This window comes from Silene latifolia, chromosome 7 (assembly GCF_048544455.1).
Source record: "Silene latifolia isolate original U9 population chromosome 7, ASM4854445v1, whole genome shotgun sequence".
In the NCBI taxonomy this organism is placed as follows: domain Eukaryota; kingdom Viridiplantae; phylum Streptophyta; class Magnoliopsida; order Caryophyllales; family Caryophyllaceae; genus Silene; species Silene latifolia.
The window spans coordinates 31520100-31592188 of NC_133532.1; the positions used below are offsets into that span (position 1 = coordinate 31520100).

Below are 72089 nucleotides of genomic sequence, written 5' to 3' on the forward strand. Positions count from 1 at the left end.
TCGGGTGGAGAGGCCTCGGTGAGGTAATGAAGCTTGTCGTCACCTTGGGCGTCTAATTTGAGTTGGGCATCCCAATCGGAGAAATTTGACCCATTCTTTTCAAGTTTACAATGATCCATGAAGGATCGGAGCCATGAAGTATTAGTGAGAGGTGTGGCGTTGGTGTTTGGAGTGGCCATTTGTTATGAGAAATAGATTTGATCTACAAAACGAGAATTGAAGGAATAAAACATATGTCGTTTTCAAAATAATAATACTCGTAAAAATTTAATTTAAACCAGTTTTATTGCATTTATCTAGTGACCTCTACCCAACTTGATAAATGATTCCAATATCCAAATTCATATTAACTTGGGTACGGTAGGGCCGATTCATCCCTTATCAATATAACTCGGTGGATTAACGCTTTAATCGATTCTACTTTTAGAACTCTTGGTCGATAAAATTACATTAACATCTATCTTTAGCCCGGAACACATGCGACTACGGTCACGAATACTTCCGTTGAGCTCAATCCAAATTTCGAATAAATGTGTCCATGATCCAAATCCACATCAACTTGGGCACGGTAGGGCCGATTCATCCCTTATTAACATGAATTCGGTGGATAGACATTTATCACCCACTTTCCCTACGTAACAAGGTTTGTACCCCGGTAGGGCCGAGTGCACTCCCTCGCGAAATAGGTTTTCATGGTTTCTACTATTTGGTAAGGCTAAGTCTCAATTGTTTATTTTAGCGAGAGGTCATGTCAATTTATTATCTATCACGTTTTAAGTGAACTAAAGCGGTGAACTACGATAATTATAATTGACACGGTCGATATACTCGATTAAAAGATGATGCATGTTTTAGTTATGGCGATTTAGCGATGCATGCAACATATAAATAAAATGCAAAACATAAATAAAATCCTAGTATGGCCTTCCTAAAATAGTAAATCTAATAAACTATTACAAATTCGGAAACCAACTCCATTGGTCCCTTGAACTTCGGTTTTGGCACGCATCTCGAGGTAACACCATCTTTAATGGATCGCCTTCTTGAGTGGCACCGTTTTCAAGGAACTCCGGAATAAATAAATTACATAACAAATTACATAATTTCCTATTATACATTTGTAATTAAAATAAAATAAATCTATTAAATTACAAAACGGTGATACGAGATCACAATAAATTACAACCGAATCGATATTCCCATACATTTCGGGTAATACCAATTAAAAACTAAGGTCATACTAAGTAAAATTACATAAAATAAAATTATGACAATCATAAATAAAATGCAGCATTATAATATGTATGAACATGCCCAATTTTATGCTAAATCGCCTTTAAGGAGCCAATATCGTATATTAAACGGTTTTTACGGATTGCGTGATTCAACCTTTTAAAATCACAATAAATTACATAAAATCACATTTATGTATTAGTTAATTACCCTAACCATATTAGGACTCAAAATTAGTCTCCACTAACATATTGACAATAATTAACTTATATTTCTTAAAATTGTTCATTAATGGACTCAAAATTACAATAAAATGCCAAAAACTCCAAGTAAATCATAAAAATTTCAAATAAATTCAAAATTTGAAATTTAAACTCATGAACATTTTGGAAAAATACCATGACACTCATAATGTTCAAAAACTTAGGTTAAAAATTTTGAAATTTAACGGGAAAAACAATGTTGCGGTTCATCAGATTTATCAATTATTATCATAAAAATATGAGAAAAATTATATTTATTAACTTTTCAATTTTAGATCTGAAATAGGTAATAAAATGCAACATGTGACGTTTTTCCTTAGTCATGAAGTATGTTTTAGCAATTATTCACTAATTAAAGTCACTATTTATGCTATTTTTCATCAAAAATTCATAAATTATGCATAAAGACTTCATTATAGCCTTATTATTTTATACACATCTTGTAAAATTGTATGTGACAACATACTAAATTTTAATGACCAGATTCGAAATATTTATTATATTAACCTATTTTATCATTTAAATACGATTTTATCATGAAAAATCCATATTTCGAGCATAAAAACTCATAAAATTATGAAACTTTACAGGTCATCTAAAAATAATATATGTGAAAACATATCCAAAAACTACTGGAAAAATCGAAGTTTAGCTAATTCTAGTCCGAAATTGACATTTTAATCATAAAATCACATTTTTAATGCCATTATTATATAAAATGAACAATAAAAATCCATAAATTAACCAAAATATCCTAAATATATTTTAGGATCAGAAACTTTAACATGCATAATAGATTTCATGATATATCATAATAAACACAAATTTACAAGTTTTATATGTTAATCGTATAACTTCGAAAAACTATAACCGATTTGCATGCAAACAACCTAAGGCTCATGATACCGCTTGCTAGAAATCTATATCTCATTATTACAACATATTCTTATATGTTACAATTTAATTTAGTCATAAAATTAATTTGGATCTTATGCATGCAAACATGATTAAAGATAAATAAGAAATCGTTTTCCTTACATTGAGATATCGGATATATGGGCACAAATGAGTTCTCCTACTCACTTGTTCTTGAGGTCTCCAAATATTGGATGAACAAAGGATTCAAGTATAGAATCCCTCCCAATGAATAATACCCAAGATAACCTCTTAATAAATTAATATTATTGATACTAGAACAATATTAATTTTGAATAAAATTAACCCAAAATAATGTTTTTGGTCTCTTAATTTTCGGTTGAGAGAAGGGAGAAAATGGAGTAATTTTATCTCTCTAAAAATCTATATTTTTGATGTTGTTTGAATGAATAATCACTAGTATGCATGTAGTGAATTATTAGGTAAAATGAGCAAAAGACCCTTGGCCTTTTTCACAAGGAAAACTGGGTAGGGTGGGGTGGTGTTGGCCAATGCATGATCAAAGTGCTCTTCACAAAAACAACTAGGTATGCATGGCTAGTTTTAGGCAAATGATTATGCTTTCCACTTAAGATTTAATTAACACAATATTTAACCTAAATCACCCCATATTTCCGTCCATTTAAGATAAAATGGATTCCATTTTATCTTTGTCAATTTTGTCAATTTGTCACATGTCACAAGTCATGTAAAATTGTTATGCATTATTAACATATTAAAAAATCAACGCATTAATAAAATACATCATGTACAAAATCGACTTAGTAATTCATAATTACTTGTACCAAAATAATTTACCAATTATAAATCACAACATCTTGTATTTATAATAAATTATTCATTCAAATGCAATTGTTTCCTTAAACAATAATTTCATCTAAGTAATAAAACAATTCGATCACTTAGACCGTATCTTATTTAATCAAATTATAATGAGATACGTAAATATTACTTCCAAAATCGTCCGTCAATTTTAAGTAATTTAATTAACCCGTATCGTCATACGATCAATTAAATAATCAATTAAGAGTGTTACCCTTTAGGTATGACCTAAGGGGATCAACTGATCACCACCGTCGCACGACAGTAATGTCAAACTCTAGTCAGCCAATCATTACCGATATGTGTGGAACAGTTGACAGTAAAATATTACTGATGCGTGTCTTTTATATAAGGTTTTCACCTCATTTTACACGCATTTCTGTACTTTTTATGTGGCATCTGGCTACAAATACCCCCGAATATTCTACTTTGGTCCGTTTATTGTAATCTGCAGGAATTGACCGAAGAGGAGCTAAATCGAACCTAATCCGTCCCATTTGTATGCATTTATGGAGAATAAGGAGCCGGAGCTTGGGAATCTAACACTTGGAAGACGCGTGAGCTGAATTCGGGAAGCAGTTCAAGGTCTAACGTGCCCATATAGCTCGATCGAGTAGTAAGCCACTCGATCGAATGCTTTATATACTTAAGACTGGTCGATCGACCAGTTTAAGGAACCAATCAAGGAGTTTTTGCAAGAGGTGCTCGATCGTGTGGTTTGTCACCACTCGATCGAGTGGTTTGGTGATGAAGTGCTCGATCGAGTAGATTATTTCTACTCGATCGAGTGGTTTCTTGCGCTTTAGTTAATTTCCACCTAATTATTTCATGGGCTTTTGTAATTAGTCCATAGATTAGGTTTTAGGATGGATTTCAGTATAAGACTGAGGAGTGAACTACGTTGCTCTCTCTCTCTCGCACGTTGGTTTTACTGTAGTTCTTGTGACTGTTCTTTGGATTTTATTCTTCCTCTATACTTTGCTACTCGGATTTGGATTCTGCGATTGGTATTATCATTCTAGTCTTATTCTTAATCTCATTTATTGCTTTAATTCTTCTTCTCCTTATTGTCATAATTGCTTAATTGAATTATTATTAGTTTCATCATCATGTCTAGTTTTAATTATCTGTTTGTTGTCATTGATAATTCAATGATTATGAGTAGCTAATTTTCTTATGCTAAGACTATAGGGGATCCATAATATGAAGGGAGAGTAATCGATTTACTAGGTTAACGCTGGTACTGTCTTTGTTGGTTAAATGCTACAATTAATTGTAATTGCCTAATTGAGTCGACGCAATTAGACCTTTAATTCCTAGTGATCCTTGACCTGGACCGAAAGGTTGGAAAAGGCAAGACTAGTAGCGAACAATAGAGTATTGCAGTGAGGGCGAAAGTTAAGCTGTTTACACTTTAGGGTGAATTAAGGACCGAAAGGTGACGTTCGCTACCCGTTGGACCGTATTTGCAATGACCTGAGACCTAGATTACTTGACTGGATGATTATAGTGAACCGTCGTCTTAGCTGTTCTTCTCTATCTGTTATTTCCTCCCTTTTATTTCTCTTCTCCTTATTCTATTTAGTTTAGAAAATCACATTTATAAACCCCCAATTCGGTTACCTTGACGAACTTAGATTTAGCTGACAAATTCCTACCTCTCTGTGGATTCGACCCGACTTCCCTAGCTATATCAGTTAGAGCAAGTTGGTTATTTTTGACAGGTACGCGACAGCCGTGTCAAATTTTGGCGCCGTTGCCGGGGAGGTGGCGCAATTTTGTTGCTTTAATTAAGTTTGTCCCTTGTCTCAAGGAATTTATTCCTTGAGGCTGATCTCATTTCTGCAAAGTTTTGATTAGTTTTGCAGGTTAGTTGTTGCTTTGAAAGTTTACTTGCCAAGATGCCTACGATTACAGAGCATACAGAGCCATGTGGTAGATGTGGCATGGAGGGGTACGATCCGATCTTGTGCATGGAAAGTATAGAGCGCGTTCTAGCTTATCAGAAATACAAGCAGGGAGTTCCTTTCTCTCAGCTATATGAAGAAATAAAGAATGTCTCTACCCCCTCCACGCCAACTCCACTACCGATCCTTCCGTCTGCAAGTGAAGAAATTGCCGAATTAAAATCCATTATGATGAGTATGTCACGGCAATCCGAAACGGTTATATCGGAATTGAAAGAACAAGTCGCGCAGTTAACACTCGCGACAGACCAAGCTAAGCTTCTTCTAATTACGATCCAGTCAGTGCAATGAATTTTCAAAATGACCTTACTCATGAAGAAGACGAGGTTTTGATAGCTGACGATAACTCGGATGATGATTTAGACGAGTTTTTGGAGGAAATACTTGCTGCGTGTGCTGTAAACACTCGATCGAGTGACTTTTCTACTCGATCGAGCAGTTTAACTCATCCTTTCACTCGATCGAGTAAAAATAGTGGTCGACCGAGAAGTGCAGAATTCAATGTTGGTCGATCGAGTGACAATCTTACTCGATCGAGTAATTATGCTGAAGAAATCACTCGATCGAGTGATAAACATGGTCGATCGAGTGAAACAGAAGAAGCAATTGGTCGATCGATTGATAAAAGTACTCGATCGAGTACTTTAAGTGGCGGGGATCTTAATTTACTATCTAATACCGCCACCGTGTCATCTTCCCCTGCTGTGGAGACGTCACGCATTGGTAAGGGTAAAGAAAAAGTTGCGGGGCCACTCATTGCTACCAGGGTGCCCTTCCCAAGTCGTCTGAAGGACGCAAAGATCGAGCAACAGTACGGTAAGTTTGTGGACGTCGTGAAGAACCTCCTGTAATCTTGTCCCTTTTTCCGAACTTGTTACTCAGGTACCCACTTACGCCAAGTTTATGAAAGACATTTTGACGCGTAAGAGAAATTTGAGTGAATTTGAGACGATTTCACTCATGGAAGAGTCCAGTAACTTACTTTTGAATAAGAGTCCGCCTAAAATAAAAGACCCGGGCAGCTTTTCTATTACTTGTGTTATAGGCAACATGGTTATTGATAAGGCCCTTTGCGATTTAGGCGCCAGTGTTAGTGTCATGCCCCTTCCTGTCTGCAAGAAACTGAAGATGAGTCATTTTAAAGTGACTAACATTACCCTACAGATGGCTGATAGATCTGTTAGGAGGCCCTTAGTTGTCTTAGAGGACGTGCCCGTGAAAATAGGCAAGCTTTACATCCCAGTAGATTTAATTGTTTTGGATATAGCTGAGGACACTAGGACCCAAATTATTTTAGGAAGACCATTCCTTTGTACAGCTAGGGCCGTTATTGATGTCAGACAAGGCCGTTTGACTCTTGCAGTAGGGGATGACGCCATCACATTCAGCCTGCCTAGTACTTTAGCTCACCCAATGATAGAGGACACTTGCTATTCGGTCGATATTATTGACGAGTCTGTTTATGACTTCTGGTCGGGTTCTTTTATGAAGGACCCACTAGAAGCTCTTATGCTTTTTGATGAGTGTGCAGATAGCCCAGACGACGATGACACTGCGTTGGATTTGCTTGTTGATGATTTAGATGAGCACGAGGGAGAGCAAGTGGAATAAATGATTAGCACTCTTTGCTCCATTGAGGTAAAGGTACCGGAGCGTAAGCCTCTCCCTTCTCATCTTAAATATGTTTTCTTAGACGATACAGAGCAATATCCAGTCATTGTTAGTGCCAAGCTTAGTGATGATCAGCTGACCTCTTTGTTAGCTGTACTTAAGAAAAACAGGAAAGCAATGGGCTATTCATTGGACGATATCACGGGGATTAGTCCCGATATTTGTATGCACAGGATAGAGCTGGAGGAGGATCACAAACCTTGCAGACAGGGTCACCGCCGGCTGAACCAGAAGATGCAGGATGTCGTGATGGCTGAGGTAATGAAGTGCTGGATGCGGTATTATTTATTCGTCGGTAATTCTAAATGGGTGAGTCCGAAGACAGGTAGTCCCGAAGAAATGAGGGACAATCGTAGTTAAGAATGAGAAGAATGAATTAATACCTACTCGAGTAGTGATTGGTTGGCGGATGTGCATAGATTTAGACAAATTGAATGCCGCCACTAAGAAAGATCACTTTCCCCTTCCTTTTATTGATCAAATGGTAGAAAGGTTAGCTTCTCATAAATTTTTCTCCTATTTAGACGGGTATTCGTGGTTCTTTCAGATCCCTATCCACCCGCACGATCGGCTAAGACTACTTTTACCTGTCCTAAGGACGTTTTTGCGTATCGCAGAATGCCTTTTGGTTTGTGCAATGCCCCTGCCACCTTCCAAAGGTGTATGATGGGGATATTTTCAGAGTATATTGAGTCTATCATGGAAGTTTTTATGGACGATTTCAGTGTATATGGAAGTGATTTTTCTAACTGTCTGCCTAACCTTGAGAAAGTGTTGCAGCGCTGTATTGAGGTTAACCTTGTGCTGAACTGGGAGAAGTGCCACTTTATGGTCAACGAGGGAGTTGTCTTAGGGCACTTAGTTTCTGATAGGGGAATAGAAGTTGACAAAGCAAAGGTGGAAGTGATTCAGCAATTACCACCTCCTGTTAATGTTAAGGGGGTGAGGAGCTTCCTTGGTCACGCCGGCTTTTATCGCCGGTTTATCAAGGATTTCTCCAAAATTGCTAAACCACTTACGCAGTTGCTGCTTAAGGATGCCCCTTTTGTGTTTACTGACGCTTGTCTTTCTACTTTTAACAGGTTAAAGCAGGCCTTAGTCTCTGCGCCGATCATACAACCTCCCAACTGGGACTTGCCGTTTGAGATTATGTGTGACGCGAGTGACTATGCACTAGGAGCGGTGCTAGGCCAAAGGAAAGACAAAGCTTTGAATGCTATCTACTATGCAAGCCGAACTCTGGATGAGGCTCAAGTGAAGTACACTACCACTGAGAAGGAGCTTTTAGCTGTAGTTTATGCCTTAGAGAAGTTTCGTACTTATTTAGTTGGGTCAGAAGTCACTTTTTTTACTGACCATGCAGCTTTGAGGCATCTCCTTGCTAAGAAGAAGGCCAAACCACGGCTACTGAGATGGATACTCCTCCTTCAGGAGTTTGATTTGCAGACTAAGGATAAGAAAGGAGCTGAGAACGTTGTAACTGATCACTTGTCGCGACTGATGCGACAAGAAGGGGAAGATTCTCTACCCATTGATGATTCTTTTCCTGACGATACTTTAATTGCTGTTATATCGTCTATTGTTAACCAAGAACCTTGGTATGCAGATATATCTAACTTCGTTGTCGTGGCAAGTCGCCCGACCTTTCTCATCCCAGAAAAGAAGCGTTTTCTGTATAACGCTAAGCAGTACTTCTGGGATGATCCTTACTTGTTTAAGGAATGTGCAGACGGTCTCTACAGATGATGTATTCCGCGGTGGGAGACCAAAATAGTCCTGGAAGGCTGCCACTCCTCTTCATATGGTGGTCACCACGGTCCATCGCGCACCGTGGCTAAGGTACTTGATCTGGTTTTTTACTTGGCCTTCTTTGTTTGGCCGACGCTAAGTCTTTTGTTTCAGCTTGTGATGCTTGCCAACGATCAGGGAACATTTCAAAGAGACATGAGTTGCCACAAAACGGCATCCTAGAGGTTGAGGTTTTCGATGTCTGGTGCATTGATTTCCAAGGACCGTTCCCATCCAGTAAAGGTAACAGGTACATCTTAGTAGTTGTAGACTATGTGTCAAAATGGGTTGAGGCAATTGCTTCACCTCATTGTGATGCTAAGACCGTGATAAAGATGTTTAAAAAGATCATATTCCCCCGTTTTGGTGTCCCTAGGGTCGTCATTAGTGATGGGGGGATGCATTTCAAAGAAAAGAAACTAACTTCCATACTGTCTAAAGTTGGTGTCCAACACCGGCGTGGTTTGGGGTATCATCCCCAAACTAGTGGTCAGGTAGAGGTCTCTAATCGCGAGTTGAAAGAGATCTTGTCTAAGGTAGTTTCTAAATCACGGAAAGACTGGAGTCTTAAGCTAGATGACACATTATGGGCTTATAGAACTGCCTTTAAGACACCAATTGGTGCATCACCTTATAGGCTAGTTTATGGGAAATCGTGTCACTTACCTGTTGAATTGGAATGTAAGGCTTGGTGGGCAATTCGTGAACTTAACTATGATCCTAAGTTGTGTGGTCAGAATCGTCTTTTGCAGCTAGATGAATTGGAAGAGTTTAGGCTTAATGCCTATGACAGCTCGCGCATTTACAAGGAAAAGACGAAGAGATGGCATGACAAGAGAATCCTACCTCGTGAGTTTCATGTTGGGCAAAAGGTGCTGCTGTTCAATGCCCGATTGAGATTATTTCCTGGCAAGCTGAAGTCCAGGTGGAGTGGTCCTTATACGGTGACAGCTGTTACCAAATTTGGATCCGTGGAGCTTGAAGATTCCGAGGGTCACAGATTCAAGGTGAATGGTCAATATGTGAAACATTACCACGAGGCGAGTGAAGCAGACAATCGTGTTGAAGTCTTGCGCTTCGACGAGCTTGACGCGCCAGTTAATTGATGCCAGAAAGGTCGTGCGGGACCTCTTAAACCAGCGCTCTCCGGGAGGCAGCCCGGACTGTTTTATTGTACTTCTGTTGAACTATTTATTTTTCTTTAGCTTTACGTTTAACTTTAGACGCTGTTTTATGAACTTCCTATGTTTTTTTCCTTGCTTTAAATGCGTGTTTTGCAGGTCAAAGTACTCGATCGAATGATATTGTGCTCGATCGAGCACTTTTTGAGGTAGCTTTCACTCGATCGAGTGATATTGTCCTCGATCGACCAGAACCAAAACCATGCCTACTCGATCGAGTGGTTTTCTACTCGATTGAGTCCTTCCATACGCCAGATCACTCGATCGAGCTGTTCCAAGTGCTCGATCGAGTAGTTTTGACTCCCAGCTGTTGTTTTACGTCTATGGAGCCACTACTTTACTTTCTTTGACCTCCCATGTTCATGGTCGGTTTGGGGAAGTCCCTCCTTATGACGTTTTGTAAGTTTTCCGACTCCACTTCTCCTTTTCCTTTTAGTTGCATTTCTTTCCCTATTTTTGGTACAATGAGGGCATTGTACGGTTTGGTTTGGGGAGGTATGCATCCATATCTGTGTCTGCATGTTTTCTTGCATTTTTGCTTCCACGTTTATTATTTCCGCATGCATTGTTGTTTAATTAACTCCACAAAAAAAAATCATATAAAAATCATAAAATTCAAAAAAATTTCAAAAATTTCATGTTTAAATTGAGTCAGAACGTTTGAACATTGACGCTACTTTAAACCCTTACTTGAGCCCGGCATATTCTTGACATTCAGTTGGCATGATTATGTGCATAATCTACGAGTTTTTGTTTCCTTCTTATCTGAACGAATAGACTTGATTCGTTATGTCGGCAAGCTACATTACATTCTGAGGTTAGAGCTTTTAAACTGGTGACATTCATGACCGGTTTCATTTAGGATGTGAGTAGTACTCTCTTTAAGACATGTAACATCAAATTGCATAAGCATGAGTCTAGTCTTCTTAATACCCGTATGCATTTGGTCTGTGGATGGTGACACATGTTAGGAGAGGCAGTCCCCTTTATTTCATTCTACCCATGAGCCTCACATAGCCAAATTGCCTTTTTGTCCTATCAACTACTTCCTTTATTTCATTCTACCCTAGCTGAGCTAGTAACGAGTAGTTCTTGGAATGTTTTATTGCAATATGGTTATTTCATCTGATTTCAGAAGATGGTGGAAGAATTGAAGGGAAAGAAAGAAAGAAGAAACAAAAAAAATGTTGAATTGTTGAAAAAAAAAAGGACAAAAAAGAGAAGGGAAAGCGAAAAGAAAAAGAAAAGAAAAAAAAATCATATATGAGAAAAAAGAAATGAGAATTGTATAATGATTCACACTCCCATGTCTTATCTATATTTTATGGGGAGCTGACGATTTTTGGTGTTTTGTGAGTTTAGTGCATAATTTTTGCACCGTTTCATCTTGCTGTTATGAGTACGAAGTTGGGATGCAGTTTATATTTGGATCCGTTGTTGCTAGCCTGGCTATTAACCCCACATATCCGAATTCATTTTAGCCCCTTCTTACCCATTACCTCACTTACCCAAATGTAAGTCCTCGGCATGTGTCTTGGTCATTAGTATGGTTGGAATGCATATGTACGGTTGTAGAGACTTTATTCATGTTAACGGCATGCATGTTCTTATAGGTCGAGTTAGGTGAGTGTCTTACTTCTTCCTATCTTTTACATATATACTCACCTTGTTCCTGACTTTGAGTGACGAGCGACCCGTGAGAGTCCGATATCTTTTGAGTCTTGAAAGGTCGACGGTTCAGTAAGTTTGAAACATTGATTTAACTCGTTTGCACTTCTCATCTGCCACTTGTCATTTTTGTTGCATTAAATTGGTTTTAGTGGGTGATTTGTAGCTGATGCGTTGGTCCCGTTCCATTGTTCACCTTAGTTACATTCATATTTGCTTGGGGACAAGCAAAGTTTTGGTTTGGGGAGATTTGATGCGTGTCTTCTATATAATGTTTTCACCTCATTATACACGCATTTCTGTACTTTTTATGTGGCATCTGGCTACAAATACCCCCGAATATTGTACTTTGGTCCGTTTATTGTAATCTGCAGGAATTGACCGAAGAGGAGCTAAATCGAACCTAATCCGTCCCATTTGTATGCATTTATGGAGAATAAGGAGCCGGAGCTTGGGAATCTAACACTTGGAAGACGCGTGAGCTGAATTCGGGAAGCAATTCAAGGTCTAACGTGCCCATATAGCTCGATCGAGTAGTAAGCCACTCGATCGAATGCTTTATATACTCAAGACTGGTCGATCGACCAGTTTAAGGAACCAATCAAGGAGTTTTTGCAAGAGGTACTCGATCGTGTGGTTTGTCACCACTCGATCGAGTGGTTTGGTGATGAAGTGCTCGATCGAGTAGATTATTTCTACTCGATCGAGTGGTTTCTTGCGCTTTAGTTAATTTCCGCCTAATTATTTCATGGGCTTTTGTAATTAGTCCATAGATTAGGTTTTAGGATGGATTTCAGTATAAGACTGAGGAGTGAACTACGTTGCTCTCTCTCTCTCTCGCACGTTGGTTTTACTGTAGTTCTTGTGACTGTTCTTTGGATTTTATTCTTCCTCTATACTTTGCTGCTCGGATTTGGATTTTGCGATTGGTATTATCATTCTAGTCTTATTCTTATTCTCATTTATTGCTTTAATTCTTCTTCTCCTTATTGTCATAATTGCTTAATTGAATTCTTATTAGTTTCATCATCATGTCTAGTTTTAATTATCTGTTTGTTGTCATTGATAATTCAATGATTATGAGTAGCTAATTTTCTTATGCTAAGACTATAGGGGATCCATAATATGAAGGGAGAGTAATTGATTTACTAGGTTAACGCTGGTACTGTCTTTGTTGGTTAAATGCTACAATTAATTGTAATTGCCTAATTGAGTCGACGCAATTAGACCTTTAATTCCTAGTGATCCTTGACCTGGACCGAAAGGTTGGAAAAGGCAAGACTAGTAGCGAACAATAGAGTATTGCAGTGAGGGCGAAAGTTAAGCTGTTTACACTTTAGGGTGAAATAAGGACCGAAAGGTGACGTTCGCTACCCCTTGGACCGTATTTGCATTGACCTGAGACCTAGATTACTTGACCGGATGATTATGGTGAACCGTCGTCTTAGCTGTTCTTCTCTATCTGTTATTTCCTCCCTTTTATTTCTCTTCTCCTTATTCTCTTTAGTTTAGAAAATCACATTTATAAACCCCCAATTCGGTTACCTTGACGAACTTAGATTTAGCTGACAAATTCCTACCTCTCTGTGGATTCGACCCGACTTCCCTAGATATATCAGTTAGAGCCAGTTGGTTATTTTTGACAGGTACGTGACAGCCGTGTCAATTACTTCCAAAATGTATTCTTAAAATGAGACTTAAACATGTGATCATCGTGATCGACAGTTGTGATCGCATTTTTGTCGGAGGACACATATTCCAACAGAGGCGAGGTTGGAGGTTCAACAAGGTCCCCTTATGGAAGCTACAACATCAACAACTCTGGTCATTGAGCAATTATCCAATTATCCGGAGGTAACTTTCACTTCCGACTCTCATAGGGAGAAACTCATTCTCTTTGCTAAGAAAACCATCATGCCCACTAAGTTTATTTGTAAAGATGCATTGTCAAAATTGGGTGTTCTTGAACAAACCAAAACCTTCTTTGAGTCTATGGGATTGGGTAAATTGTTTGCAATGAAGGAATTGACATACCCCTCCCTCACCTTGCAATTTTTAAGTTCTTTGAAAGTCACAAGGGTGGAGACTCGAACCAACATCGAGTTTCTTCTTGAAAATGTTGATAGACGCATAACTTATGGTGAATTGGGTAAGATATTAGGCCTTAGTGATAACCCAAAATATACAAAGACTCCTATCAAGTATGACCCCGCTCCTCTTTGGATGGCAATTTCCGGAAAGAAATTCGTGCATTTTCATGATTGTCGTGCTCTCATAGTCCACCATTCGGGTATTAGAGTATGGCATAAGGTCATTGGGAATACTTTGATAGCAAGAAATGACACTAATCATCTTACCAAACTCGATTGTATTCTTCTTGAGTCGGCCTTGAACATAGGAAGGGAATTTACAAAGCCATATAATGCTCTAAGACTTTTGGTTGAACGATGACTTAATGTCGATTGTGGCAAAGAAGGCACCGCCTTTATTGTAAATGGAGGACTAGTTACCCATTTGGCTAAGCATTTTAACCGAGATTTCAACAAAAACAACACCTATGTGTCGGTTAAAGGCGGCCATCTTGTTGATATGGACACCATGATTCACAAGTTCAAGAGGGTCAAGCACGACATTCTTGACGACAAATATGGATGGTTAACCAATGAAGCTAGATTTTTCACCTTGCCTTCCAAAATTTACCGATTGAATGTTCACCGACCGAACTACCTTCTACCACTCTCCGAAGAGACCGAGTATATCATTCAACAACAAAGAGGCAAAATTGCCGAGCCCTCCTGCTCCATTATCACCCCACCTTACCCATTTGAATACCAAGAGTTCAAACCCAAGGATGTCGAAGTGGGAAATGATTACTTGACACTACTCATGAGGAAAATGCACAAGCAAGCTTACAATGATAGAGTGGATGCTTACAAGGCCCAATATCCGCCCCTCCTACATCTAGCTAGGCAAGGACTTCTTGATCAGTCTTGTCCTTTGCCTAGTTGGGCGGATAGGGAAGTATTATTTCCTAGCACCTCTAGTGGTGGAAGACCGGGTGGAGAGGAGATGGTTGTTGAAGAAGGTGGTGTTCAAGAAGAAGAGGTTCAAGAAGAAGAAGCTCAAGAAGAGGAAGAGGAAAGTGAGGAAGAACAAGCAAGTGAAAGTGAGAGTGGACACGATTCCACATCTATGGAAGTTGATGATACCTCAAGAGAAGAGGATGTTGATGATGATTATACGATGGGTGAAGATTAGCAAACTTTGGAAGCTCCTACATTCTTACACCTCTATTATGGTTTATCTACTTCCCTAGTTTTTAATTTATCTTGATCATTTATTTTGTGGACTCCTAGCAACATTGGAGGACTAACACCTTGTCTTCATTAAGGTGTTCTTTATCTTTGTTCCCAACTTGTAAAATCCAAAATGACAATCTTTAGTTTCATGCATTGCATTCCATGTGCATAAACTCCCCCGAAATTCAAAGACATTGGAAATAATGTCTATTTTGGTTTGGGGAAGTTCATGCATATGTATTGGGAGCTAATTTAAATTATGCTCTCCGCCATAACAAAAACACATGCATCATGTAGTGTAGCTTAGTATAATTTGCATTTAGTTTAGAAATCATGCATATTCATCGCATAATTTCCTATCATATTAGTCATTGAGGACAATGCCCATACTAGTGTGGGAATGGGAAATTCTAACTTGACTTTTATTCAAAATCCAAAAAAATCATAAATTTCAAAATCCAAAAAAATTGAAAAAGTTGAAAAAATCAAAAACATGTTCATTCCTTTTTTAGTGTAGACTTGTATATATTGTTTTGTATTTATTGTGTTTGTTCATCCTCTTTCACATTGATCGACTACGCCACATCCGAGACATGAGGATATTGAAGACCGCATGGTATGATCTTTCCAATCTCCTTTTTCCTCTTTATGTTAATGACTATGTGGCTTTATTTTGATTGATGCGGTATAAACAATGTGAATTTGGATTGCATTTAGATTAGTTGGCATATTAGTTGGTAGAAGCATATGCATTAGGATGTATAAATGTTAGTTGCATCATGCCATGTAGTTTGCATGTCAGAAAAAATTTTGTGAAACCGTCTACTTGGGAAGCTTGACAAGTTTATATAGGCCCTAGTAGATGCTTTTTCTTCTTAAGACTTTGCTTGTTAGAATACTTGTAAAATACCCTAGGATGTGTCATGCTAGTATCCTTTGACCCATGGATTAAGGCCTAGTCAAGAGTACCTTGTGGTGTGATAACTCCTTGGCTACCGTTTATTCCAAGGTGACCCTTGAAACCTTGCAACCATCATTCATCCATGTTCTACCATACATTTTGTCATCAAAGGGAATGGGCACAAAATAAAAATTGATTAAATTTGAGTTTAAGAAATGAAATGAAAGTTGAAAAAGTTTGCAATTCCATCAAAAGAAAAGAGGAGTAACAAAAATGAAAACTCCTATGCTTCAAATACAAGGCACCCTCGTTACTAATTGGAGTGACTTTGAAAATGTTCAAAAGGAAATGCAAGAAGTTGAAAAGTTGTCAAGTATTGAAATGCCAAACATCAAAAAGAAATGGCAAAAGAAAGTGTTCTCAAATGTCAAATGCCACAAGAAATTGGGAGGAAAAACAACAACAAAAGCAAACTCCCAAATGAAACTCAAATACTATCGATCCCTTTATCCATCGTATCCACTTTTGTATATGGTAGAGAGGGGACGAACCTTCTTCTTGTCTAGGCAAGAAGGGGAATTCCGCGATCCTCCAGTGTTTCTAACACCATAGGGAGTCTATTCTTGACAAAAGTATTTAAAGATTGAGGACAAAGGTACCCTAACTTGACACAACTTGGAGGTGATTTATTGGTATCCTTCTAGACCTAGTAGTTTGAAGAAACCATATCTATGAAGGAGTGTGTACCCTTGAATTGTTTACCCTTTAGATAATTTCCGCCACTTAGATGAGGAAAGTGGCTATTCTTTTGTAGATGCATCCATTACTTGATTTTATGTGCTTTATTGATTGGATGTGTCGCCATTTTGGCAAGACCCACCTTGCCTTGCAAGAAGGTATCATACCTCATAGTTGTCTTGTTGTGAGTTGAAGGGGCGGAGTGAGACCCGCTAATTGTCTCATATCGGCTATATTAGTAGGATAGTTTAAATAAGGGTCCTAGCTTTTGTCACCTCTTTACTCGGGACGAGCAAAGTTTCGGTTTGGAGATATTTGATGTGACCAATATTTGAGCATATTTAGTCCCCGAATTAGCCTTGTTCCTATGTTTTTTAGTGCTTATTTGGTTCATTTACTATCTTTAGTCCTTTGTTTTGCATATTCTTTGAGTTTTTGTTTCCTTGGTAAGAGAGGAGTGCAAACCTTGCATTTTCATGGCAAAATAGAGCTAAATTGATTAAATTCAATGACCAAGCATCAAAGTGAAGACAAGACTAGAAGGCCTTTGTACATATTGTAGTAGATGGGCAATGCTAAAGAAATCCTTGCATCTTCGACAAGATCCCGGAGGATTGTGGAAGAAGAAAGAAGAAAAGAAGAAAAAGGAAGGCTGGGCCAGGATCCGCTCGTCCCACCACTCGGGACGCCCGTCCAGCAGCTTCCCAGGACGCTCGTCCAAGCTTGAAGGCCGCTCATCCAGCCACCTGAGAATCCGCTCGTCCCGACCCTTGGACGCTCGGATTGTGTTACAGGACAACACGTCCTCTTCTTCCCTCCATTGAAGATGCGCATATTTTTGGAAGACTAGCAAAAAGGAGACCCACATCTTTTCTGAGAGGAGAGATTCCTCAAGGACTTAATCGTCATTTAAGCCCTTAGTAAACCCTAATTTGTGTACCTAATCCCCACTATAAATACCCCATTAGTCTATTTAGATTTACATCATCTTCTTATCAATCTTTAGTGTAGTTTATATTATTTTAACCTTGTTAACATGTTAAACTTGATAATGAGTGAGTAGTTTCCTTAGCTAGGGTTAATGGGTAATTAGGGGAAACCAACATGGGGGATGATTCATGCTTAATTTAATATGTTTTCATAATTTATTTGCTTGCTTGTTGTGATCTCAACTTATGCACATGTTATGTTTGGTGAAATGCGAGCCTATGAATCCTTGCATTTTTTACCCATCACTTACCTTTTCAATGAGACTTGTAAGACATAAACCAACTCGAGTCTCATTAGACCATGCATATAGTTGAGTAAGGAGGATTAAGTCGACTTGTAGGTGTTGTACAATCTAATCGATTCGGCTCCGGGACCCAAACCTTCCTAGGATTGTAAGATATAAACCAACTCGATCATATCATAACAATAATTGCTTGCTTATAATTTGAGAATATGTTTGTATGATCAATTCCCATGAATCCCCTATGACCCCATGACACCCTAGTGCTTTTAATCAATTGTTTACATCTCATTTTAATCATCTTGTTTAGTTTAATTGCTATTTAGTTTAGTGATCTTCTTATCTCAACCCAAATCGTGACACCCCTAGACAACGCTACTTGCAATCGAAAATCCTATATCAATACCCGTCCCTTGGGATCCGACCTTTACTTACCTCTTTACTAATAGTAGAGTTGTTTGTGGAGATATAAATATTGTTTTGGTCTAGGTGCTCCTAACGATAAGCAACCGAAAACTAAGCTCCAAGTGAGTCCGACCATGTTCAAAAGTTAATACAACTGTCACTTATTTCATGACTAAAAGATAACCTTTTAACTTTAGATTACACATCTTAACATTTTTCGTAATTCACTTTTTATTATCTAAAGGAAATAGCATGCTATGGTACCTCGAACAACCATACTATATTCACGCTTTTACATGATACAATCACAGTTTTTTTAAACTCATAAATAAAAAAATATTGTGATAAACATGTTTCATATTGGAGTAATTTAAGGAATATGTGTGACATTCGGGGATTCCAATTTCGAGTACCATGACGATCTGGGAAGCAAAGTTGAATTTAAAGAATGTTGTAAATGGTTTGACTGTTAACATTAATGTACTTTGATGTATTGTTTTAAAGTGGTATATTTTGAGGAAAAAGGAAAAAAAAAAACGGACTCATGGAACAACTTATAGGATGAAAGTGTGTAGGTGAAACCAACAATGTTACTTTAGTGTTTATTTCTTATGTAATATGGCTCAGTTACTGCCCACTAACTGTGGCGCTCATTTTTAATGAATGGACTGGTGGAAGTCAATGCATGACATGGTTTTGACAGAAATGAGCTAGGGGCGATTGACTATTCAATGTTTACTTTATTGTTGAAGGTTAGACTCGCTTATTTTGAATTTCTAGTTAGTTTTGAGTGATTATGATCTCCTTTGTACTTACATTTGAGATTCCATTTGGGTTGTACAATATTTTAAACATGTTTTACTTTGATTTACTATTAAAGACCCCGCGGTTTTTATTTCATTGAAAAAGCTTTTTAAAAAAGTTCATATTTCCGTTGCATATAACTTATTTACTTTATGTATAACCGCCAAATTTTTGTATAAACTTGGCAATTCTTAGCCTAGAGACCAATAGGATAATAATAAATGAGTTGGATAAATACGTAACACCTAATATGTTAAGAGTATTTTGGTACATTTGAGAGATAAATCGAGACAATAAAAGAACTTGAATTGAAACAAGAAAATAAAAAATGTCTTAGCCCGATAATCAAAAGGGGGATCGGTTAGAGTGGTTACACATTTAAGTCTTCCTCTCTTATATATTGGTACTCACTTTATCTCTTCTCTCACGTCAAAAGGCTAAATACAATATATTTTACTGAAATGTTAAGACTCATTTCGGATCTTAAAATAGTAATAACCATAGTGCATAAGAAATATCAGCTAGTATATACTCCTATTTGTTATATTTTGAAGACTATACTGATAGACAGTTAAAGTCAAATCTTTGTCAACTATAAGATGATACACATTCTTGTAACATTTTTCATTTTTTTACCATAACGAGCATGGTAAAAACCAAAAAACAAAAACCTCACTAATCTGTAGAAAAAAAATCATATTGACAAAGCACTGTACAAACTTTCGCGATTAGAATCGTTGACACAAGAATGGTTTCTTTTCTTGTGTTTTTCAGGTTTGACATTAGACAATGCTAATTAACGTACGCACATATTCCTTAAAAATTCATATTAGTATTCAACCTTGCCTTCCTGCAAAAAAAAAAAAACAATCTATAATAAAACGATTACCATTATTTACACACAATTAAAAAAATGAGGACGTTATTTAGAAGGGCACATATACGGCAAGTGCATCATGCGCCTTTGTGAAAGTCATCTGCCAAACAAATAAGTGGGTTTGTCTTAGATAAAGCATGGGTAAAGCTTGAGATTGAATCGAAATTTGTACTCGATGGAACTCATGGAGGGCAGTAAGATGAAACTTGAATTCGCTTACTTATCTTTAAAATAGTTTGGCTCTGCTTAATAAATTACTTCTTCTCTATCTTTTTTTTTATCATATATAATTCATAAAACTAACCTATAATAATTAAAACTAATATATAAATGTAGTTAAAACTAAGCTAAAAGGACAAAAGAAGTTTCCAAAAGACGCTTTTCGAATTAAGCTAGCTATATTGTGTTAGTTCTAGCTCGGCTTGGAATGGGCCAGACTTAGCTCGAATTCGATATGTGGTATAACCTTAACCCAATTCGCATTATTGTCTAAAAGTGTGATTTTGGGAAATGAAGATGCTCTAGATGTGATAATTATTCTTAACTAATCTACATATACATGTATTATAAAGTTAGATATTTTTTGTTAAATTTTCATAACTAAGCATTATTAGAAGTACACTAAAGGTGAGGAATGGTGTAGTTTTAAAAACAAATTTGTCAATGACAAAGACGTTATAGTCCATCCACTTTGTCTTCTTCAAATGTACTCCAAATATACAAATCAAAAGTTAATTAAGTTAATTCCTTACCAAATCATTACTTTTGTTTCCTTGGAGATTGCAAATCCTCATCCTCCTCAAACTCCTCGGGTTGTGTATCCAACATTTTACTTGTGTGTAATACACTTGATGGGTCCATATAATTGTATTTAGATTCAAAACTACGTAATCTTTCATCCTTAAATCTTTTTCTATCAAGTGTTAAAGATGATGTCTTTCGTCCACCACCAAACAGCATGTCTCCTTGCGATGCGTTTGTTACGTAAGATACATCTGATTTCATGTCTATTGATATCTCATCATCCGCTTTTCTCGTTTGAGTAACCAAGGTGTTACTTCCATTTCTTCTTGCATATTTTTTGTTCACTTGAGGCTCCTATATGTTACAAAATCCATGATCATTAACCAAGTCAATAAGTTAAAAGGTGATTATAATACACAATATTCTTACCAATTTACCATGATAAATTTACTCATTACTGATATTATATTCCCGACAATGGCGAGATAATGGGAGATAATGATGATGAATGTTAGACAACTTTGAGCAAATAAGTTAGGGTGACGACGATAACTATGAGATTGACGTAGTAATTAAAACGAAAATAATCCAATAAAAGATACCTCAAGTCCGGGTCTTCCCAACATGCTAACACTGCTTGATTCTTGAAATGCTTTTCGAGCTCGTCTATGCATTCTGGATGATGAGGTAGACTCTTGTATTCTACCCGTCTTTGTCCTAAAATATAAGTATGTTTAACAAAATTAACTTTGGAAGGAATGTATGTTTAATCCTTAACACATACTCCATAACAATTACGAATGTTGTAAAATAAATTCTTATACGTAATGCAGTAATCTTCATAACATTAAGTCTCTCTTTAGATGCCAACATCCGTCTTAAGATGATAAAAAGGACAAGTATACTCCCGTTTGCATATGCAAGACGAACATATTTTTATTCCCAGGGATCTCATTTTTGTCGCATCTACCATACATGACCCATTTTAAGTTTAAGGTGTCACCTTAAAGAAGAATAAATTAGGCTTGAGCAAAATCGTATAACAAATTTAATTATAAGAAATGAAACCAATGTTTATTAGTACTAAACTAACTACAAACTACTCTATGTTAGATTTTTATGTTAAATATTGAGATAAAATAAAAAATAAAGATTAATTCACCTCCTCAAGTCCTCTCGTGATTTTGCATCAATTTCCTTGTTAGGCGGATATTTTGGCAAACTTGATGGATCGCATGCATAAGGCATTGTTGTAAAGTACTGTAAAAATTTAGAATCAAGTTAAGCTAAACTTTAGATTACTAGGTGACTAGCAAATATCGCATGTTATTACTAGGTGACTAGCAAATATCGCATACTCCCTCCGTCTCGGCCATTTTTTTATCTTTGGTTTTGACGCAAATACGAAGGAAAGGGAAGGGGACAATTTGTGGTGGTTGTTAGCTAATGGATGACAAGTGGATCATAATAGATGTGAACCTTCCTAATATAGAAAAATAATCAAATAAATGAGACATCCTAAAATGGAATAAGTAAACAAATGATCGGGATGAAAATAAATTGTGTAAAAATGGGTATATAAAATATAAAATAGTTTAACAATAAATGAACACGATTTACGATAAAATAGCCACATTTGTTAGAAAAACATGTATCAAATGAAAGGATCATTCTAATATAAGATAAAAAAAAAGATTACAAAATAGTAATAATTTCTCCATAATTATTGAGAGACGATCTTTCACAAGACTGTTTATCATTAGTTATGACTATTTTTTGTTTTAATACAACATTTGATATCATTGGTGATTACTTTATGATTTTGTGCACTCTATTGAATTATTTCGCCCCTTATTACTATAAATCTCGTCTATTAAAGGTAAACGGGTACGCTTTGAGGTAATAATAGGCTAATAACCACATCTAAGTTACAATAAATTATAATGAAATCACGACAACCATTTTTGAGATCTATATAAACATGATACTTGAGATAAAGTCTAAAACAACGCAATGAAATACTCCGTATATGAAAACAATATATGCTTACAGTAGAATTTAGTGTAGACGCAGCAGTTCCACGATTTTGTGGCTCGACGGATAGAAGAGTCTCTAACATTATAACTGTATGTTCGGGTAAACTCTTACACCTTTCGCGCAATGAACTTTCATAAGGAGCTTGTGGTTTGAACATTGTGGCATGTGGGAGTTTTGATTTTTCCCAAAACTCTTCTGGTGGTGAACCACATAACTTGAAGATCTTGTGTAATTGCTCAACCTATAATTTTTGTATTATAAACGAAATTATTTTAAGTATAACGATATGATCCATAATATTTTTTTTCTTTATTTGATCATTCATAACCAATTTAAGAAACATATTGGTTAAGAAAAAAATTAAGATTATCACTTTCTAAAAAACTACTTCAATTCTATTTGACAAGACAAACAATCTAGCTTAGTTGAGAAAAATATTGTTTGACCAAAGTATCTTATTTGACTAAAATACGTTATACAACCAAAATTTCTATTATCTTTTACTGTATAAAGATTTGATAAGTAGTTGAAATATTGATTTTAGCTAATTAAAAGAATAACATTACGTAAGATAGCTTGTGAGAAAATAGGTAACCTCTTTTTTATTTATTTTTTGTTTTTACTCTTGTGATCAAGTATATTAATTGTGGAGTTTAAATTGGTTTTATCTTATGTATGAGATTAATATAAAATCAATTTTGTATCTATAAACCACATACCACCTTCCATTTTTTTTGCATTTCTTCTCATTTCCTTTTTGAAGGTCAAAGTGGCCATAAATAAGTCAAAAAAATAATAATTGTTACTAAATAATTTGAGATATTTACATTTATCATCCAAAAAAATATCTTCAACAAAAAAAAAGTTATATATACATGTCAAAATTTTTGGTCAAAGTATCGTCTTGGAGGCTGTGTAAAAGCAAATATGAACAAATGAAAAAATGGGAAGGAGCACTTATTTTGATAATATATTCGAATTTTTTATTTATATATTTTTTATTCGGCTTAATCATGGCATATTAATTATTTATCTCTACTTTGTAAGATATTCTGGTAACCCCGCAAAACAGATATTAAAAATACTTTTCATTGTAACTCATTACCGACAATACTAACAACTAAACCTGGCAAATGGGACGGGTGAGTCGCATCCCGAGTCGGGTCATATAGGTCGAGTCATATAGGCCAGGGATCGTGTTACGGGTAAAAAAAATTAAGTGTCTTTTATTTTTCTATTTTTAAGGCGGAAAAACATACTTCTCAAACTTACATCATATTTACTATTAATAATAAAATTATATTCGTTATTTATCGTACTTATAATAAAGCAAATGGGAAGAAAATTAAAAATTGGAGGTAGTATATAAACTTGATTTTTAAATTAATTTTTAAAATTAAAATATTAATATAGTTATTATAAATAATATTCTTGGTTTATCTTTGACACAATGGCTCGAGTCGGGTTTCAACCCTAAGATAACGGGTTATTTCATATTCTAGTCAATCAGGTCGCGAGTGCAGAGGGTTTTTGACCCTCAAAATCGGGTGAGTCAGGCTTACAAGTCACACCAAGTTTTGCCACGACAACAACAATTATAACTATAAAAATTATTATTAATAAAATCATGTCTTTTTATATTGTTTTACTATAAACCAATTGCTTTTTCAGCTAATTTGCAAATATTTTTTAGTATAATCAGCACCATAACATTAATAATTTTCTGCTACCTTTTCAGCTTATTTTCATATATTGAACAAAAAATTACACAAAGCTACCAATTATAATTAGTGACGTATTCTAGCGAGTGGAGTCGCAACGCAAACTCAAGAACCATAAGTATATATTTGTGGAATTTATCAAAGTTACTAAAACTTTATCCTACGTGTACGTTCTTGAGATCATACAAACTCCCTCGAATATTTCAAAATTATAGCAATGATAAACTTAGTTTTGTAAACTCTCCCGCATGTCCTCTAGTAAAGGGCTAGTTGGTCTATCAATTTGTATTATTGGATAACAGGTAAATTTGTCTTTTTTTCCACATAAAAGTAAGTAATAAGGAGATTCACATTACATAGATAACATAGTTTTGAATCAGAAATTATAGATAACATAGTTTTGAATCAGAAATTGAATAAGCTTTCATCACTAACCATTATATCATATTTTAAAATTGTGTCATTCCATATAAAGCTTTTAAATACCGGAAAAGAAAAAAAAATATAATTACCTCAGTTTTTCCCTTAAGGATAGGTTTTCCAATAAGCAATTCCGCAAACACACAACCAACACTCCACATATCCACATATGCACCGTAGTTAGTGGACCCTAATAAAAGTTCAGGTGGTCGATACCATAATGTCACAACACGACTTGTAAGTGGTTGCTTGTATCTTGTACTTATAAAATTTGCCAAACCAAAATCCGCCAACTTTAATACCCCCTCGTTATTCAGTAGAATATTTGAAGTCTTAATATCTCGATGCATTACTCCCCGTTGATGACAATAGTCTAATGCATATAGTATTTGTTGCATAAAACATTTTATCTGCACAGATTAGCTATATAATATTAGTACTCAATATAATCCCGTATTAGTTACTTTTGCTATCACTACAACAATGATATTGAAATGAATTGTTACAATGAATCTTATCTACTTTATAAATCTCTTAAGATTACCAAGGGTCTACAATAACATTTAAAAAGGTATCCGCATCATGTATAGATATATGATTAAGATTAACATTTTTATAATTCTTAGATCAATCCTGACACCGTAACATTTAATACCATTGTTGTAATTGTCAAGCGAACATGCACGTTGGATCTTTAAACACAATTAAATCGCGACTTTTTCTTTGTTTATTTTTAATGTAAACAAAGTGGCATGTCGGGTGATAATGAGTTGATTCAAGATAGACTGAGCTTTTCTTTTTTGCCGATGACTTTTAAAATATATCTGGATATGAATCCCCCATTGTCAAATGAGTTCGACTTAAATCCATAATCTTTGTCGATTATGGCTGATTAAAATTTTTAATGGGAGGTGTCGGAATAATATTTATAGAACATGATGCAATATAACATGGGGAAGAAAACTAGACCTGAGCCTCGGTGAAGGTGACTTGAGGACAAGAGAGCAAGCCAGCAAGGTCATGTTCCATATAATCAAAGACCAAGTAAATACTACATGATACTCTCGAAGCTATCAAACCATGAAGCTTCATTACATTAGGATGGTCAAGTTTGCGCAGAATTGTTATTTCCCGGGCCATAAATCTAACACTTTCTGGGTGATAATTGTCAAATCTCACCTTCTTCAATGCTACAATTCTCCCTGTTCCATATTCCTTGGCTCGAAACACACTACTATATGTACCTTGTCCAATCTAAGAAGAAGGAAATTTGTGATTGACTTTCTTAGTATAGAAAAAATTAATTAATAATACTCTTACTTTTTTTACTTTTATTTATTTTTGCTAGTGATAAAATTGTTAGGTTCATCCAATAATATATTATGAACATAGTGTATTCATCAACACAATATCTAAAATAATATGTTTGTTGATAAGCGACATCATTCCCTAATCAAAGTCCTGATCGAACACATTGTTAGCAAAGTACATGCGTAATTTAAGGATTAATATTACTTAAAGGTACATGTTAACTGAAAACGTAATATTTTATCGATATAAAGGTTTGTATATAAGACTATTAGAAATTCATAATTGTTCATATCACATACTTCATTTTCAATTTGAAATGAATATCCATATAGTCTATCTTGAAATCTAATAAGTCTTCTTTAAGTTGGAAGGTACCTGTCTTAACTGTGAGACGGGTCAAGTAAATATCATATTGTATTATAGGGTAAAGTAGACACATGCTTAATCTATTTGCAGGCTGCAAAAGAGAAGTGTAGGGTAAAAGAGGATATGACTAGATAGTACAATGAGTGGACATATAATATTAAATAAATGAAGATTTATTACTTCCAGCAACTATTTATTGCATTTTTAGCATAAAAACACCATCTTTAATTAAATAAAAACTTATTACTTCCATTCTCTTTATTTTTTTCATTTCCTCCATGCCTAGACACCAAAAAACAAAATCATATTTTATAATTCATTTTCAGTTCTTTTGTCCATTAAATTTTAGTAGGTGTACTTATCACAATATTTTAGTATGTGTAATTTAGTGACCTAATATAATATTAGTGAGTTGAAATAGTTACTTATATTCTTCAAATGGTAACATATTATAAATTTGTTATACAAGTTTCAAATGTTAATATATGACTAGTTTAAAGCCAATTCTTTAGGGGTTTCTACAATTTGTTTGCATGTAGCAAATAAGAACATATTGCACAATTAAGAGAAGAAATTGTGAAATTTAGTATCTTATAACATAGAAACATTAAATTCAGATATACTACTGAATATAGCTTATCTTAAATGACAACATATTGAATAAGTCTATGAACATGTTTTAATATGTAATATGTTCCCATATTACAGATGTTTGTTTACTTTAGTAACTGAATGTAAGTTATCTGATTGATAAATAATTTACTTAACATTTTATAATGTGTAATATGTTAGTATTACGCAACTATATGTTTTTACGCTTTTACAAAATATAACAGTTTTTAAATTGGTAACATATAACACAATGAAGTTAACATCTTGTAAAGTATTTTACCCGCCATCCAATATTTAATTTTTAAATCATTAAAAGGGTGAATGAAAGTTGTGATAATAATGAAAATGGATAATGATAAAATATGATAAACAATAGAAAGAGCAATAAGAAAAGGTGGGGTGATACATTGGTTTTTTTCTAATGCAAACACATTAATGCCCATGTTAAAAGCAAATAATAAAACTATTAAATAATGAGTAGATTGTACCCTACCAAATGCCGCATCACACCCCCCACATGCTACATAGTACATAACCCGCCCATTTACACACAAAATGGTACATATACCGAAACTAAAATTTGAACTCAAGCAAAAAATTTATAATAGATATATATCTATTAAATCGGCCACAAATTTTACTATTGAAAAAGGGGAAATATAAATTGATATATTTTTTTATTATAAACTTTCAGATGAAAGACGTCATTTAGAAAAAAAATCAATTAGTATATCACAAAAAGTTAACGTAAGAAGAAAATATTTTTCATAAATTATTATTTTTGAATACTAGTTTTAGGACCAATTTTAGAATAGTAGTTATTACTTTGTCCAATTTACAGATATATTTTAGGATAATATTTTTAAAAAAGCATGGATGATTACATAATAAATTTTAGGATAATAGTTGTTACATTGTCCAATATAGAGATTATATTATACCACAAAATATTTAAATAGTCATTGTCTTTTATTCATATAATATATCACAATAATCATTGACATTTGAGTATAAAGGTTCAAATTATTTATTATACATTTCATGTTAAATTCCTTTTCATTGTTAGCAAAACTGATATATTACACTCTATAATATATAAATATGTTTTTTTAATATCAACATGTAATATGGCTTACTCGTGAATTTCACAGGTTTGAGACTAATTTTAGGTAAAGGTAAACAAATGATTAGGACGACATGGGGAGTATATGGTTAATAGGAAGCGGACCTTTTCTAATTTTTCAAATCCTTGTGCTTGAAGTGGGACCCACCCATGAATTGCTTCACCGGCAACAGCAGTGAGCCAACTAGGCCATCCTGCCGCAGCTTGCTCAGCAATGACCTGGCCCTTAACGGACCCAAACCTTAAACTCAATGAAAAATTTGAAGATGAACTTTTGCTCTTTGATGACTTTATTCCTATTGTTTCGTTTTCTCTTTCTTCATCTTCTTTTTCTTCAAATGACAAAACTACTTTAGCGTCTTCCTTAACAACATCCTCATAATTGTGAGATTCGTGAAATTCATCTAATGTACTTGTTTCACGACGTTCACTTGTTGACCTTTTAACCCGAATTTCCCCCTTATAATCGCGACAAGGCGAAGACTCTTCTGCCTGCTTTGAACAAATGCAACCCATTTATTAGCAACAATGCATACCCAAATCAATCCACCTTGATAATTGAAATAAATGGGTTGATGTAAATGGGGGAAATTGGAAAGGCCAAGGATTTGAATATTTTCTCAAATTTCTTTCTGTTTTTTCTCCTTCCAAATAATGACTTTCTCCAATACTTTAGCTCTCATATGAGAGAAATTCGGAGACAAAACAATTTTGTTCACCCAACAAAAATTTGCTTATTTAGGAATGATACATGTCAATTGTTCTAGCTTTATTTGTCTAGTAGTATTTATTTATCTCAGTTTCTATCATTTCTCAATGTCTTATTCTGATTACAAAATACATGAAACTAAAATAAATACTTTTCTATTTTTAAATACTAACATAATTCATATATATCATGTTCGTTTAGGAAAAAAGTATGAAAATAGGAAAAAAAAAATCAAGAATTTTCTTATTCATAGCTTAAAGACTTTTCCTATAATAATGTAAATATTTTGGTCTATACTTGTGATTTTCCTAAATTTAAATATCGCTTTTAAATTTCACTAAGTAGTTCCTAAACTTTATATCATCATAATAATGTAAGCTTAGAATTATATCGATAAAATTCAAACGTGTAGATTTATGACTGTAATTATGTTTGTTTTATACTTAAGTTGGAAGTCAATCTTGTGATAACCATATAAGACCATAGTTGAAAAAAGTATTTTCATCATCTTAGTTCATTTCAGCATTTTCTTCTTACTTACTTATCCATCTCAACGTTCTACTCATCATCAAACATTAACCAAAAATCCTCTACATTGTAAAAATATTTTTCTAAATTCTTCATTTCAAAATATTTTCTCTATAATCTCTACTCTAAAATATACATTACTTGGATAATTGGCACCTACAACTTTTGTTAACCACTACAACAGGTTAACCTTTTGAGTTGATTCTAAGTCGAGTAATAATAAAAAAAAATTAGTAGAAAATTGACGTGGGGAAGTTTAAGACTGGAAAACTACAAATAATTAGACCTGACAAAAATCAGGTCATGTCGAGTTCGTATTCATGTCAACTTTAAACAGGTCATCACGTCCCTAAACCTAACCCGACCCAATCACATAAATGATCATTTTGTCTCAACCCTAACCCAACCCATATAACGTTTCTATATCCCAAACCCGACTTGTTTAACTAATTTATTTTTTAGCGAGTCATTTTTAACCCACTTAACCCGTTTAACCCAACAAACTAATAAAATAAGTTAAGCTTTATATGTAATGCCCGCCCCATTAGGGACCCGTTGACTAGCTGTTGACTGACCTTGGACACATGTTAGACCCTTAGAATCTTTCGCACAAGCGACCTTGTGTTATAGTAACCTTTGGGAGGTGGGAACTCGATCTAGTGTAGGATACTCGGTCGAGTAGTCTAGTGACTCGATCGAGTAGAGGCCACTCGATCGAGTAAGTTCCATACTTGATCGTGTATGGCGAGTTTAGCGTAAATATATAAGCCGTGAGTCGTAAACCCAAATCAGTTTTCATTTCTTTTTTCCCTAAACCTAATCGATGATATACCTTCTCCCTCACCAACCATCAACCTTTTGAGATTCTCTACACTTGGAGACACCATGGGGATGGAGACTTGAGTCGGGTAGCGTTCTTGTCGCCGGAATGTCGAGCATAGGTATGTCATCATCATCATACTTAGGTTTCGTTGTGGTTATGGTTGTTAGTAATAGGGTTTTCCCTACTGATTGCGATAGGTGTTGATGGAGGTTGTCTTATCTTCGTATGGATGTATGCGGTGTTGCTGCTAATTGCTAAAGGTAGGTTTTCCTACTCAGTACTCTTGATTGATCATTTTTGTGTGATGTGTAGCATCGTTGATTGTCTGATAGTATCATTGTGTTTGTGTGCGGAGTGCGTCCCTAGCTGAGTGGAGTCATCATCGGGAATGGATTCACGCCTTAGATTCGCCCCTTGTGGTTCCCTTCACAAGGGGGATGTGCACATTAATGGACATGAGTTATTCGCTCTATGGTTTTGAGCGGGGCGTGGGTGGTAAGGCTGAGGTCTCCACTGGTGGTATAGAATATCTGTTGCAATGGATATTCTGGCAGGACTTTACCTTCGGGTTAGTCAGATGATTGATGGTTGACTGGAGTTGAAGATGGGTGTGTGTGTTGTACTTTATGTTTTGTTGTGTTGTTCTTCATTTACTGACCTTGTGTGGTTTTGTTTATCTTTCTTCTTGTTATGTGTCTGCCGTGTTCCATTATAGTGAGCAGTCAGTCTTAGCAGGTGTTGATTTGTGAAGCTTGTCTGGGTGCGTTGGAGGGACGAGTCTTTCACCGAGTCTTGACATTGGATTAGTCTCACTACTACAGATATAGGGTATAACAACGGTTAAAGACCGTTGTTATATAAAAAAGTCGACGTTGTTAAAGCGTCTGTTGTTAAAGGTTTTAACAACGGTTGGTTTTTTAAGAAACCCGTTGTGAAAACTATTAACAATGGTTAAAAACCGTTGTCGTTACGAGACATTCGTTGTGGAAAGTGTGACTAATTTTTGGTGGGAAAGTTATAACAACGGTTACAATAGAAAAAACCGTTGTTATAACTAAAGACAACGGGTTTTTTTTAAATAACCGTTGTTATTGTTTAAAAAAAAAATAAAAAAAATAAAAATACAAAGCATTACTGCCAAAATCCCTCCTGCATCAATTAATTATATATTACTAGATGCATGCATTATTACTGCCAAAATCCCTGCATGAAAGGACACAATATATGGAATGCGAAGGGTTATAAGATTCGAAGCAGGGATATGGCACAACTTCCTAAACAAAATTCGTATTAATTTAAGAATCAAACCCTAAACATATTAATTAAAAAACAACTCAAACGACACATTCCTAATTATAAATTCATTCCACTATCTCAATAACCAATCCATTATATCACTATCTCCACCCTAAACTCCAAACCCTAAATCTTTAAAACCTAATAAACTTCAAACTTCCTTCAATAATGAATGATACCATTCATTTAACATGCATTATGACCGAGTACAACAAAAGTTTCATACGTCGCTTGCAGGAAATCAAGAGGAAGTACAGGCTCTTCCTTGAGAATGCTCGGATCGCACTAAAGGACACAAAAAAAAGGCTTGTTAGAGCCGCAGATAATGCAGCTGTATGAAGATATTGCATCTGCGGAACGAAACCTCCAAATAGCAAAGTAGGAGAGGATGAATATCATAGAAGAGAATGCATCGCTATATGAACATCTAAGAATTGTATTTTTAGCAATGCATTAAGTTTATGTATATATATCAATTAATTAAGTTTATGTATGTTAAATGTGGATTTGTTTTACTATTCTCTCCATCATCTTCTTTGTTTTATTTTATTTAATTTGTTTTACTAATAAACGCAGAAAAACTATAGAATAATAATTAGAGAAAGAACAATGACGGAGAAAAACACATGCAAATAAAATAATTAGAGAAAGAACAATAACGACGGAGATGACAAAACCTAAAACATAAAATGATAGATATATACCTGATAATTAGAGAAAGAAAGAGACGATGACAACAACAGTGACGGAGATGATAAAGCGACGATGAGAAAGAGACGATGAGAAAGAGTGTGGTTGTGTGTTTGTGTTTGTGGCTATAGCTGATCTGTGTTTGTGTGGTATATATTGTGGTATTTGCTTAAAAGTATTGACAACGGTTATTACACATAAACCCGTTGTCATTAGATAATATATTAACAACGGTTCCTTTGACAACCGTTGTTAAAAAGTATTAACAACGGGTTCTAATATAGCCGTTGTAATTACTTTTCACTAATTTTGAGCCAAATTATTAACAACGGTTATAATGTGTTACAAAGTAAACTGTTGTTATTATTTTTTATATTAACAACGGTTGTGCAAGTTTGGCCCGTTGTTAAAACCAATAACAACGGTTAACAACACATAACCATTGTAATTAAGTTTAGTAAAATTTCGCGCCATCCATTCTACAACGTCTTATGGTAATTTTCCTGAATAAACGTTGTTAAAGGACCGTTATGGTTGCCTGGATTTGTAGTAGTGGATCTCATCTTAGTTGATAGTTGTTTGTTTATCAGTTGTATCTTTCTTTTGTTGGGTTAAAACTTGTAATAAACTTTAAATAGTTCTTTTATGGACGTTATGATATACTATTCCTCGGGCAACCGAGATGGTAATGCTTGTATCTGCTAGGGAAGGTCTTGTTAAGGGTCGGTAGATAGGGGTGTTACATTAAACCCTGTTGTTCAAAAAATGATGAATGAAAATGCTTATTTTTAAGTTTTTTTGGTTGAATTATTGATTAAATCCAACTATATTATGAAATTTTTAAATAAATAAGGTTATACGTGTCAGGTTCGTGTCAAAGGAGTTCAACCCTAACCCGACCCATTTATGTTTCATGTCGTGTCCGTGTCAACCCAGCTACTTAAATGGGTCACAACGCCTTAACCTGAACCCGCTAATTCGTGGGGTTTGTATTATGTTTTCGAATCGTGTCAATAATTACCACCTTTACAAATAATGTTACGCTAAAGCGTGATTTTTAAATTTACAAATGAGTTTTTTGTTATTTACCACCTATTGAGTCCTAAAGTTTACATATTACCACCTATTGAGTTTATATTTACAAATAACCACCTACTTTTGATGGAAACTCTCCCAAATCACACCTATTTTGCATTATGTTGACATGTTTTCTTAATTATCGTCTCACTTACGTTTTATCGACTCTTAATTATTTACAATGACTAAACTACCCCCTCATTTATTATACACATATTTCTTAATTATTCACCCGTCATCTTTATGTTCATAAACCCATTTACTATTTTTCAACTCAATTATCTTTAATTGAGTAAAAAACTCTTTTTTTGTATGTTCTTCTTCATCAATCAACAACAATCACTATCTCCATTAGACTTCTGGCCAATTGTTTATCACATTAGAACTTCCCGGGAGACAGAAATCAGTGTTCATCTCAATCAATCGATAAGAGTCATCATGTTAATTGTCAATTAATTCAAAGTTGAGGTAATTTCTTACGCAATTCGTTCTACAATCGTGTTTGTCTTAACTAATACTGAACTAATTTGATTAAAATTTCGATTTTTCCCAATTTTTAAACGTTAACCCTAAATTTGCATTTTTGAAACCGTAATTAGTCGAATGTGTGATTGGTACCAGAATTGATTAAAACCCCTAAATTTCACCAATTTTTAAATGTTAACCCTAAATTTGCTTAATACTTACAAACTCATGGGAATTTATACAAAACATGTTTTTATTTTGCTGTGATTGGTACTAAAATATCGAATGGACAAGGGAAGGTTGATAAAGAAAAAATGTGACAGCCACATGTTGTCCTGAACTTGGGGATAACCTATTTGTTGTAACCCTAATTTTTCTTAATTTTTCTCAATTCACCTGCATTGTCTAATCACCTATTGTAGGATGTCAGATATTATCATGGGGGTAAACCTTGAGGATAACCAGAGAAAACAAGGTTCAGTTAGGAGAACCCCTAGATTAGCTAGAAACCCTTTTTTGTCACATGTGGCTAGAGTGGAGAACTGGCAATTAAGGACAAAGTTGTCAACAGTCTACGACAAAAAAAATTCCACAATTATTGTTGAAGAGTGGAATGATGTAGGGGACTTACTACAACCAGGGAATGGACTTTGAACCATTTATTGATGAAGAGGGATATGATGAAGGGGGCAAGTAGTACTGGAGTGAGGACAATAATTTTAACCAATTTGATATAGGTGACACCAAAGTTGGTGGGGATTTAGTGGAAAAGGAAGAGTTGTTTGATAATGGCCTGATGAAAATCTTTTTGATGTTGTTAATAAAAATCTGAATTAGTCTTGTCTAAGGGCTGGGAAGTCAAAGTTGTTTAACGTAGATGATTTGGATGTAAGAATTGGTGAGGAACTTGATCTTAACTCAGATGATGAGGACAGGAGTCTGGCTGATTTAGGGGACCACGGTGACTCAAATGATACTTTTGACCCTTCAGTTGACTTTAAGAAACCAATTGTTCTTAAGAAGGGATTAAAATTCCCTTCTATTGAGGTGTATAAGACAACAGTGAGGCAACATGCTATTGAAAATGGATATGAGTCATATTTCTTTCACAATGACAGTGCTAGAGTAACTATTTCCTGTAGATATAGATGTGAATGTCCTTGAAATGCTAAAAGGTTAAGGTTGCCTAGGTGCACTTGTATGGCCAAGAGAAAGTGTGAGTATAGGCTGTATGCTACTAGATTGGATGATGGTGTAACACTCCAAGAGATTATGAGGAAATTTGTCCTACATCGGGAAAATATGGAGCTTGTGATATGTTTATAAGGGCTTCCATCCACCATTTAGTAACAAGGCCTTGTACTTTTAGGCTTAAGTGAGGACAAGTAATGGGATCAAAAGTGCACACCCATGTTACTGGAGTTGTATTACGACGGTGTTGGATTGGGTTGTTATAGATGGCCTCACATTTCAAATTACATCATTGAAGTTGGAGCATATTTGTGCATTCACAACAAAGAATATGATGGTGACTTCAGAGTATATTGCTGAAAAATACCATGAGACTTGGAGAAGTGACCCACATTGGAGTTTGAATGGCGTTCGAAGCATTTTCCCTCCTTGGGGTTGATGACTGTCATCTGAAGGGTCATTACCCTAGGTTGTGTTTAGTGTCTATGTTAATGGATGGTAATAATAATATATTTCCAGTTGCATGGGGCGTTGTTGAATGGTTTTTGGATTTGCTAGTCAGAGACATTGGCTCAGATGAAGGGGGTGGCCTAACTTTTATGTTTGATAGACAAAACGGGTTGCTTGAAGCTATGAATGTGGTCGTACCTAAAGCAGAGATTAGATTCTGTGTTAGGCACATATGGGCCAACTTCATGCTACAATTTGTTGGCATTGGCAACAAAGAGAACTTCTGGAAGGCTGCTTGGGCAACAAAAGAGGTAGGGACCTCTGAACTTTGCTATTGAGTTTCTGAAGTTTGATCTTTATTTTGTAACTGACCTTCATACTAACACTCTTCTATACTACTGAACAGGCTGAGTTCAACTTTGAAATGACAGGAATCAAGTATCTTTCTAAGGGAGCTTACAATTACCTTAATAGTATACCACCAAGGCATAGAAGCAGACATGCTTTCTTAACCAACTGTAAAAGTAGCATTGTTGAACCATATAGAATATATGTTTATATTTTGATGATGTCAAGAGTGCTTTATATTTTATATACTCGTTGCACGTAATTGTTTGTTTAGTTTCTTCATATTAGACTTACTATTTGTCAAGCTTAGAAAATTGTGATGAACGTATACAAGACTATATTATGATTAAGCCCTCAATTACGGATCAAGATTGTAGAAGAATTATTCAAGCATTATGAGAAGACGAAGCTCGTCTAAAGATTAATCAAGCTTGGATAATGAAGTAGCCTATGCTCGAAGATCTCCTAAGAAGATTAGAATAGTATAGGTGATTATCTCATAGTGGTAACATAAGAATGAATGACTTATACTGGTAAAGTTATAGCTTGACAGCTATAACATTACTTGTGAAAGAGCCAATGTTATAGCTCTTCTACTATAACATTGAGATGCTGAGTTTATACTACACGACTTAAAATGTTTTCAAAATTATTTTTGAAAAATGTTTTTGTTTCTTTTAAATGTTCTAGCAAAAGTATTTATTAAAGAAGCCCATATTAATATGGAGTATGGTTTTATTTTAAACTTATAATTAGTAATCATGTTGGATCAACTTATGAGTTGAGCCATATTACTAATTAGGTTTTTAACATGGAAAACTCTTAAACCCCAAATTCTAACCTAATATCAAATCTAGGGTTTCCAAGGACCACGAGGCATATGTGCCGTGTTATCTTGTGTAGCCTTAAGGAATAAAAGATTGTTACTGTAAAGATTTTATTCTCTAGAATTATCTTAACATATCTTTTATATTTAACTTAATATGGTTATTTTTGATAAGGATATTTTTGTTATGGAAAATCTTATCATATCTTAAGATTTATGAAAAAGATTATAGAAGAATAATTTATATTTTATCTTTTAGAATATTCTCTATTATCTCTTAGGGTTTTAAGGAAAGAAATAATATAAGATATGATTTGTTTACATATTCATATTTCGGCTATTATTCAGACAAACCGTGAGCCATGCTCTTTCCTCTCCTATAAATACTTTGCTTTTGCAACATTTAAAAGTAAGATCTTTAAGCATAAAATTGATTTTATTTTTAAGAGCAAAAACCGTGTGTTTCAAAACAAGAAAACCGTTTTGCTATTTTCGAAAAGGTCGTGTGTTTATAAACTTGTGCATTCGTTCTTTAGTTATCGTTATAATATAATAGTGCTCAATCGATTTCTTACTCGTTCATTAACGTGAACTTCTAGTAGAATCATTAAGTGCTTTCTTATTAGCGTAAGTTAGTCACTCGAGTATTTAACGGTACTCACTTGAGTTACAACTAGGGTTAGTTGTACGAGTTGGGTTAGTAAATTTGTAATCCGTAGAAAGGTACTAAATTCATTAATCGAGAATAGTGGACGTAGGTTTCGATTTGTGAAACTGAACCACTTCAAAAACTGTGCGTCTCTCTCTTTCATTCGTTTGTTTATTACGTTCTTATTCGTTAATTAGTTAATTAGTTAAAGTTTAATCAATAAACTTTAAATAATTAATTATACATATACAATCGAAAAAAGTAGGCAAAGTTTTTAATCCTCAATTCACCCCCCTCCCGCTTGAGTATTTCGGATCGATAGACTATTCAATTGGTATCAGAGCCTCGTGCTCTTGATTGCCTAACCGCAAAGAGGCTGATCTATCTTTTGTTATTAATCTTATCGTTTTATATTCCGCTGCCTATCACGTGATAAATGGATTCCAAATATCTCAAGTGTCCCGTCATTGATGGGAAGAATTATGGATTATGGAAAAACATGATGACTTACTATGTGAAAGTCATGATTGGGAGTGCTGGAAGATTATCCAAAATGGACCAGTTAAAATCTTGGTTGCTTCCACTGAAGGCACTACTTATGAGAAGAAGGAAGAGGACTATATCGAGGTTGACTACAAGAAGGCAGAAAAGAATTCTAAAGCTATAAGTCTATTGTAGAATGGCATGACTACTAATGAATTCGATCGGTTCTCTTCGTGCTCAATGGCCAAGGAGATATAGGATGGATTGGAACTAGCTTATAAGGGTTTTCCATTGTTAGGAAGCACCGCATAGATCTGCTAATCCAGAAATATGAGCTATTGAGTATGGAGCCTAATGAGTCCTTGGATAGTATGTCCGCACATTAACAAGTCATTTAACAAGAAAGCAACAGAATCAAAATCATCATTTGCTAACAGAGGTTGCTTTAAGTATGGAGAATCTGATCACATGATTAAGGATTGTCCAACATGGGAGAACATTCAGGACAAGGCGGAACGCGGGAAGACAAAGAAAGAGTTCAAACAAGTAATGATGGCTTCGTGCTGAGGAGATCTTGACTCAGAAGATGACGAAGGATCCGAAGATGGCGAAGTAGCTAACCTTTGTCTCAGCAGCGTTGATGCGTGTCTTTTATATGATGTTTTACATCCCATTTTACACGCATTTCAGAGCTCATTCTTGTAGTTTATGCTGCATTTCTCCCTATTTCCGTCTACTTCCGTATTTTGTACATTAATGCAGAAATGTGAAGAATCCAGCGAAAATCGAGCTAAATCCGTCCCCAAGTATCCTACATTGCATTTGACATAAAGTATTCACCCGAGGAACGAGCTTGGCGCGCAATTCAAGGCCCAAAAGACAAGTCCACGAGTTTTAAGAAGTCATGTAGCAGCTCAAGTAGTCGATCGACCATCACCCTCAGTCGATCGACCAATGTTCGGGTTCCAGAAGCTACTGTTTGCTGAGGAACAGTCGATCGACCAGTCCTACCAGTCGATCGATCCAACTGCTAACTCAGACGAGAATTAGAAGACTGAGGAAGCATAAGCCCATGAAGTTTTAGGTTTTGATAATAATTGTTACACATAGTTGCTATATAACGTAACATAAACATTCAGTTGAGGGATCTCGATTTTTGGACTTAAGCTTTCATACAATAATATTTAATTTTAGCTATTCAAGAATTAGGGTTCGGATTATTGTTGAGCATCGGATTTTTAAGTTCTTATTCCTAATCTTCCCTTTTGCAATCTCGGTATTCCTCTGTCCTAATTTTTGTTCTTCTTTATTTTCATTAGTATAGAATTGTTAGTTAGTTCCCGCAGCCAATTTATTGTTTATGTTGATTGTTCTCTTTGTCGGTTCGAGCATGAATTCAGTAGTTAGTTTTATCATCGTTATTGTTGTTATCACCCTTAGTATGAGTAGCTAGATTATTTGTGCTAGGATGTAGGCGAGTTTTAGCGCAGGCGGCAAAGTATTGAACACGGCCTGAACCCGCGTGTTGGTCGATCGACCATCTTACCCGATCGATCGACTGACCTTGTGAGGTTACCCTTCGTTTTAATTGAATTTAATCTTGTTTTTAACGAATCGAATGCATGCGACCAGTTAAATGCTTATTTTATGACCGACCCATTAGATCGAAAGATAGGGAAAGTTATTTGACCACCAATTAAATCGACTAAACTGTGCTAAGATCGAAAGATAGGTATAGTTTAGACCATTAGTCACTTTTCAGAACGAAAGTTAGTATTAGTGATATTAGGGACCTATAGCGAGATCGAAAGATGCTATTTGTTAAGAGTGGACCGAGAGGACCTCTTGTTTCCCGCCTCACTTGTGTTCGATTTAGACTTGTTTAGTATTCTGCCGCCGAAGCTTTAATGGACCGATCATCCTAGTACCCCTTCTTTATCTGTTTAATCCATCCTTTTAGTTTATTATCTTTATTTGTTCTTCGCTATAAACCATCTCAACTCAACCCCCACAATTGTTACCTTAGACTGAATATAAATCAACTAGAATTTACATCTGCCTCCTTTTGGTTCGACCCTGTTACCACTAGCCTAGGTTAGTCTTAATAGGAATTATAAATTTTATCTTTGGTAATCACAACGACGGGTATCAAATTTTGGCGCCGTTGCCGGGGAGGCAATAGTCCTAATTTTAGTTGTTTTTATTTTTAGTCTTTCTTAGTTTAAGGGACTTCTGTTCCTTAAACTCTTCTTTTATTCTTTTTGTAGTTTCCTCTTATGCGCAGGTCACAGGGTGGTGAACTAGTGCCATTTGACCCTGAGATAGAGAAATCCTTGCGTGAGTTAAGACGAACACAAAGAGTACTACAGACAGAGGAAGAGCTGAGTACTCTGTCAAGCTATTACGAGAACAATCTGTTCAAGAAGACCCACGATCTTCACCGTTTCCACTTCTTCACCGAGACAGTTACTTCTCCGAAATTCCAGTCATGGCCGAGGAAGCGAGTATAGCTAGTCATTCGAGCCGACAAAGTGAAAACTTATATAAGGGGTTCGAACTACTAGGAGATGCCAGGAAGTTCGAACCAAAGCCTTCATACATTAGCATGGTTGAGAAGAACGATTCGGGGAGCCGCAAATGAAGATGCAGCTAAACATATGGAGACCTTTATTGACTCATCGCTATTCCATACCCCCCCACCGCCCGGCGTGACCCAAGACCAGATCAAGGAGACCATGTTCATCTTCTCTCTTCGTGATGCCGCAAGGGAGTGGTATAGAGATTTGGACCGAACTGTTCGGGGATCACCGATTGGAATTCATTGGCATTGGCATTCTACAAGAAGTACTTTTCTGCTTCAAGGACGATTGCTATTAGAGCTCAAATCACGGGCTTTAAACAAGGGCCGGATGAGAATTTCCACGAAGCATGGGTCCGATTTAAGAAGTTGGTGCGAACCATACCGCACCATGGGTTCGAAAAGTGGAGCTTGTGCAATCATTTCTACAATGGGTTGTACGACGATCAGAGGGCCATTTTGATGATCTTTGCGGCCAATGGACGATTTTTCGAGAATTTGGGAGCAACCAAGGGGTGGAAGATCATTGACGATCTAGCTACCCACAAGGCCGAGTATGGAAATTCTAGAGGGAACCGAGGAGAGAGTGCTGAATCTTCCCTCTGTCGGCACGCTTGAGGCCCTTACTTCGAGATTTGACAAGTATGAGCTAGGAGGAGCTTCTAAAGGTGGGATGTACCAAGTCAATCTTTGTGTCGACGGTCCTTTCGTCTCGTGAAAGGTGTGGAGGTGAGGGCCATGTCTCGAAGAACTGCCCTAGTCCCTTTGAGTCTTGTGCTGCCTTTCAACACTATAGGGGACCAACACCTACTATGAGCCGAATACCCATCCGAACTTGAGTTGGAGGAGCCAAAATGTCCTGAACCCAACTCAAGCTCCGCCGCAAGAAGAACCCTATGTGCCCCCTCATCAAAAGCAACAACAATATCGAAAACCTCCTTATGTGCCGCAAAGAAAGCAACAATCGTGGTCTGAATTTTCCGAGCTTAAGAACTCGTTGCTAAAGGAGTCCCAAGCAAGAGAAGCGGGATGAAGCTACTAGAGAGCCAAATAGCTCAATTGGCTAGCAAAAGCAACACTCGAGCTCCCGGACACTTGCCGACCCAAACCGACCAAAAGGAGACCTTAAATGCCATCACTTTGAGGAGCGGGTCCACCCTTGATGGTCCTGCCATGGTCGAGGACGCTTTTGAAAAAGATGAGCCGGAAACAAGTCAAAAGAAAGCTTCAACGAACAAATCACGTAAAAAAAGCCGTCTACCAGGTATATCGATCGATCGATCGATATACCTAGTCGATCGATCAAGCACGGTTCTGAGCTTGAATCGTACATCTCGTCGATCGACCGAGGACAAAGTGGTCGATCGACCGAGATCGCCGCCGATCTTGAGGAATTTCGTCCTTTAATGCCAAATAATATGCGAGACCACTTGTTTCGGGGTACCACGATCCGAAGACTTTAGGACAAGACCCGAGTCTTTGATGGGTCATCCCGGTCCCAAGTTCGACCCAATAACGGTTAATGGCTCACATTTGAGACGGTCTGAAGAGGGGTCTAGTTTCAACAAAGAGAAGGTGACGGACTTTCAGCCTAAGTCCAAGGATGCCGGCGCGCGTGAATTGGAGGAGAGGGCTAAGGTACTTCTTACAGCCCCTTACCCGGAGAGGCTAGTGCCGACCAAGGAACAGGTATCTTTCAGCAAATTTGAAAAAGTTATCCGTAGTCTGAATGTACAAGTCCCCTTCCTCGAGTTAGTTAACCAAGTACCCGCTTATACTAAATTTATGAAACAACTTTTGTCCAAAAAGCGGTCACTTGAAACAGTGCACACTATCGCACTTACTAAGGAGTCTTGCTCTTATCTGTCCCACACTGCGCCCCATAAGTTAGAGGATCCGGGTAGCTTTTCCGTCCCTTGCAAAATAGGTACCTTCTCTATTGAGAAGGCATTGTGTGATTTAGGGGCTAGTATAAGCGTCATGCCCTTGAGTTTAGCTAGGAAACTCAAGTTGACCCGGTTTGCTATCACAGACATGACATTCGGATGGTCGACCGATCCGCGGTCAAGCCTATAGGAGTCCTAGAGGACATATACCGTCCAAATAGGGAAGTTTTTCTTCCCTGTTGACTTTGTTGTCCTTGACATGCCCGAGGATGCCCATATACCGATCATCCTAGGTAGGCCGCCGCACACCGCCTTTGGTGCGATTATTGACGTAGGCTCTGGAACTTTGACCTTCAAAGTTGGGAAACATTCTATCATTTTTGCCCAACCTACTAAAAAGAAGGATCCCATGTGGCATGTTACTTGTAATACGGTTTCTGAAAAGAAATCGTACTTTGTGCTTCCTGAATTGCCTGTCTCTATTACTACTCCTGTGCTAACCCCTCCGCCCCAGATTGGTAGCAGAAAGGAGGAAGAATATGTTGTTTTAGACATTGCAGGAGCCGGTTTGGGGAAGGATGAGCTGCAGGTCACTCTAGCTACGACAAAGCCTATCATTCAAAGAGGAGGCCTTGGATTCCTAAGCTATGGGATTGATGAGGAAGTGGAAGATGAGCCAGCCAAGGTGAGATGGGCTGATTTGGATTCTGACGATTCCAAAGAAGTCCTTGATTGGGGAGATGACGAAGTTGATCCGTTGAGCTCTCCATTTCGTTGAAGCCGAGAAGGGTGCAACCGATAAGATGAGCGCCATTGAGGCTACCTCTAGTAGCCAGAAGCCGACGAAGTGGGCCATACCGTGGTCCTTCTTGATCAACTATTAGTTGATCGAGCTCGTTATAAACTTCATTTTATTTGCTTTTGTTAAAACAATTTTTATTGCTTTTTGTGTGCGCGAAAACTTCGCATTTTATTTCGCTTGTTTAGGATTCTTAAGTACTTTAGACTTTATTCTGGGTTTTGCGCAATTTTGGGCGCGTATTATTGTGTACTTGCAGGTATTTAGAGCTTGTTAGCTCAAATCATTGAGCAATTACGAAGAAATATGAGGTTGCAGCAGTGCTTCGATCGATCGATGGTTCCGATGAGTCGATCGATCGCTCTGCAGTTCCAGCGACATTGTTCATGTATATCCGGTCGATCGACCGGGTTAGTGGTCGATCGACCGACGATCTTCTTTGTACTTGTTCACGACCTCTCCCCTGCTGTGTTTGGTCGATATGCGGACTTAAGGGAGTTTTCTACTCCACTTTACTTTCCGTCTCTTTCCTTATTTCTTCTATTTTATCAATTATGCACAATTTTACCGCTTCAAAATTGTTTTCTCAGTCTTATGCGTGGTATTTTCTGTCTTTTCAGGCACTTATGGTAGCACTGCTAGCTACTGAAACCTCCTAGCTCACGCTGGTTTGGGGAGGTTTCCTTTGCGCTTAAAGTCTTGTGAGTTCCTGATTTCTTTACTTCATGTCATATTTATTTATTTCCCGCAAATTCCCATTTCTCTTTTCTTCATTATATGATTTTGCACAATGGGGACATTGTGCGATTTGGTTTGGGGAAGGGTTTTGCGTCGCATATCATTTGTTTGCATTCACGTTTAATTTTGTTTTGCATTGTTTTATTTCATTTCTCTTATATATACAAAATTCCAAAAAAAAAAAAAATTGAAAAAATTTCAAAAATTCCCATAAAATGCACGTCTATTCTAGCATATAGGTCGAGTCGGAACGGTAGTATTTCTATGATGATTTTGCATTTGCACCTATTTTGCCTGAGCCTTGCTAGATTAACATGTTATTAGTAGAATCGTATATGCATATCTACGAGTTTTCGTTGAATTACTTTTGGACTTGAGACCGACTTAAAAAATTGGCAAGCTACATCATATTTCTGAGATTTAGAGCCTATAACTGGTGACATTCATGACCAGTTCATCTAGGAATGTGAGTAGTTCTCCTTATGAGACATGTTTCCTTAATTTGCATAAATATGAATTTGATCTACTTAACACCTGTATGCATTCGGTTTGTGGTTTGTTGACACATGTGGTAGAGGTTTTCCTTTATTCATTTTTCCCATAAACTCCACACTACCAAAAATATCTCTTTTTGTCCCATTTACTACATCCTACATTTAGCCTGTCCTTTGTCAAGCTAGTAGTTTAGTTTTTGGGATTGTTACTCGTTTTTGGTGGCATATGCTCTATTGAGATGATGATTGGAAAATGAAAAAGGAAAGAAAGAAACAAAAGAAGAAAAAAACAAGAGAAAAATGATTCGAAAAAAGAAAAGAAAAAAGAATTTTGTACTGTTCAAGGCAGTCGATCGACTGCCCAATTGGGTCGATCGACTGGAGATCCGAGAAAGAAATCAATTCGCATAATTTAATCCTTATCTTTTGGCGATTTTTGCTCCCATGATCCATTTATATTTTATGGGGAGTTTATTGATTTAGTATTTTGGAGACTGTGAGTTTTGTGCTTGCTATAGCACCGTTTCGTTTGATTATGAGCAAGAAGTTGGATGTTGCCACTTGGTTCCGTTTTGGTACTAGCTTGATCACCTGTACCTCCACTTTACCATAAAATGTTTTGCCTCTTCTTACCCATTACCTCACATATCCCATATATACCTCGGCATGTGTCATTGGTCATCTGTTTGGTTGGAATGCATATGTACGGTCATAGAGATCATTTTCATATTTTATTGCTGGCACGTCTTCATAGGTCGTAGTTAGATGAGAGTCACTACAAAATTAATTCTTTCTATCTTACATATATTCACCCGTACTTATTGAGTGATCTGAGCGACCCGTGAGAGTCCAATTTGATAAGTCTATACAGTTGGCAGTTCAGCATAATTCTAACGGCTACATAACTCGTTTGCATGATTCACATTACTAATTGATTGTTGGTTGTGCATTAAATTGGTTTAGGCTTAACAGTTTGCAATTCGCTCTGAGATTGAACTCGTTCCATTAGGTAATTAGATCGAGTCTAGTTCTTGCTTGGGGACAAGCAAGGGTTCGGTTTGGGGAAGTTTGTTGCGTGTCTTTTATATGATGTTTTACATCCCATTTTACACGCATTTCAGAGCTCATTCTTGTAGTTTATGCTGCATTTCTCCCTATTTCCGTCTACTTCCGTATTTTGTACATTATTGCAGAAATATGAAGAATCCAGCGGAAATCGAGCTAAATCCGTCCCCAAGTATCCTACATTGCATTTGACATAAAGTATTCACCCGAGGAACGAGCTTGGCGCGCAATTCAAGGCCCAAAAGACAAGTCCACGAGTTTTAAGAAGTCAAGTAGCAGCTAAAGTAGTCGATCGACCATCACCCTCAGTCGATCGACCAATGTTCGGTTCCGAAGCTTTGTTTGTTGAGGACGATCGATCGACCAGATCCTACGGTCGATCGACCCAACTGCTAACTCAGACGAGAATTAGAAGACTGAGGAAGCATAAGCCCATGAAGTTTTAGGTTTTGATAATAATTGTTACGCATAGTTGCTATATAATGTAACATAAACATTCAGTTGAGGGATCTCGATTTTTGGACTTAAGCTTTCATACAATAATATTTAGTTTTAGCTATTCAAGAATTAGGGTTCGGATTATTGTTGAGCATCGGATTTTTCAGTTCTTATTCCTAATCTTCCCTTTTGCAATCTCGGTATTCCTCTGCCCTAATTTTTGTTCTTCTTTATTTTCATTAGTATAGAATTGTTAGTTAGTTCCCGCAGCCAATTTATTGTTTATGTTGATTGTTCTCTTTGTCGGTTCGAGCATGAATTCAGTAGTTAGTTTTATCATCGTTATTGTTGTTATCACCCTTAGTATGAGTAGCTAGATTATTTGTGCTAGGATGTAGGCGAGTTTTAGCGCAGGCGGCAAAGTATTGAACACGGCCTGAACCCGCGTGTTGGTCGATCGACCACCTTACCCGGTCGATCGACTGACCTTGTGAGGTTACCCTTCGTTTTAATTGAATTTAATCTTGTTTTTAACGAATCGAATGCATGCGACCAGTTAAATGCTTATTTTATGACCAACCCATTAGATCGAAAGATAGGGAAAGTTATTTGACCACCAATTAAATCGACTAAACTGTGCTAAGATCGAAAGATAGGTATAGTTTAGACCATTAGTCACTTTTCAGAACGAAAGTTAGTATTAGTGATATTAGGGACCTATAGCGAGATCGAAAGATGCTATTTGTTAAGAGTGGACCGAGAGGACCTCTTGTTTCCCGCCTCACTTGTGTTCGATTTAGACTTGTTTAGTATGCTGCCGCCGAAGCTTTAATGGACCGATCATCCTAGTACCCCTTCTTTATCTGTTTAATCCATCCTTTTAGTTTATTATCTTTATTTGTTCTTAGCTATAGACCATCTCAACTCAACCCCTACAATTGTTACCTTAGACTGAATATAAATCAACTAGAATTTACATCTGCCTCCTTGTGGTTCGACCCTGTTACCACTAGCCTAGGTTAGTCTTAATAGGAATTATAAATTTTATCTTTGGTACTCACAACGACGGGTATCAAGCGTCAGTCTTGACCTAATCTCCGATAGCGACGGTGATAGCACGAACCCTCAATCAAACTATTGCTTTCTAGGAGAATCAGATGAAGATGACGATAATGAGGTTAGTTATCTTGAACTAAAGAAGCGTGTTAAGAAATTGTCTAAAAGTGCCCTAATTAAATTCTTTGAGAAATCCCTCGATAAATGTCATGAACAGGATATGGAACTAAAGGATCTAAAAGAACAGATCCTTGATATTGCTGAGGAGAATCATACTCTAAAGGCTAAAGCCAAGAAGTTGAAATCTAAAGTTATAGCAGATAAAGCTACAACATTAGATACTGCTAATGCTGAAAAGAAGGCATTAGAATCTAAAGTTATAGCTAATGAAGCTATAACTTCAGATCTAAAGCTTAATATTAAGCACCTTCAAGCCAAAGTTATAGCTAATGAAACTATAACTTTAGAACTTAGAAAAGCCAAGGAACTTCTAGTGACTGATATTACATCTGATGAAGCAGTGATCTTAGACCAAAAGAAAGAAATTGATTCTCTCACAAAGCAATTAAAAGAATCTAAGGCTGAGTTGATCAGTGTTAAGAAACATCATTCAGATGTTGTACTTATTCTTAACAAAAGGTTCCAAGACTTTCGTGACAATTATAATAAGGATAATGACTTAGATCATACGAAATATCTCGAAGAAATTAAGAACATAAAGGACTTACTTCTACACGCAAGGAAAGTCCATGATAAGTGGGAAGGTAGCACAAAAGTCTTAAACTTCCTAACCGAACAATCTGATAATAATATGAAGATGGGGTTAGGATATGATTGCTACAGCCGTAGAGATCACTCTTAATGCAAGTCAACACCTTCTGATTATGATTTCAGAAAAAAGAAAATATGTTGATCTTCCCGAATATTTGATTTGCAATTACTGTGGTCATACGGGTCACATCTAAGATAATTATGTCAAAAGTGTACATGATATACGAAAAAATACTGAATTTGTTAAAATGGTTGACACAACAGTCGAGGACGAAAAATCCCCTACAAAAGAACCTAACGAAGAAAGGAACAATAACTTTCGTTGGTTCTATGACATGGCTTTTGACTACACCAAGAAACCTAGTACTTCACAAACTCCTTGTCGACCTAAACAAAGCAAGCCTAATCACAAGCAGAATAGTCATGTTAGACCTAGAGAAATTCCTAGACCTAGAGAAATTCCTAAACCTAGAACTCCTCCTAAGCAAAACTACCCAAGGTTTAGAAAAACGACCATTAGACAAGTTTGGGTACGAAAGGACTTAGTATATAGAGTAACTAACCGTAAGGGACCCAACCTAGCTTGGGTACCTAAAAACTGTATCTAATCCTTTTACAGGTATTAGTGAAAGAAAACAATCAATGGTATCTTGACAGTGGATGTTCAAGACACATTACCGGAGATAAGAATCTTTTTATTTCACTCAAGCCGTTCAACGGAGGAAAGGTAACGTTTGGGGACAACAAGAAGGGTAAAGTGATTGGTATGGGCAAAGTTGGAATCTCCAAGTCACACGCAATCAGTGATGTCTATTTAGTGGATGGTCTCAAGCATAATCTGCTTATCATATCTCAACTATGCGACAAAGGTAACAAGGTTGTTTTTCATACTGATGGTTGCCGCATTATAATTGAAGGTACAAGCAATGTTATTCTTGAAGGACATAGGAAAAGGAACGTGTATATGGTAGATTTAAATGCTGTGCCTACTAACTCTTTTACATGCATGAAAGTTACACATGATGATCTGTGTTTGTGTCACAAATGCTTGGTCACATTAGCTCACTAACCTTGAACAAACTCAAGAAATGGGACTTGTTTGAAGGATTACCTAAGATCAAGTTCGACCAAGAAAGAATGTGTGACACATGTGCTAGGTGCAAACAAGTGAGATCATCATTCAAACCTAAAAGAGTGGTTAGCAAAAATCAAGCCTTGGAATTGGTACACATGAATTTACGTGGTCCTATGAAGGTAAGGAGTAGAGGAGGATCTAGGTATGCCTTTGTCCTCGTAGACGATTACTCAAGGTATGTATGGCCTATCTTTCTTCATTCAAAAGATGAGACTTTTGATGAATTTGATTGTCTTATGAAACTCGTTCAAAATAAATATAAGACTAATCTTGTGTCTATTCGTACGGATCATGGCACTGAATTTGATAATCAAGCTTTTATTGAATATTGTAGAGTTAATGGTGTAGGACAAAACTTTCTGCACCAAGAATTCCTCAACAAAATGGTGTCGTTGAACGTATGAATAGAACACTAGAAGATATGGCTCGTACAATGCTTTTATGTAGTGGTTTACCTCGTAACTTTTAGGCTAAAGCTATTAGTACTTCGTAATATATCCATAATCGTGCTATGATAAGACCTATCCTTAAGAAAATCCCCTATGAACTCCTAAGAGGTCGCAAACCTACTATCTCCCATCTTCGTTGTTTTAGGAGTAAGTGTTTTGTTCATAATAATGGTAAAAACAGGTTAAGTAAATTCGACCCTAGGAGTGATGAGGCGATTTTTATAGGATATTCGGATCATAGCAAGGCTTACAAAGTTGATGTGACCATTATTTGAGCATATTTAGTCCCCGAATTAGCCTTGTTCCCATGCTTTTTAGTGCATATTTGGGTCATTTATAGTCTTTAGTCCTTTGTTTTGCATATTCTTTGAGGTTTTGATCCCTTGGTAGGAAAGGAGTGCAAACCTTGCATTTTTATGGCAAAATAGAGCTAAATTGATTGAATTCAATGACCAAGCATCAAAGAGAAGACAAGACTAGAAGGCCTTTATATATATTGTAGTAGTTGGGCAATGATGAGAAAAGATCCTTGCATCCCCGACGAAATCCTCAAGTATTGCATGAAGAAAAAGGAAGAAAAGAAGAAAGGAGGAAGCTGACTCAGAATCCGAGCGGATTGCCCACTTGACGCCCGTCCAGCACAAGGAATCCGAGCGTCTTCCTCAGAAGGACGCTCGTCCAAAACCACCACAATCCGCCCGTCCACCATCAAATCCGCTCGTCCAAAAGAGCCACAATCAGCTCGTCCTGTGCCCTGGACGCTCGGATTGTGTGACAGCTATCCCGTCTTCTAGTTGTTCTATGAAGGATGTGCATACCTCGGGAAAGACTAGCAAAAAGGAGACTCGCATATTTTTATGAGAGGAGCGATTCCTCAAGGACTTAATCGTCATTTAAGCCCTTAGTAAACCCTAATTTGTGTACCTAATCCCCACTATAAATGCCCCATTAGTCTAATTAGATTATCCCTTCTTATCAATATTTAGAGTAGTTTATATCAATCTAATCTCTCTTTAATCTTGTAATCAACTTTTAATCAAGTCTTAATACAAATCTCATTTCCTTAATCTCTCTTTTGTTCATCTTTTATTTTGAGTAATTTAAGATTATTTGGGTTATTATTGGGAGATTGACAACCTTCCAATCAATCATCAAGTACTTCTATTATTCTTTGCTTTATTATTGGAATACATAGTAGGTATAATTCTCTTAATCCTTTTTTAATTATTGTTAATCATCTCCATTTATTCATCGTGTTTTACTTTGTTGGTATGATTGACAACCTTGCTAGCATGTTCAACATGATAATGAGTGAGTAGTTTCCTTAGCTAGGGTTAATGGGTAATTAGGGGAAACCAACATGGAGGATGATTCGTGATTAAATTAATATGTTTTCATAGTTTATTTGCATGCTTATTGTAATCTCAACTTATGCACATGTTATGTTTGATGAAATGCGAGCCTATGAATCCTTGCATTTTTTACCCATCACCTATCTTTTCAATGAGACTTGTAAGATATAAACCAACTCGAGTCTCATTAGACCATTCATATAGTTGAGTAGGGAAGATTAAGTCGACTTATAGGTGTTGTACAATCTAATCGATTCGGCTCCGGGACCCAAACTTTCCTAGGATTGTAAGATATAAACCAACTCGATCCATCACAACAATAATTGCTTGCTTATAATTTGAGAATATGTTTGTATGATCAATTCCCATGAATCCCCTATGACCCCATGACAGCCTAGTGCCTTTTATCAATTGTTTACATCCCTTTTTAATCATCTTGCTTGTTTACTTTCATTGCTTTTTAGTTTAGTGATCTTCTATTCAAACCCTAAATTGTGACACCCCTAGACACCGCTACTTGCAATTGAAAACCTCACTTCAATACCCATCCCTTGGGATCCGACCTTTACTTGCCTCTTTACTAATAGTAGAGTTGTTTGTGAAGCTATAAATATTGTTTTGGTCTAATTTCTCCTAACGACAAGTACCGAAAACTAAACCTCAAAGAAGGCTCGACCAAAATGGCGCCGTTGCTGGGAACGGTGTTAACTTGATTTAGATTTTCTTAGATTGTTATTAGTTGTGTCTTTCTTTGCCTTGGGGAAGTAAAACTCCTCAAGGTTTGTTCTAATTGTTTTCAAGTTGTTTGATATTTTACAAGATGGATCTTATAGATTGTTTTGTAGAGGACCACTTAAGTATACCTTTCTTCAAAGACCCCATGCAAGCATTGGAAGCCTTGGAAGCAAGTGAGGCTAAAAATATGTATTGGGAGTTGGAGGTAGATCTTTTTGAGGCCGCTCTAGCTAACAAAGAACTAACTCATGAGCAATCCGAATTAGTGCATAACATCCTTGTGGAAGCATATCAACCTATTGAACATGAGCAATCAATCCTAGAAGAAATCTTACAAGCCCAAGACCAAGAGGAATTCGTCATGGAAATCGAGTATGACGAGATTGATGAGCCCGAAGAACAAGTTGAACATGCCATGAGAATGGAGTGTCTAATGGAAATAGAGCAAATTCTCAATGAACCATCCCTACTTTAAAACTCCTTCCCCCAAATTTGAAATATGCTTACCTTGATGAATCAAAGACCAAACCCGTGATTGTTAATGATAGACTTGATGAAAGCCAATTGGGAAAATTGCTTCATGTGTTAAAGCAACATGAAAAGGCTATAGGTTATAGTCTAGATGACCTTAAGGGGATAAGTCCCAACTTTTGTATACATAGAATTCATCTAGAGGAGGACCATAGACCTACCATCCAATCTCAAAGGAGATTAAACCTCCACAGGCAAGAAGTTGTCAAGGGAGAGGTTATGAAATTACTTGATGCGGGAAACATATATCCCATATCGGACTCTTTGTGGGTTAGCCCCGTTCAAGTGGTACCTAAGAAAGGAGGTACCACGATGGTGACAAACGAAAAGAATGAGCTAATACCTACAAGGAAGATCACCGGTTGGCGTATGTGCATTGACTATCGAAAATTGAATTCCGCAACAAGAAAGGATCATTTCTCCCTACCATTCATTGACCAAATGCTTGAGAGGTTAGCCTCTAACAAATTCTTTTGTTACCTTGACGGGTATTCGGGATTCTTCCAAATCCCTATACACCCGGATGACCAACATAAGACCACCTTCACATGCCCTTATGGTACTTTTACATATAGGAGGATGCCTTTTGGCTTGTGTAATGCCCCCGCCACTTTCCAAAGATGCATGATGAGTGTCTTCTCTGATTACCTAGAGACCATAATGGAAGTTTTTATGGATGATTTTAGCGTTTATGGAAAAGACTTTGACTCGTGTTTGCATAATCTTTCTCTTGTATTGCAAAAATGTGAAGATGTTAGTCTTGTTTTAAATTGGGGAAAGTGTCACTTTATGGTCAATGAAGGAATTGTTTTGGGTCATATAATCTCGGAAAAGGGCATCGAGGTCGATAAAGCTAAGGTTGAGGTGATAGAGAAACTCCCATCTCCCGTGAATGTTAGAGGGGTGAGAAGTTTTCTCGGTCACGCGGGTTTCTATCGCCGTTTCATAAAAGATTTTTCAAAAATAGCGAAACCCCTCACTCAACTCTTACTTAAAGATGCCCAATTCCATTTCACTGATAAGTGTTTTGAAGCCTTTAATAGAATGAAGGAAGCACTAATCTCGGCACCGATCATTCAACCTCCAAATTGGGAACTACCGTTCGAGATTATGTGTGATGCTAGTAACTACGCCGTTGGAGCGGTTCTTGGTCAACGGGTAGGAAGAGCTCTTCATGCCATTTACTATATAAGCAAGACTCTTGATCCCTCCCAAGTGAACTATGATACCACCGAGAAAGAGCTTCTTGCCATTGTCTATGCTTTGGACAAATTCCGTTCCTACTTACTTGGATCCAAAGTGATTTTCTTTTCGGATCACCGTGCTCTCCGACACCTCTTGATAAAGAAGGAGGCAAAACCAAGGTTGTTAATATGAATTTTGCTTCTTCAAGAATTCGACTTGGAAATAAGAGACAAGAAAGGAGCCGAAAATGTAGTAGCGGATCACTTGTCAAGGATCCGGTTTCATGATGAACAAGGAGAAACGCCGATCAATGACTCATTTCCCGACGATATCTTGATGGCCATTCAAACACAACTTGAAAGGCACATCACCTCATGGTTTGCCGATTATGCCAACTATATCGTTTGAAGAGTACTCCCTCCAAATTTGAACTACAACCAAAGAAAGAGGTTCCTATTCGAAGTGAAAAGGTACTTTTGGGATGACCCAAATCTCTACAAAGAGTGTAGTGATGGGCTCTACCGGAGATGCATCCCTAAATGGGAAGTCCAAGGAATATTAGAAGGATGCCACTCGTCACCTTACGGTGGGCACCATGGAGCAAGGAGAACCATTGCAAAAATTCTTCAATCGGGCTTCTATTGGCCTACGATGTTTCAAGATACAAGGGAATTTATCATTCATTGTGATGCTTGTCAAAGGACGGGGAATATCTCTTGGAGGAATGAAATGCCACAAAGGGGCATACTAGAGGTGGAGATCTTCGACGTTTGGGGGATCGACTACCAAGTGCCGTTTGTGACATCCAATAGGAATAAGTATATCCTTGTGGCCGTAGATTACGTCTCAAAGTGGGTGGAGGCAATTTCCACCCCAAACGATGATGCAAAGACGGTCACCAAGCTCTTCAAGAAAATAATCTTCCCAAGATTCGGAGTCCCTAGAGCAATCATAAGTGATGGAGGAACATATTTTCATGAAAAGAAGCTCGCATCCCTTTTGACCAAGTATGGTGTTCAACATAGAACCAGCTTAGGATATCATCCTCAAACAAGCGGTCAAGTTGAATTTTCGAATAGAGAGATCAAGCAAATTCTTGAGAAAGTTGTAAACAAGACCCGAAAGGATTGGAGCACAAAGTTTGATGACGCTCTTTGGGCTTATAGGATGGCCTATAAGACTCCCATAGGAGCCTCTCCTTACAAGCTTGTTTATGGAAAAGCATGCCACTTGCCAATCGAATTAGAGTACAAAGCTTTTTGGGCAATCCGAGCCCTTAACCTTGATCTCAAATTAAGTGGTCAAAAGAGGATGATACAAATTCAAGAGTTGGAAGAATTCCGACTACAATCTTATAAGAATGCCAAGATCTATAAGGAAAGGACAAGATTGCTCTATGACAAGAGGATCAAGCAAAAAGCCTTGCACAAAGGGGATAAAGTCCTTCTATTCAACTCCCGATATCGACTCTTTCCGGGAAAGTTGAACTCTAGATGGATGGGTCCCTATGTGATCACCGAGGTTGGAAAATATGGGGATTTTGAAATCAAGGCGGAAGATGGAAGCAAATTCAAGGTCAATGGTCAAAGATTGAAGCCATATTATGAGGGAGCATTTATTGGAGAGGTCGAGGTCACCTACCTCGGGCCTCCTCATCCTTGAAGGAATCATCAAAGGGAGAGTTTGGTGGAGTCCTCCCTAAACCACCACTTATAAATATACTAACCCCTTTAACTTGTACTTATAGTTCTGTTACACTCTTTTTATCATAAACATAAATTCTTTCCATGAGAGTAAGTGAGGGAGGGTCACTAATGATTTTTGATGAAGGAAGGAACTAGTTTTCAAGTGTGGGGAAGCTTTTATCGGAGTCAAGGAAATCAAAGGGAATCCGCAACAAGAAATCCGAGCGTCTAAGGAGGAAATCCGCTCGGTTTGAAGAAACACGCCCGTCTAATTGAGAATCCGATCGTCCAGAAGGAATCCGAGCGTCTGAAGATCAATCCGCTTGTGTTTTTGCTGCAACATTTTAAGAAAAGTTCCTGTAACAGAATCCGCTAGTCTTCGAGAAAAGACGCTCGTCTTGCTTCAGAAAAGACGCTCGTCCTATGCTCGATCCGCTCGTCTTGGCTGCTTCAAATTTTGCAAAAATCCGCTGTAAGAGAATCCAAGCGTCTTCCCAGGAATCCGCTTGTCCCAAAACGAGAGAATCCGCTCGTCCCGAGCCCGAGTCCGCTCGTCTCCCTGCGGCCTTCACTCCCGATTTTTCCAATTTTAATTCTCCCCACCACACAATTTGTGACACATCACCCTTCCTTCCACTTGTATTGTAAAAACCCACCTTCTTATGACTCCAAAGCATATCCAAAACACTCTTTCATTCCACAAAATCAAAAAGCCCCAATTTCTAGGGTTTCAAAAGTAAGATTCAATCCACAAAGAGCATCTCCATACTTCAATAAATCAAAAATTCCAACACCACAATCAAAGAATGGGACCAAAGGGATCTTCATTTAGGGATAGGAGAAGACCAAGAGTAAGAGGAAGCTCTTATACTTCTCACATCAACACTCTAAGGAGGGAGCATGAAAAAATTGCGGATCTACCAAGCTTGACGACTTCTCTAATGCTGAATTCATAAATGATGTGCAAAGGCTCGTTTTTCACCGACTTCTTCGTAAGAACATTCTCCCTACTAAGTTTTTATATCATAGAACTTTAAGGAAGCTTGGGATTTACCATCAAATGGAAGCCCAATTTTGAATTGTTTGGTCTCTCTACCCTATTTCACATGCACGAGCAAACATACCGATCCCTTGTTCTTGAATTTTTAGGCTTCTTGAAAATCACAACCTTGAATAGAACGATATGTATATAATTTAGGTTGGAGAGTGTTTCAAGAATGATGACTCTAGTGGAATTTGCTAATGTGCTTGGTCTTGATGTCTCGCCTACCCGGACATCAAAACCAAAGAGATATAGTGTTGCACCCCTATGGAGGGCCATGACCGGCCGAGATTTCATGTACATCAAGGAGTGTCTAGCTTTCCACATTCAAAATCTTATTTGAGACTCACTTACCGGTTCCTTTCCGGCACCCTCCTTGCTCGCCGAGACCCGGCAATTGTGAACGAACTCGATCTTGTGTTCATGGAGTCTTATCTCGATATCTAAGGAAGGGGTGCGTACCATTTTAATGCGCCTCTTGTGCTACTTGAGAAGTGGGCTAAGTTTAGAAACGGTGATAATGATGGGATGAAACACATCGTTAATGGAGGGCTCATTACAAAGATTGCAAAGCATTTCAATCCAAAATTTAATGAGAACAATGAGTACACTCCTCTTTCCGGGAACACAAGGATAAATGAAGACCTCCTTCTTGTGCATCATCATTGAATAACCCTTGAGGGGGTTTATAAAAGGATCAAGTGGATAACAAAGGGGAGTGATCCAATCTACTTACCAATGACCGGTCTACCAAGAATATCACCAAGAAGGGGACCTCTATCACCGATCCCATCCTACCTCATCCCCGCAAACCCAACCCAAACAAGGCAAGCACCACCACCACCAAATCCCCAACAACAACAAGAGCAACAACATCAAGATGAGAAAATCAAGATACCTCCCTACCCTTTTCCATATCAACCGTACAACCACCCTAACCCCTTTATCCTCCCCCGTGATTACTTTGTAACGGGAATTCTCCAAGACTTGCACTTCCGACAATATGAAGCTAACGTGGATAACTATTATGCACTTTACCCTCAATTCCACGATATGATTCAACGAGGGAAGATTAGTGATGAGGGAGCATTTCCCTCTTGGGCACAAATGGATATACTCTTCCCAAATTCGGAAAGAGCAAATGAAGGGGCAAATGGGCAACAAGATGAAGGGAGCGACAAATCTTGCGGTGGGGATATGGTGGAGCTTAATAGCGAAGAAGATGAGTTCATGGACCCTAATACAAGTGATGCATCCAAGGAAATATGGGATAGTGACCTAGAGGGGGATGATGGCAATCTCTAAAAGATCTCTTTATAGCTAGATAGAGCTGGCATGAGGCACCCATCTCAAGCTTAAGTGAAGTTTCCTTATCCTCTCTCTTTATTTTCAATTTTCATGAAAGAATTTAATGTTTTGTTAACTTGTACAATATTTGACTTTGACTTGTTTGGAGAGTCCTAGCAACATGATGACTAACACCTCGGCCCCATTGAGGTGTTCTTTTTATCGTTCCCACTTGGAAAATCCAAAATGACAATATATAGTTTCATGCATTGCATTTTGTGTGCGTGAACTACCCCAAAATTTAAGGCATTAGAAATAATGTCTATCTCGGTTTGGGGAAGTACATGCATACGCAACGGGAGGTAATCTAAATTACGCTCTCCGTCATAAACAAAAACCCATGCATCATGTAATGTAGCTTAGTATAGCTTGCATTTAGTATAGAAATCATGCATCATACTTGCATAATTTCCTATCATATTGGCCATTGAGGACAATGCCCATATTAGTGTGGGGATGGGAAATTCTAACTTAACTTTTATTCAAAAATAAAAAAAAAATCAAAAATTTCGAAAAAATCAAAAAAAAATTGAAAAATTGAAAATCCTAAAACAAGTTCATTTCCTTTGTAGTGTAGACTTGTATATATTGTTTGTATATATTATGTTTATCTATCCTTGTTCACATTGATCGACTACGCCACATCCGAGACATGCGGATATTGAAGACCGCATGGTATGATCTTTCCAATCTCCTTTTTCCTCTTTATGTTAATGACTATGTGGCGTTATTTTGATTGATACGGTATAAATAATGTGAATTTAGGATTGCATTTAGTTTATTTAGCATACTTGTTGGTATAATCATATGCATTAGGATGTATATATGTTAGTTGCATCATGGCATGTAGTTTGCATGTTGGAAAAATTTTGTGAAACCATCTACTTGGGAAGCTTGACAAGTGTACATAGGCAGTAGTAGATGCTTTTTCTTCTTAAGACTTTGCTTGTTAGAATACTTGTAAAACACCCTAGGATGTGTCATGCTAGTATCCTTTGACCCATGGATTAAGGCCTAGTCAAGAGTACCTTGTGGTGTGATAACTCCTTGGCTACCGTTTATTCCAAGGTGACCCTTGAAACCATGCATCTATCATCCATGTTCTACCATATTTTTGTCATCAACGGGAATGGGCACAAAAATTATTCAAATTTGAGTTCAAGAAATGAAATGAAAAGTGAAAGAAAGTTTGTAAAATGCATCAAATGAAAAGAGGAGCAAAAATAGACTCCTAAAGCTTCAAATATAAGGCACCCTCACTACATATGGGGTGACTTTGAAAATGTTCAAAAGAAAATGCAAAAAGTTAAAAATTGTCAAGTGTTGAATTGCCAAAAATCAAAAGAAATGGCAAAAAGAAAGTGTTCTCAAATGTTATATGCCACAAGAAATTGGGGGGAAAAACAACAACAAAAGCAAACTCCCAAATGAAACTCAAATATCTATTGATCCCTTTATCCATCGTATCCATTTTTGTGCATGGTAGAGAGGGGACGACCCTTCTTCTTGTCTAGGCAAGAGGGGGAATTCTGCGAGCCTCCAGTGTTTCTAACACCATAGGGAGTCTATTCTTGACAAAAACATTTAACGATTGAGGACAAAGGTACCCTAGCTTGACACAACTTGGAGGTGATTTATTGGTATCCTTCTAGGCTTAGTAGTTTGAAGAAATTGCATCTATGAAGGAGTGTGTACCCTTGAATTGCTTCCCTTGTAGATAATTTCCGCCACTTAGATGAGGAAAGTGGCTATTCTTTTGTAGATGCATCCATTACTTTATTTTTGTGTGCTTTAATGTTTGGATGTGTCGCCATTTTGGCAAGACCCACCTTGCCTTGCAAGAAGGCACCCTACCTCATGGTTCTCTTGTTGTGAGTTGAAGGGGCGGAGTGAGACCCGCTAATTGTCTCATATCGGCTATGCTATTAGGTTAGTTTAAATAACAGTCCTAGTCTTTGTCACCTCTTTACTCGAGACGAGCAAAGGTTCGGTTTGGGGATATTTTATGTGACCATTATTTGAGCATATTTAGTCCCCGAATTAGCCTTGTTCCCATGCTTTTTAGTGCATATTTGGGTCATTTATTGTCTTTAGTCCTTTGTTTTGCATATTCTTTGTGGTTTTGATCCCTTGGTAGGAAAGGAGTGCAAACCTTGCATTTTCATGGCAAAATAGATCTAAATTCATTGAATTCAATGACCAAGCATCAAAGAGAAGACAAGACTAGAAGGCCTTTGTACATATTGTAGTAGTTAGGCAATGATGAGAAAAGATCCTTGCATCCCCGAAGAAATCCTCAAGGATTGTATGAAGAAAAAGGAAGAAAAGAAGAAAGGAGGAAGCTGACTCAGAATCCGAGCGGATTGCCCACTTGACGCCCATCCAGCACAAGGAATCCGAGCGTCTTCCTCAGAAGGACGCTCGTCCAAAACCACCACAATCCGCCCGTCCACCATCAAATCCGCTCGTCCAAAAGAGCCACAACCGCTCGTCCCGTGCTCTGGATGCTCGGATTGTGTGACAGCTATCCCGTCTTCTACTTGTTCTATGAAGGATGCGCATACGTCGGGAAAGACTAGCAAAAAGGAGACTCGCATATTTTTCTGAGAGGAGCGATTCCTCAAGGACTTAATCGTCATTTAAGCCCTTAGTAAACCCTAATTTGTGTACCTAATCCCCACTATAAATACCCCATTAGTCTAATTAGATTATCATGTTCTTCTTATCAATCATTAGAGTAGTTTCTATCAATCTAATCTCTCTTTAATCTTGTAATCAAATTTTAATAAACTCTTAATACAAATCTCATTTCCTTAATCTCTCTTTTGTTCATCTTTCATTTTCGGTAATTGAAGATTATTTGGGTTATTATTGGGAGATTGACAACCTTCCAATCAATCATCAAGTACTTCTATTATTCTTTGCTGTATTATTAGAATCATTAGTAGGTATGATTCTCTTAATCCCTTTTTAATTATTGTTAATCATCTTCATTTATTCATCATGTTTTATGACACGTCTGTCGTGTACCTGTCAAAAATAAACTAACTAAACTAACTATATAGCTAGGGAAGTCAGGTCGATCTCCACAGGGAGGCAAGATATTTGTAGAAGTCCGTCTATTTGGTCACAAATGGGGGGGGGGGGGTTGTTTGAATTGTTTTCTAAACTACGAAGGTTAAAGGAAAGAGAAATAAAGAGCAAGAGCAGTAAAGGCAAGAAATGGGTTTAAACTATCAGATAAAGAGGGACATGTCAGGATTTCGGTTCACTACGGTAGTCCAGTGACTTAGCTGTAAATGACTCAGACGAATTAAAGTAAGACGGATGTTTAAAGGTCCTTTCGGTCCACTTTCTATCCTAAAATACCGCTAACTTAACTTTCATTCTCGTCAGGGTAGTCTACTATTCATAGCAGGCCTATTTAGTCCAATCTTTCGATCTAGGATTAATTTTAGCCAGATTAAAGGTTAACTCAGAAGCGTGCACTCAACTAAGTCGATAAATACAATTAAATTGCTATGGTGACAAAGTCTCATGATTAATTCATCTGTTTCATTTACTACATCGTCGCATTCCTACCGCAGATTCCCTAATCCCAACATGAAAGGGGTTTAGCTACTCATGTCGCTAATTAAACTAACAACAGATAAATTCCCAGCAGTAAACATTATAAAATAACAAAAAAAATGCATAAAAGAGAAATTAGGGCAGAAGAAATAATGAAGTAAACAAGCAATTAAAGCAAACAAAAGATTAATTATTATTAAGAGAAGAGAAAGGAATTACAATCAAGCGAATTCCGGCGTAAAGAACACAAATCCGAGTGAAAACAATCCGAGAGCGAGGTTACAGTGAAGAGGAATAAGCAACGCAGTAAAGTTTACAGTAGGAAAATTAGATAATGAAAGATAGATAAAAGATCCCCCAATAACCTAGTTAACGTAGGTTTAAATAGGAAAAGTAGATAAGTTTGCGAAATAAATCAACACACGGGCTGTTTTAAAGCCCATAATAGCGAAACCACTCGATCGAGTGGATTAAGACCATTCGATCGAGCAAAAACCTCAGCAAATCTACTCGATCGAGTAGAAAGTTACTCGATCGAGTAACCCATCTTCCAGCGACTTAAGGATCGAGTAGAAAACTACTCGATCGACCATCTTGGGACGTAAAAACCACTCGATCGAGTGGTAAAAGTCCTCGATCGAGTCCTTAGTCTTCATTTCAGCTCAAGTCTGTCAACGACTGCCTCGTAATGCGTGCCTTGACGCTTCCAAACGTAGTATCTCACTCAGGAACACCTCGTCTCCTCTAAATGCATGCAAAAAGGCCGAAAAAGAGTACGATTCCACTACTTTCGCGTTCATTTCTACAAAATGGACAAAACGAACCAAAGTAGCCAATTCGGGGCAAAATACCATAAAAACAGTATAAAAATACATAGAAATACGTCCTGAAATAGGCTAAAAAGACTATATATTATGCACGTATCAAATCTCCCCAAACCGAACCTTTACTCGTCCTCGAGTAAACTAAAATGCAACTAATGGAACGGAAATGATAACTCAGAGCTAGCTTAACTTGTCTACTTGAACCAGTTTAATGCAGCAAAAACTAACAGTTAAAGCTAAGCAGTCAATACGCAAACGAGTTATGAAGTACATTCGTAAATATAGCCAACCTATCGACCTTGCAAGACCAACAAAATCGGACTCTCTCGTGGTCACTCTTCTCTCATGAAGCAAAGGGTGAATGTTATATGTAAAAGAGAGAAGAAAAGACAGTCACTCACCTAACTGCGACCTACATAGCATGCACGCAACAAAAATGAAAGACAATTCAAGTACTAATGCACACACTCCAACCAATAATGTCCGTCACAGCCAAGGGCTTACAAATAATTTGGGAATAGTGAGGTTCAGGTGAGAAAAGGGCAAAACATGTTATGGAAATGTGGAGGTAAAAGCGTCAAACTAGGTCCTAGCAGGACCATAATAAACCATCCGAATCTCAACTGACTGAAAAGCTAAGTACAAGTGCCCTTCATTTGGCACACAACTCACTAAACTCAAACAGAATCTCCTCAAAAATATAGAATAAGAATGGAGGAGTCAGACGGACACAAACTTTCCTTTTTCAAACACCGTCTGAATGAACTAACTCAAACAAAACAACTCTTTTTTCAAACTTTCTTTTTCTTTCTTTCTGATTCACGTTTCCAACTCTTTCTTTTTTTTTTTCATTTTTTTTCTTTTTCTCTTTTCCACGTTTTCTCTTTTTTTTTTTCTTCTTTTTCAATTCTTTTTTTTTCTTTTCTTTTTCCTCCTTCCTATATACTTACACCAACTCCAAAACAAGAAATACGGGCCAAACTGCAACGAAAAAACATACCACAAAAGAACATACTAACTAGCTTGACTAGGCAGGCTTAGTTTGGGATGTAGCTAATGGGTCAAAAAGGCAAGTTTTGGCTTATGTGGAGCTAAATGGGTGAAAAAAAATATAAAGAAAGGGAAATTTGCAAGCACCTCCCTGCATGTGACACCAACCACAAACCCGAATATGTGCATTTGACAAGAAATTGAATGTCATAAAAGTGCAAAAATGATAAACATGCTATGCAAGGAGTACTACTCTCAATTCCTAATGAACTGGTCATGAATGTCACCAGTTATGGGCTCTAAAACTCAGAATTTATCAAGTAGGTTGCCAATTTATCAGGTCAAGTCTAAACAGTTAGCTATATTTGAACAGAAACTCATAGACCATGCGTATGACAAAGCTAAAAACTATCAATAAAGTGCAAGGTTCAAGTAAAATGACAAGTTACAGTGCATTATCATCACGGAAATCTACCATCCCGACTCAACCTATATGCAAAAATAAACGGGATTTTTTTTTTATTTTTTTTTTTTTTTTCTAATTTTTTTGGATTTTTCATTTTTTATGAAATAAACAACAATGCAAGCTGAAAAATAAACGTGAATGCAAAACAAATGCAAATGGAGACTCAAAAGGATGCAATATCCTCCCCAAACCAAAACGGACAACGCCCTCGTTGTCCTCCAGCATACACTAGCAGAAATATACAGGGGAACGGGAATATACAACCAATAAATAAAAAACAATAAATAAAAAGGAGACAAAATAAAAGAGTAAGAAATACATACAAAACTCGAACTTCCCCAAACCAGCCAGAAAACTGGGGAAGTGAGTAGACCAGTAGCTACCCATCAGCGTCGTCGTCGTCGTCGTCGTCCACCACCGTGTACCCCGGGTTTCTCTCCTCCTCTCTCCTCCTCTGCTCCTCAGCACGAGCTCCCTCCACAGCCACCTCTGGGTCCTCGTCCTCCTCCTCGTCATCCGACTCCGGGTACCCCTCATGTGGGTACCTGTAAGAGGAAGGGTGTGGCCAACCCTCTGGAATCGGACGGTGTCGCCGCAAGTGGTACTCGTACAGAGGGTGCAATGCTAGAGCCAAGTCCCTCTCCATACGAGCCTGACGCTCTGCAACCTCAAGCAACAAACCGTAAACGGCGCCCCATTGGTCCAGGACCGCGGGCGCCACAACGGGAGGAGGTGGTACGAAAGTAGCCGGTAGGACCAGCTCAGCCTGTGTCTGGTCAGTGGGAGTGGAAGTAGTAGTGGGAGTAGGGGTCGGGATGGGAGGAGCCGTGGAAGGCTGGGTACTCCCTGAAGGTGTGGTCCCCTCTCCGGTCTCAAGGCGCCGCTTCTTGGCGGCGGATGCAGCAGGAGTAGGTCGGAGTGGAAGGAGAAGGTGAGGCAGTGGTGGTAGACGGGCGCCCCTAGCAACAGTAGGAAGGGGCTCTAGACAGGGGAGAGTCTCACAAGGTAAGTCAACAGACAAGGAGCCGTCAATCTTCCAAGTCTGGTAGTCTGGGGTAAGCCAATGCTGAGAAAGCATGGCATCCAGACTCAGTAGCCTCTCGCCCTCGAGGTACTGCAGGTCACGAGGCCAAACGGGGATGAAGGAACGGGCAAGAATGGTGGCTATGCCACCACAGGTAATGGTTCCCGTCTCCTTCAGCCCCTGGCTCTGAAGGTACTGGGCGGTCAAGTAGGCAATGTTGAGGGTAAAAGGACCCTTACAGTCGATGTTCAGGTAACCGCCCAGGATGGAGAGCTCGGTGTTTGTGATTTTGTTCGACTCCTTTCGACCAAAAATAGTGCTCCCCATCAGTCTAAGGAAACAACGGAAAGGGGGAAGGTGGACCTGTTGGAGCTTTCGCTCCCTAAAAGTGGTCTGGGCCAGGACCCTCCAAAGCTGACGGAAGACCCTCCTAGGTTGGGCAGTCTCGCCCGTAGAGGTAAGGCCAAGTATCCTACCAAACTCCTCTAAGGTCATCGGATAAGTCCGGTTAAACAACCGGAAGGACACTGGAGAGCTAGTGGTGTCAGCATCGTGTGCCCCTGAGAAGAAGGTAAAGGAGTTGAGAAACTCAAGGGTCAGCTCTAAAAAGGTACGCCGCTCATAGTGATGAGTCCGGCCATCCCCGTGCCCCGTAGTAAGTCACAAACCGACTCGTAAATGCCGAGTCTCACAAGTGCCGATTTCTCTAGAAATCGGGAAGGTACAACACACAGCGCAGCAGGTTATAAAATTTCTTGCGATGTAAAGCGTTAACAAAATGTACCTGCGGATAGTCTGGGTGAGGGTCGAGGAAAGTGTCCCCTCGAACTGTGACCGTGCCAGAAGTAGAAGGAGCGGCAGCTGTAGAAGTGCTAGGAGCAGAAGAGGTGGAGGTAACAGGAGCTGGTGTAGCTCTAGTGTGTCCACGAAACCAGCCCCGTCCTCTGGAACTCAAAGTAGAGGCCCGTGCAGCGACGGTGTGAGGGACCAGGGCTGCTCTAAAGGCAGCTGCGGCTGCTGGCGAGTGCACCACAGACGTGAAAGTAGCGGCTGGTGTAGGGGTAGTGGCTGCTGTGGCCACCACTGAAGAGAGACTAGAAGAAGAGCTAGCAGTGGTGGTGACCGTAGAGGAAGTGGCAGCATGAACTGAGCTAGCAGCAGACCTAGCTGGAGCGAAAACTGTACCTGCAGCTGAAACTAGGAACACTGGGGTTGCAGTAGTGACTGACGTGGAGGCGGTGGCAACAGCAGGGGCCACCGTCTCACTCAAGGACGGGCTAGAAGTAGTATTAGTAGAAGGCAAAGAACTAGACTCCATCCTGTTAACAAGGGGCAGGGGACATGATAAGAAAACAATGGCTAAATAACGGCTAAAACAGCAAGAAACCAGCATGTGACAGCATTGCAGTCCCCAAACATTCGAAAAAATCGACTTCAGCCCAAAAATTCCCAACATTCCTCGAAAAATTTGAATCATAGCATGCAAATGGTGATAGGGAACGGGATAGCAGTTAACAACAGTAGCAAGTAAGCAACAACTGAGGATAATTAAGTCAAGGCAGCATATAAACCCGTCTGACAGTCGAAAAATTCGACTGAAACACCCCTAATCGCGAAATCTCGCGCAATATTCGAATTAATCATGTAAGAACAGCGAGGAATGGAGATAGATCATCAAGCAAGGCAAGTAAGGGCAAACGAAGGCAATTAAAGTCGAAAAAAATCGACTAAACCAAATTTTGAACCCTAATTCCAATTTTTCCTCATAAAATTCAAAATAATCGAAATTAAAAAGCATAGAGGATGAAGGAATCACTTACTTGATGATAGAAATCCTACAAATGCAATTAATCTTCAAATAAACAAGCAAAAGAGGCGATTTTTCGAGCTAAAAACCGCAAACCCTAAACCCTCTTTAAAACCGTGTAAAGGAGCACGAATCAAAGGGAAAACAAAGGGCTTTGAAAGATTAAGTAGCAATCAACAATTTGTAGGAGGCGGATTTGGTATTTAGAGCAAGAAAATGGGAATTTGGGGATGATTTTGATCGCAAATAAGGGTTAGGGGACGAAAATTAGGGATAAATGAAATTTAGAAACAAAACATAAGAGTTTAAGGAAAACTCCCTGCGTCCTTTTCCAAATCCACTCGATCGAGTGGTTTTAAACTACTCGATTGAGGACTTTTGATGATCCAGTTACTCGATCGAGTAGAATTCTACTCGATCGAGAAGTCCCATTTTACGCTTTACTCGATCGACTAAGAGAAATATTCGATCGACCAATTTTTCACTCGATCGAGTACAAAAAGTACTCGATCGAGCTCTTTTCTCGCGTAAGCTCTTGAATTTCGTCATTTCTTCCTTTGGAATGCGTAAAACTTCCCCAAACCTGCATGAAAACACGTGCAAAAATATCCCAAAATACCAAATACGCATATAAACAGTCTATAGTCTTAAATCTACGCTAAAAACAGTCTAAAAGCTAATTGTCCTAATTAAAAGTATTAAAAGAAATTCAATGGAAAATTCAAAAATTATCTATTACAAAGTGTTACACGGGGCATTTCCCCGCTCAATTCCCAAAGCAATTCAGTAGCCCCTTGGTGGGCTCCTGACTGGAGGACGTCATCTCAGCAACATTGACTGTCCTCTTCAACTTCCATGAGCTTGAATAAGCATTTGAAACGGTAGGAGGGGAATAGTTCACATCCACATAAGCGCGAACCTTCCTCGTCCTTGCTCCTCTATCACCATCTTTAGCATCCTTACTCCCAATTTGATTGACAGTAATTGCACCATATCCCTTGACATCTCCTTCATTGCTTTCATCTGTACCTGCAGCAAGGAAAACAGACAAACTTTCCTCCTTTTTGCTCTCAATCTGAGGCGGAGGGGTAACAATTGCAGCACAATACTCCAAATTTTCATCTGGAGTGTCAATAATAGGGTCAATAGAAGAGAGAGCATTGCAAGGCTGAGCTTGCATGGGAGCCCTCCGGAACTTAGACTGATGAAAAATCAGCTCCTCGTCCCCTACCTGAAAGGTCAAAGTCTTCCCCCCGACGTCTATAACTGCACGGGCAGTAGACAAAAATGGTCTCCCTAAAATAATAGGGGTATGTGCATCTTCGGGGATGTCTAAGACAACGAAATCAACGGGAATAAAGAACCTCCCGATCTGAACAGGTACGTCTTCTACTACACCTAGTGGCCGTGATATACTACGGTCGGCCATCTGGACTGTCATGTTGGTGCAACTCAGCTTTGTCAAATGAAGTCTCTTAGCCAGAGACAATGGTAAGACACTCACGCTAGCGCCTAAATCGCATAGCGCGTTATCAATCAAATAGGTACCGATATGACACGGAATTGAAAAACTACCGGGGTCTGACTGTTTAGGAGGTAACTTATTTTGAAATAGGGCTGACCCTACCTCAGTCAACGCTACGGTCTCACTATCACTAATATTCCTCTTACGCGATAAAATTTCTTTCGTAAACTTAAGGTAAGAGGGTACCTTTGTCAGCAACTCGGTGAATGGCACAGTGACTTCCAAGCTTTTCAGAAGTTCGACAAATTTGCCGAATTGTTGATTGGCTTTGGTACTCTGCAGACGCCTCGGGAAAGGAACCGTGATAGGTATCTCGAGTCCCTTGTTTCTCTCTTCCAATGTGTCACCCGGAGCAAGCTCTGTATCCTTTGGACGCTTCTTACCTCTCGAACGAGGTATTTCCGGTGATTTATCGCTTAAACGAGCACTAGCAGGCTCTCGAATAAGCTTCCCGTCATCAAAACTACTCGATCGACCAAAATACCCATTCGATCGAGTAGAATCTTCATCAAAATCACTCGATCGAGTGAAATAACATCTTAGTGAATAGACTATTCAATATTACGTATTCCCTAAATAGTTGGTAAGCCTACACCTCATTAACATCCCTCATCTCCTCAATTGACACTCTCAAATATAAATCTGCAATGATACATTTAAGTTAAGATGATGGAAATAAAAAAGGGAAACCTACGTAGATATGAGAAGTGGATGGAAGAAATAAGTTGAGGAAAAACAAAGGAGGAAGATACCTGAGGAAAATATATAAAAATCACAAAACGTCTAACCTACAAACAACATAAAATAGCAAAAATCAAGGAATAAAGCAGAAATTAAAAATGAAGGAGAAATAAAAAAGAAGAAAGTGAGGTAGCACAACATAGAAATTTCACAAGTTTAGCAAAAAATGAGCATATATTGCATCTTTAGCCATAAAACTAAAAGTCGTGAACCCAAACACTTGAAACTGAAGTAACACAAACAACCTTGATCCATCTTAACTTCATAAAATTTGAAAGAAGATTCAAACCATAATGGATATTGTGGGTGGACTAAATTACCGAGTCAAATTAGTTATAGTTGAAAGACTTGTTGATATGCAGCAAATAAATTAAACAGTTCTATAACATTCCAAAGACAAAATATTCTGAGTCTTGCGAATCCTTAGCAATTAAAAACTTTGCACTATATGTAAACTATATATGAACAATATAATTTCTAGTGAAAAAAGTAGTGATAATTACCAAACGAAGTGGCTTTCGTCTTGCTTTGTCAGTCAGAGTTGCTCCGGCAGCAGTGATTACTACCTGCAGGATCAATTTCTCTAAAGAAGAGGTCAATTTAAGATGTTAACCTGAATAAGAGCATATATTACAATCCCAATGCTAGGTAATACCGCTGAAATGGGGAAAATGAAGATGTCACATGTTAATATCTTCGTGAAAAGGAAGGAATACACACCATTTCACGCACCTCTGAAATTAATCATCTATAATCGAACAATAGTATACAAAGAAGCATCATGTCCACCAAACAATATGATCATTAAATAAGGAGCACTTACCTGACAAGAAAGACAGTAAAAGACTACAATGTACAAACTTCCACCATGTTTGACCTTCTAAAAGCTGAGCATATTAGCATACTACCTCCAAGACTCCAAGACTACAATGTAAAAATTTCCAAGTATAAGAATAATGCGAGACGGTAAAAAAAGTACAAATATCAAGCGAAACCTAAAATTCAACAAGGCACCAGAGATTTTAAAATCAAAATAGGCGAAGCAATTACGGTTAGAAAGAATACCTCTAAATCTGAATCCTTTCATGGATACTCTGAAAGATGAGATCCTTATGAAATCAAACAAAACCCTAAAATTTAATAAGGTAATTGATAGTGTAAAATGAATAATTGATAAAGGGGAGAGTGATGTCGATCGTGAGATAAAGAAGGGATTTTGTGTGCAATTATTAAGATTTTGTGGTGACATATAAATCGAGTAGGTTTGTATTTCATACCTAACAATCGAAGTAATAAGGCGAAAATCAAACCAAAAAAATCAATTTCTTGCTCTCGTATTTTTAAAACCCTAGGTTTCTAAAAGTCGATTTTGAGTGATTTTGGTAGTTTTGAAGGTTGGAAAATGGGTTATAAGTATGTAGATTGAGTTAGGGAGAATTTTTGAGTGTTTTAGAGGTGATTTGGTGGGTTTTGAGTGAGTATTGTGTGAGAGGTTTTGTTTTTGAGTGTGAGAGAGATGAAGATGTGAAGGTTGAAGATGAATAAAGAATAGAAAGGGAAAGAAACATAAGGGATCCGGTTTGTCCCACAATGAAAATATTTTGGTGCGAAGGTAATAATAAGGGTTATATGTAAAAAAACCATTGTTAAAAGTAATAACAACGGTTATATGTAAAAAACCGTCGTTAAAAGTAATAACAAGGGTTATATGTAAAAAACCGTTGTTAAAAGTAATAACAACGGTTATATGTAAAACACTGTTGTTAAAAGTAATAACAACGATTATATGCAAAAAAACCGTTGTTAAAAGTAATAACAAGGGTTTTAAATAAATAATCGTTGTTATAACTTTTCAACTATTAACAACGATTCTAAAATGAAACCTGTTGTGATTACTAATAACAACGGTTTTAAAGAAATAACAGTTGTTATTACTTTTCATAGAATTGCGCCAAAATATACTAACCTGATTAACAACGGTATTACATATAATGTGTTAATATGCGTTGTTAATGGGGCGTTGTTATTGCTTATATTTGTAGTAGTGTTATGCCCATGTTGTTTCAGGTTTTGAATCATTATGCTTTAGCTTGTTTTAGAATATTGCAATTGATGAGATATAATTTCTTGCTTGGGGACAAGCAAGGGTTTAGCTTGGGAGAGTTTGATGTGTCCAATTTATATATGCTTTTACCCCCTACTTTAGCTCAAGTTTATATGATTATTGCACTAATACGAGTGTTTTAGTGAGCTAATTATGTGTTCTAGGTATTCTTGCATGTATTTGTTACATTTTGTAGGTAATTAAGCTTTTAATAGCTTTTTCCGTCATATAAGCAAGAATTGAGCTAAATGAAGCTAAGTGAAGCTAAGTGGAGCAAGACATGACCATGAAAGGGCATTTTGGGAAGAAATTACAAATCTCGAGCATGAAGTGACCAAACTTGGGCTAATGAATAAAAATTGGAAAACGATAAAAGAACAAAAGGCCAAGTGGAATATGTGAACAAGCAAGCTTAGAGATGCTAAATGGGATACCTTTCATGCATTAAATCGGAGGAATTAAGAGGAGTAAAGACATTCCTTAGGATTCCACAAAGTATTTAATCAAGGAATTAAGGAGAAACCGAGATCACCATGACCCTGATCGGGGTTGGGTGTCCCCGACCAACCCCGATCGGGGTTATCCTTGTATAGGATTCCTTACGTTTCCTTGACCCTTATTTCCTATATAAGAGGTGCTAAACTCATACATTTAGGCATCCAATTTTACACAATTCCCATTATGTTTTAGTTCATAAAATTCTCTAAAATTCAGATTAGTTTTACTCATTAAGTTTGCTCTAGATTAGTTTAGTTTTTTTACATTTCCTTTAAACATTTCAAGTTATAATTCAATTTCCATTACAAGTTATTTACATTTCATTCTTTGTTCTTCATTTACAAATTCTTCCATTATCAAGGTAATTTCATTTCTTGCATTACTTTTATTATTCATTTATCATTAGATAATTTACATTATGCCCGAGTAATTTCCTTAGTATAGGGATTAAAGAAGCCATGCTAAATAACTAAACACAATTGTTAAAATGAGATGTCACGATATCAAATAATGGTTTCGATAACATATTTGCATTGTATTGTTTAATCTTTGGTTATTGGCCGTAACCGTAGACTAAGTTTGTTAATTCGTTCTATAAGTCGAGAGGCTCGGAATTGAATTAGACTAAACATGCTATAGTAGAACGACCTAGCCATATCAAGAGATCGTTAGGACCCGGTCTATGGTCGACGCTAATATCGAGAGGTGGGTGTCTAAAGGCCTAAATAATTTATCGTTATCAATACATTTCTAAATTACATGACTAATTAGTAATTTGCATGTGTGACCCGACTTCCCTAGACGCTTTCTTTATTATTGTTTTCATTTTATTTGCATAACCAACCAACCAACAACCCATAAACCGACCTAGATAGAATTCAATCCATAGCAACTTGTTTAGAAAACTCCCGTCTCCTTGGGGTTCAACCCTTATTACTACATTAATTTGTGTCTAGGGAATTTATCTATGATTAGGTGTGCGACATAGCCTATCAGACTGACAAACGTAAAAGGCGTATTATTTGTCGTCTGGTACTTTAGGAGACTATTATATAAATCACACACAAATTAGCTAAATTAGATAATCAACCTCTCGCATAAACATAAATTAAATGATACGAGTAATTATTAAGAATACACTTACTAATGGCGTGATAAAATTGGGATCGGTGTTGCTTTCATATATTCCAAGTGGACATAATCTGCTTTTTGTTTCAAAAACACTAATTTATAAATATACACACATGTTATTATTATTTGCATATATATGGCTCAAGTCGTACAATAACAAATGACATTATTGAAGGTTGTAAACTTACTCAGTTATCATCTTCACTATATTGTGAGAGGGTTTGCCTTCGCGAGAGTCAATCTAGTAAACTGTTTTTTTTTTTCACTTGGATTGCCAGTAGCACCCAATGCTTTCTATTCAATTTGGGACATTGAACTGTTAATTAGTTCATTTACACGCAAGTAAGCATGTTAATAATAAATTTATAGAATCGTGATTCATTACAATAATCGCGTACTATACATATATATTCTCATTGCAACAACAACTTTTGGTTTCCCCTATAAATAGAACAGACGACACGCCACCT

The 72089-nt window shown here is 37.4% G+C and overlaps 1 protein-coding gene across 2 annotated transcripts; it reads right to left on the reverse strand.

The window, feature by feature from the left end:
- Positions 1-19475: 19475 nt before the first annotated feature.
- LOC141592013 (protein IMPAIRED IN BABA-INDUCED STERILITY 1-like) lies at positions 19476-28768 on the reverse strand. 2 transcript variants are annotated; one of them, XM_074412552.1, is made up of 8 exons: positions 28224-28768; positions 25676-25960; positions 24799-25116; positions 22579-22806; positions 21691-21788; positions 21131-21245; positions 20537-20882; positions 19476-19757 (listed from the first exon to the last, which is right to left on the reverse strand). In XM_074412552.1, the coding sequence occupies exons 1-7, from the start codon at positions 28632-28634 to the stop codon at positions 20544-20546; spliced, it is 1794 nt and encodes a 597-aa protein (XP_074268653.1). In that variant the 5' UTR covers positions 28635-28768; the 3' UTR covers positions 19476-19757; positions 20537-20543. The 2 variants fall into 2 exon arrangements, with proteins under 2 accessions (XP_074268653.1, XP_074268654.1); XM_074412553.1 differs by having other exon boundaries at positions 19607-19884.
- Between the last annotated feature and the right edge of the window lie 43321 nt (positions 28769-72089).

Coding starts and splice junctions, on each gene's coding strand:
- LOC141592013 (XM_074412552.1), bottom strand. CDS start 28,634: ATGGGTTGCATTTGTTCAAAGCAGGCAGAAGAGTCTTCGCCTTGTCGC. Junction 22,807..24,798: donor TCCTTAAGGGAAAAACTGAG/GTAATTATATTT, acceptor CAAAAATTATAG/GTTGAGCAATTACACAAGAT. Junction 21,246..21,690: donor TCACGAGAGGACTTGAGGAG/GTGAATTAATCT, acceptor CTTATATTTTAG/GACAAAGACGGGTAGAATAC.